At 33.0% G+C, this 72089-nt stretch overlaps 2 protein-coding genes across 2 annotated transcripts; one reads left to right on the forward strand and one right to left on the reverse strand.

Moving 5' to 3' along the window:
* Window positions 1-6098: 6098 nt before the first annotated feature.
* Window positions 6099-45040, forward strand: LOC124532998 (protein amalgam-like). Its single transcript, XM_047108152.1, has 9 exons — window positions 6099-6236; window positions 14386-14511; window positions 15174-15280; window positions 15905-16090; window positions 20385-20577; window positions 21000-21128; window positions 22412-22531; window positions 40098-40268; window positions 42304-45040. Exons 2-9 carry the CDS (start codon window positions 14442-14444, stop codon window positions 42675-42677), a joined length of 1350 nt encoding a protein of 449 aa, XP_046964108.1. The 5' UTR covers window positions 6099-6236; window positions 14386-14441; the 3' UTR covers window positions 42678-45040.
* LOC124532990 (sodium-dependent noradrenaline transporter-like) lies at window positions 17338-19452 on the reverse strand. The gene has a single exon (XM_047108139.1). It carries the CDS (start codon window positions 19244-19246, stop codon window positions 17387-17389), a length of 1860 nt encoding a protein of 619 aa, XP_046964095.1. The 5' UTR covers window positions 19247-19452; the 3' UTR covers window positions 17338-17386.
* Window positions 45041-72089: the final 27049 nt, after the last annotated feature.

Genomic DNA, 72089 nt, shown 5'->3' on the forward strand with positions numbered 1-72089 from the left:
AAGCGATTGCCAATCTTTTCACAGACTGTTTACTTTGCTTTATTTTTATATAAAATTCTGTATTCAAAAATAATCAGCACCTTTTTCGACTTTTTATTCGGCATTTAAATTATAATACGTAATTATTTTTTTTCTGACAATCACATACAATTAATCACAACACTGTAATCTCTTTAAATATTAATATTTTTATTTGTTCAAAAGGAAACATAATTTATTATGTGTATTATATTGTAACAATAATATTTGAATCAAATAATACCATGTATTACGCATAGTTTCAAAATAGAATATAACGAAAATAAAAATGTACCTAAACTATACAATTTCTATGTGGAGCACTAGTCTTGTGAGACACATGTCGAAACTTCCTCTTGAAAACTCCATCCGAACGAAGAGTAAAGCCTTGTTCCTTGTAACCTGCTCTAGGTTTATACCCAACTGTTACGAACTGGAAGTAATGAGATTGGTTTTGGTAACTGTACCCGACTAAATATGCAAGCAACTTAAGGAGTTCTCTATATAGATTCTGTATATTTAATTTATTCGTTTTATAATTTATCGAATTCAAGTTCTTTTGATACTAGAACAAATTATTACTAGGATATAACTTTTAGGTATTCGCCCTTTAATTATCTGATTCGATTGCATTTTATATAATTTATACTTAAGAAACCTATAATAGCAATATGACTAATCGATTTCTTAGAATGCAAAGCGCCTCAATAGAAAAAAAATATATGAATACGTAATAGATCCTTTGTTTAGATTATATTGCAATGTACTAACTTTTTTTTTAAGTTTTTACTAACAGCGCTAATTGCTGTTTTGGTTAATTTTTACCATCTAGTTAGTTCAGTTACCAAAATTTAACCTCAGTTTAAAAAAAATGTTTTAACCCATTTGATACTGGTAGCTATACCTATCACTACGCTTAATGCTTAATTAAATATATTAAAATAATAAATATCTAATCATACAATCTAACAATATATTAAAAATCGTAATTAATAAAGCGTGAAACCAATGTAACCCCACGACGTTTCGCTGATCATATATATGTAAATTATAATAAGTAATTAATCAAAAATTTAGTTGGATTAAAATCGCATCATCTATTAAAATTCATTTACCAACCAATCATCATCAAAGCCATCTAGGCTATATTTCTCCCATTTTACTCTTTCAAATAAGCAACATATTTTATGATAATTGAATATACCGGAATAATTGAGTAAAAATTTATTTACACATAGATGTCCACTTTTAAATTATACCTCGTATACGTCATATATTGATCATTCGTAAGCAAAACGAATCGTCAATAAAGTAAATAAAGATTTAAAAATCATGCCACTGTTGAAATGTGTTTGTAAAGTGATCAATACATATTTAATACAATAATATAAATCACTTAATAACAAATTTATTTTGTGGATTCCAATTTACGTTCATTAAACTTTTGCACAAACAAAATCGCTTGCTTGAACATTTTGCTTGCGCAAACACAAAGTTGTATTTTGTTTTTGGTTTAACCTAAAGTACGCGTATTTACAATACTGTTAATACCCCAGTGTTTAAGAGTTTAAATGCCTCGTATGTTCGTGTTATTGTAAACTCTTATGTTTTTTTAAATTATTTTCGAGTATGTAAAATATAATTTATTGATACATATTTTATTTTTTGTAATGTTTTATTGCAGGATACATTACATACATATATAATTGTATTTAACTAATATGGTTGTAATTTTTAAATGATGAAAAAGAGTAACTACTGAGTTTCTTGTCGGTTCTTCTCGGTAGAATCTGCTTTCCGAGCCGGTGGTAGCTTCACTTAATTGTTAAATGACGATTCAAAAGTGCGTGTAAAGTCACTTGAATAGGGTTTTGATTTTGATTATATTTGAAACATAATCATATATGAACGATTATAATAAAACAATTAATGTTTTCAAGAGCATACTCTGTTCAATAAATATATATTTTATCATCAAATTCAATTTATCAACTCTGAAATATTTTCATACAAATATTACATCAACATTAGTTTCGGGATGATCCGCATATTGAATACGTGTTTCAAAGTAATCAACCATGAACGTATTTAATTAAAAAAATGAATATTCTAATAAAAATAAATTTTGTGAATGGACAGTCGGTTTAATTACAAGTGATACGTTTTAAATATTGGCATTTTAAAAAAAATAACTAAAAACTGGATATCAGATATTTGGACGTTATATTGTAAGAATTTTTTATAAAATTAATTTCAAAACCCTTCTAGTTAAAAACTTTGTGAAAATTTTCCTCGTACAAAATATAGCGTAGTTTTATCCAATTAATTTATTTGTTTAATAGTTTTCGCGCGCGTTTTATGGTGTTGGTTGTCATGTGTTCAACAAAAAAGTAGCCCATGTTCTTTCTTGAATTTCAAAAAAGCTTCATACCAAATGTCATGAAATTCGGTTCAGCGGTTTAGTCATGAAAGAGTGACAGATAGACAGACAAAGTTACTTTCACATTTATAATATTAATATAGATTTATATAAACGTCATCAGTCCAGACTGTGTTCAGACAATGTCGCCTTCATGGTCCAATTTCGGTGAGACGAAACAACCGCTGCAAAACAGGCTCAAGATCCACTATCATTGTACAATCCATCCATCCCCGCCCTTATCCTAATTTCACTTGGGGTCTTGCAGCTTGTCTTCTTCTTCCATCTTCTATCTGACGTCATAGGTTATAAGTATCAACGGTTAAAACACGTCTTCAATTAAATTCATATACCAACCAATCATCACCATATATTTATTTTTATTATATCAAGTATTTTTATATTAACAAAACTGTTAATTTGCATTCGTTATTGTCTATAATTTTGCGCGTGCTCCATTTTTTTTTGTTTTTTAATTTGAGAATTCATAAAAAAAAAAGAAATATTATCCATTTTCTACATTGACAATGCCCCACCAACCTTCCGAACTAAGATGTTTGTCCCTTTTCCTGTAGTTACACTGGCTCACTCACCCTTCAAACCGGAACACAACAATGCTAAGTATTGCTGTATGGTTTTAGATTTTATGAGCTACCTATGTGCTTGAACAAAACCACTGAATCGAACAATAAAGAAATAATTATATAGTAATTTAAAACAAATATAGTAATTTAATTGAATTTAACGGTTCAACTAGGAATAAAATACGACATTACAACAATGGACTAAAATCTTTTGTTAGGCTTATTACACATACAATTAGATAACCTCCATTTTCAACATGGCTGACCAGATGACGCTCCTTTCAAACGTCTCTCAATTAATAACTTTGGAAATTAGCGGGAAGTGCTAATTATTCTATCTTCATTTCGAGATAGAAAGCTTTAAAGTAAATCGGATTCGAGTTAAAAGTAAAAAGGGATTGATTTTTTAAAACATATCGAGATTCTATAACTTAAATAAAATATTGATGTATTTTTTTTGTTGATATCATATTTGTCTAAATTAATTTTATTTGTAACAATTTAAACTAAATATATTAAATTTCGTTTCTTTAAAATAAGTATAATATTTAATTTGTGTAAATATCTTTTTTAAACCCTCTCTTATTATTTTATATTTTACGGTTTTATTTAATTTTTTTGTTACCAAAAATACACAAGGGGGAAGGATTAGGTATGGTTACATTCATTCGGAACATTGATTATGTTGAAACCGAAGGGCGATTTGTATACTACCTACAAAAGGAAATTATTAGTATTTCATGAATAAAACTTTTCTAAAATATTTTAATACCATACATTTTGAAAGTGTTATAAATTCGACTAATTAAACATCGACGAATACTCGATTTTAAATTAAATATGCAGTGTTTGTGTTGAAATATGTAAATTCTTGCCTACCTATTTTGATGGTTTAGTGCCTATATCTGCTTGCATATCTTGAGCTCCTGGGACAAATCTCCAGTCGAGCTAGTTAAAAGTTATCGGTTTTTTTTCTATTGAAAGATTGTAACAAAAAGACCGGAGTCTATAATTTGGAAGTATTTACATTCAAGTGAAGTGAAGTGAACTTGTGTACTATAATGTGGCCCACGTAGCTGACCGGTCTTCTTTAAGCTCATAAAGATTTTATCCATAAAAATAGCCTTGCCATAATCAGATATGACTGTAAAGTTTAATATCTGACATCTCGCCTTGGAAATAAACAACATCAACATTATATGTATTGTACGCGGAATATTAGCTGGAACTGACAGTCAACTTAAGCACCGCGCGCTTATTGGTCGAATCAAATAGCGAAAGCTTCGCCGGCTTCCCGTTACTCACTTCCGTCCCTTTTCACTAAATCATTAACTCAGATTGGAGGACCGAGAAAAGATGTTACAAAAAAAAAAACAAAAAATATTTTCTATTACATATAGTAAAATTGGAGTGTCTATTTGTAATATTAAAATAACCGCTTTTTTCTAAATGCATAGATAGGTAGATACACGGTAGATGTACCAAAAAATATTTTTACAATTATATGTATCTCTGTCAGTCTGTTGGTTCCAAATAATCTCTGGAACGGCTTGTCAATTTTAACGGAAATTCAGTTGTGAATTGATGGAAAATGAGGAGTCATTTAGGCTACAAAAATATTATTTTTTTGTTAAATTCAATCGCACACAAAGACGTGAGCAAAGCTATTAATATTTTTATATGTTAATTTTATTAATAATAAGAATAATAATTCTAAATTATTAATATATTATGTCCATGTATAAACAAATATACATGAAACCTGTCTGTTTTTGTGTTCCAATTTTGGGGGTTGCATCAGTCTCTGTGTAAAGATATTAAAACTCTTTGGTGATCCGTGGCCCTTTTAAAGTCTAATTCAAAGTGTGTTGTACTTCTTGCAGTGCCAATTTTAGATGGAAAGGAGATTTAATTATCTTATGACCTATTTGCTAATTAAATTTCAATTAAATGTATGACAATGATTGGTTTTTATAATGACTGTTCTAAAAAATATCGTTCTTGATTTTGTTGTAACCCATGCTATGTAGGATATATATTTACAACAACAACAACAGCCTGTAAATTCCCACTGCTGGGCTAAAGGCCTCCTCTCCCTTTGAGGAGACGGTTTTGGAACATATTCCACCACGCTGTTCCAATGCGGGTTGGTGGAATAGCTATATATTTAAAATGTACAAATATATAGTCCTTAGAAGTAACAAGAGCTTCCATGAATGTACCGCTTATAATGAATATATCTTCGCTTAATTGCTTAATCGCTCGACCAAAAGTACTGTATTTTATTTGTGACTATAAACAACTTAAAAAAACAAAAGGACATATGTTACTCTTCCTTTCATTTCTAACTCCGGACATAATGTTAAGATAAAACAATTTGGGCAAGTACATAGCTCTTCTTCTCAAATTAAGTTTAAAAACAAAATAATTAAATTTATGTATAATACTGTAACGAACTCTTCGTTTTTATCATGTATATATTTTTTATTGTTTTGTGTAATAATTATTTTCTTTTAATGTTAGTTAAAATAGCATATTAATGATGATTAATCATATATATTATACATAAGTATACATTTTGTACAATAATTTCGAAATCAACAAATTATTTTGAAGCCAAGTAAATATTTTATCAAGTAAAAAGGTAAGTGTTCTTTTCTGCTTCATTTTGCTAGAGTAAAGTCAATTTTGTAATATACATAGAGAGATAAAATAATAAACATAAATAGACTTAAACAAATAATTGAATTAAAATCATTTAATAATCACTGCAATTTAATTTCTACGTCTTCCAATTTATTAACTTATATTAGTTTTAATATATTTTAAAACACAGTAAAACAATAACGACAGCACTTTTAAAATAAAACGATTGCTAAAAACATCCGAATAAGCCATACATTATTACAAGCTGTTGGGGATGTGAAAAATGTCGACACATTTTCATTTGCCAAGCAAAGTGGCCAATGTAACGTTAAAGGCAAGTCGGTATCTATCGGTTCATATCTTACATCACGCGGACATCTGCGTAAGAATAACGGGAGAACGGAGAGATTTCAATGAGCAAACCGCCAGTGTGTGGCGCGCAACCGTCTGTACCGATCGCACGCCTCCGGACCGGTTACAGCACGTGATAAACTTTATACGCAGCCGAGTGTAAAGATCGAAATAAAATACGAACAATAAACAAATCAGAAGTTTCTTGTCTTATTTAGGTAAGTTTCTGACCGGTTCTTAAGCGCTTTCGTGTGTTACGTTTCGAGTTGTGTGTTCGTTTATTTTTCATGCTGTAAAAGTTTTTAAGTTATGAATTTGTGTTCGGCTGTCTTCGGTTTCCTCTTTTGGGGTTTTGTTTATTCTCTTTTGCGTTTATCAAAGTTATTCGTGGGCTGTTTTTTTACTTATATTATTTTATATTTATACAATATTTTTTATATTATTATTATTTAATTTGCTGAAGTAAAATACTGTTTACATTACAATAATGTAGCGAAAATTAAAATTGTAAATAACCGATTAATAATAGTTTAACAATGAATAATTCTATTATTTGTCAATATTTATTATTTAATATTGTTACATGCAATCATTTTAAAATAAAAAAAACGATTTTAATAATTGCCTTACTGATAATTTATAAAGATTTTCAGTCTAGATTTGTAATTAATCTTAAATTTAGTATATAAATAAAATAATATAGAAACTTAAAAAAGTATTTACCGTTTTTAAAATTAAATAAAGATGTGTAGAGAACTTAATTCATGAAATTATTTTAAATAAATATAATATTTGATCTAATTATATTAATAAAATATTTGCAATTAAACATGATTGTCCCTGTTTAAAAAAATAATGGACAGGCAGTATTTGACAAAAACATTAAATACAGGATAAATTAAAATAAGCGCGAATTCGTTTTCGTAATTTAAACACAGTACATACTCAAATTTAGTGTACCTGAAGGAACAACTGTTTAGTTTCTTAGCAATTCATCTTAATTCACATTCCATTAGCAATTTGATATTAAATTATCACGAAATATCTTTAAAACGAATTATCTTTATGTCACTGTTCTAAATTAATGTTACTTGAAATATAATTAGTATTTTTTTTTAGTTGGGATTTGTGCAAGCCCCTCTGGGTAGCCATCCGTTCCTTATATTACCGCCAATCAAGGATTGTACAACAATACTTTTTATTGGTGTGTTATATGAAGTGACTATTAGCCAGTATTTGTGATAAATATGTGGGATATAACTTAGCCAAAGTTGGTGACACATTGGAGATGTAAGCGCTGCTTAAACGTTCTTGTGACGTCAATCTTTACGGCCGATGGTGATCACTTACCATCACCGCAATCTAATTGACAGCTCCCTGTCCCACTACCCATTTCTTAAAAAAATACTTTAACAAGGTTGATTAAGTTAAAGTTAAAGTTGACAGATTCTAGAGGTAATCAGGTTTAAAAGTTCTTACGATGCCAATCTCTATGAGTGGACATTGGACAATTCTGCCAATCTATGGGCGATGGTGACCAATTACCATCAGCCTATTGGACAATTCGCATATCCATTCCTTCAAAAAAATAGTCAGTACATAAAAAATAATAAAAAAAGTGTTCCGGCTTTATTATGAAACGTGCCAAACAAGATCTTACGAGTAAAATTTTTTACGCAACTTGAACCGCCGTACGCGTTCCTCAAATTTAAAGGTTTGACAATTGTTGTACAAACTTTTTTCAACAGGGAGACAAATATAATGACGAAATTTTACAAAACTTGAATAGCTGACTAACAGATTTTGTTGATAATTTTATTATAGAAATGAAATATATGTAAATTTGTAAAATATATTTTTAGTTATTCTATGTATATTATGTAAATCATATACGTACATATATTTGAATTCAAAAATTTATAAATATAATATATATATATTTTTTATTGTTTTAAGGGTTGATCGGCATAAGAATTACACGCTTGATTCTTATCAAAATTCATCAAATTCGTTTCAGGGGTTTGGCAAGCAGAAAAATATAATTTTCGCATTTATGCATAATATTAACATAGATTACGATATACGATTATTTATGATGATGATACAGATAACAAATAATAATATTATCATATAATACCTTATCATTGGCTGATTCTGTCAGAGAGGATCTAGAGCCTTCCCATCTAAAACCATCGTTAAAAAACCCACAGTTTGACCCATATAGTGTACAGGGATTTACATAGTGGTATAGCTCTGTGCAAGATCATCTAAGTATCCAACCATTCTTAACTAAGTGAGTGGAGACCAGTTTAACAAGACGGATAATCGATGTCATAGCACTTTATTTCGTAAGGTTGGTTCCGCATCCTTATAGCGATGAATAGCTATAGCGACCTCAGATACCGCATTTGCTAAATAACCCATCTTTTAAAATATTGACCTTTGGCGGTCGAAGAGCAGAAATGTGTGAAGCAAATCGATGACAGAAACATACACGACATATGAAAATAATGACGTCATCAAAAAATAATCAATAACATGTTAAGTTTTAAAATTATGTAGGATAAATCGTTCTATTGCAATAGATAGAGAATAGATATAAAATATTATTAAATGCATATCTCTAACACTATGTTGTTTCATACAAATGCGGTAACATATTTTCTTTGGTATCGACCTGCCTCAACTTTGCATGGGTACAATACTGATAATAATTAAACTACAGAATATAATTAAATACAAAGTTCATAGATATTGGTATTAGACAACACAAACCGCGTATAATTCAAATATTCATTTAAATTAAATGTTGTAGAAGGCCATATTTATCTATATGAAATGCACAATATTCTAAATGTATTTTATTCGATAAGGTTCAGCCAATGTCTGTAGTGTAAGCGCAAGAAAATGTTTTAATTTACGACAATACATTAACAACCTCTAAAATTTTCAGCGTTCCTCTACTATATTGTACATGTACTATACATATAAACAATCCTATTGCATCTTTCTATCTATTAAAAAAAATCGCATCAAAACCCGTTGTGTAATTTTTGTGATCTAAGCATACATTGGGCCACAGATAAGCGACTTCGTTTAACACTATTTAAAGATTATGTTTTAAAAAAATGTATTAATTTATCTAATGAGTTTAACATTACTATCATTATTTTTATTTACTACTGAACCGTACTGAATGACTTTGAATTCAAACACTACTGAATTTTCTTGATCAGTGGTGAAATATCGTGAGAATAACTGCCTGAGATAAGCTTCAAGTTTCTAATAAGGAAGAAGAGGGAAGAGGAGGCTTTAACCCAACAGTGAATGATTTACAGATGATTACCTCACTATACATATAATAACGTGACGTGTAAGAAATAAATCCATTTTATTCTTATATAAAACCGGCTGTGCCCCTCGACATTGTACGCGTTTGAATTTACCAAAAAAGAAAATTGTAGCCAATGTCAAAATTGGTCCAGCCGTTCCAGAAATTAGCCCGAACAAACAGACAGACAGACAGACGGACAAAAATTGTAAAAAAATGTTATTTTGGTATCTTTACAGTCTGTTCATACATATGCATTGAATAAAAAAGGGCTATTTTCATATTACAAACAAACATTCCAATTGTATTATATGTATAGATATAGGTGTTTGAAATTTCAGTCGTACAAAGTTCAATGTTACATTAAACCTGGCTTAGACAGTTATAAAAGAACAAACCCATTGATTCAGGTTAAATACTGTACTAATGATTGTTTGAGGGTCTCATTATCGGTTTAAGCCGAAACAATACATACAGACGAAATAGACCGCTACGCGCGTCTTAAGTAATTAGCATCGAACGTGTTGAATTCCATTTAACTTTCTTATTCAAATATCCTCTGGCTTCAGTCGAGTCGAAAACTTGTTTTTAAGTACTTTAGACAAAATAAAAACAAACGCGAAGAACATTATAGTACGACGCAACTTCGATGTAGCATCGGCAAAATTCGTAAAACCGATCACATCCGAATTAAGTACGCTATCCCAAATTATCAATATTTATTTCTTATGGGAATATTATACTCAAACGTAATAACTTGTAATATTATATGACCTAATATATTCGTCAATTTGACACGTCGATTTACATGCACTTGCTTTCTCGTATGGAACTGACACGAGAATCTATAGCGACGAATAGCTTCGATTAGCGCAATAGGGAGCTATTTCTGTTGGTTGTATAAATCGACAGTAATCGGTTTTGTTAAATTTGACGATGCTACATCTAAGTTATGTCGTTACTATACGTTCCTATTTGTTGATTTCCGTAAAGGACCTATAAATTTTATTGAATCTCGTTAACTATTTACCTCACCTGAAAAAAGTAAGCACTGAACCAGCTTACGGTATAATCTACACTTCGAATAAAAAACAAGTATAATAGTAGTCATTTTAGTATAATAATTTATAAAACGATGATTTGATGAAGTAATTCTTCGAACTAATAATAATAAAGTTTATTTTCATTTGATTAAATTTGGAAAATGTGGCTGTTAGTATTGTTTTAAGAGTACCTACTCGATTTAAAATACTAAATATAATACCGTACAACCTTATGTTATTAAAGAAGCTTTAAGCTAAGTACGAAACTTTTTTTATAAGAGGTGAATATTGTTATATATGTGCGGTAGTACAATGCTATCTTTAATCTTTTTTTATTTACGCCGAATTAATACATGGTTGCACCCAAAAGGTATTAAAAATAAAGACAGATTCAGACCAGGTAAACAAAAATTGTAACATTTTAGAAAAGTTCAATTCTTTCGAGATGTTGCGAATTGAAATCCCATTGGACGTACGAATACGACCAGCATAAAAACAGTCGAAATGAAAATTTACAACGCGGCTTTCTCGACAAAAGTCCAAAATAATATAATTACAAAATACATTACAAAAATTATTCACACTTGCGACCTAAATTTTGCTCTCATATATTGGATAATTAATATTCGCCCATATATATCATTGATTTTAACATTTCGCGTTCATTTGCGGTTATGAACCGATGCAATAACATAACATGAGCCTTTCGCACGTGTAATGTCATTATCACGATGGAATAATGGCAATTATGAAATATATTTTGTGTAAACAATGAAACTTGCTTCATTGGAATTCGGCAGTGGAAATATATTAATGGAATTTTGTTTCTTTTTTTATTGTAAAACCAAATGTCTCAACTTTTAATGAGTCTACGTCTTTACGTACTAGGATTCTCACCTTCACTCCAGTTAAATTTTTTTTTAAATATAGCAAAGGCTTATTATAACTTCTGAGAATATTCCTATTCCGAACTTTGAACTAAAACAAACTAAACATTTTTTCTATACAACATAGAACGCATATACGCATGTACTCATAGACGCGAATTACATTGCCTACTAAAATAAGCTCAATTTTTACAGGAAATTTATGTCCATTGGTATGATAATATGAGGCTATCGACTCAATTATTTTAAATATATTGTAAGATACACTATTGAACAATAATGAGGAGCCTACCCAGACAGGAAAGACCATATCATGGTATCCATATATATCGAAAATTAATAACTAAATAATATATCTTTCAAAGATACATTTTAAATTATTAAGATTAGCACTACTTGTTTAGAGTGTGAAGCTTTGTATTGATACGCAACGAGTAAAAACATTGAATTACTTGATGGTAACATTGACACATGAAAAGTGCTACCACTAAATACAAACAGTATTTTTGTGTACTGTCTTGAATGTTAAGTGTGTAATGACTGCATATTGGCAATGTGAGGTATTGAGTACCATATTGAATTTATAAGATAAATATATATATATGTATTTATAATGCGTAAATATTTATACTTATACAAAATGAGTATATGTATATCTCCGAAAACTCCTATATACTACTTATCTGTGTTAGATAACATACAACACATAAGGTACCTCGAAAATCCTATACAATGCTAAGCGGTCGAAAAACCTGTTTAGCAGTTTCAATACGTAGACGTCCTATTGATAACTAAAGCGACTCTCGAATTTTTCACCGACATTATCGTTCTTTCGCGGAAATGTAGTTACCGGTCTTTGATCGTATCCTGCCACAGCTTCGACACTCGTGTTCGCCTCTGTTATGTCATGTGTAGGATCTCATAACATTGAATCATTATGGACTGATCAAATCGCAAGTGTCGTGAGATAGTAGCGTAAATAGCTTGTCTATTCAACGTATCGTGTTATCGTAAGCGCTGTAATTGCTGTTTGTTGTTAAATAATCTTGATAATATTAGAATTTATACTATATATACCTACAATACAAATCTAAACAGAAGTTAGGTTTTATCAACAGTTCGCATAACTTATATTTTGTTGGTATTAATGCAAATTTAGAATATGCAATCGAAGTTTTCAAACATCTTCTATTTATAAGAACATTCTATTTTTAAATTTGAAGCAAATAGTTTACTTTTTAAAATACTCCAATTTTTAAATATGTCATATCAAATTCTAAAAATGAGGTTTTATACATTTTTTTTTATTTTTTCGTAACAATATACTCAAAAATTAAAAAAAAAAACTCATAAAGATAAAAACCGTACAAAGACAACTATGTGTAATAATAATATTATTGATTTTTTTAATAATAATTTCTTGATTCAATTCAATTTATAGCCAATCACAATGTTTATCCAACTGCGCGGGAAGATTTTAGATTCTCGTGCTAATTTTAACACGTGATAAGTGATAAATTGTACATGTTCATTAAATGAAAATGACAACAATTAGTTCGAGTTATTCACATCCAGTAAATATATTAGGGAATACAGGAGATGGCTTCTAAATATCTTCAGGTAGATAAGGTTTGATTCTCAGGTCAGAAATCGACTTCAACTTTAAAAATAGACACGAATAACTCCAAGCCCTTTCGATAATAATAATTTAGTTATTGTATTTATAACTTTTGCAATTTTTTGATAATATAAATAATATTAAATTGTTTCCCGTCTGAAGTGGTACGACCTACACATCAATTATTCGATCGCCAAACCTTCGTATATTATTCTGGATTCCGTACCTAATGGATAAAACGGACCCAATTGCTAAGACTCTGCTTTCCGTTTGTATGTCTTTCAACAGACTTATCTCATAAAACGTGACCATAAGACAATTGAAATTTTCGAAGCTGATGTGTTGCTATTGCCGCTACTACACTACCTAAAAACAAAATAAAATAAATATTTTATGGAGCTCCTTTTCAACGGACATGATTTAATTGAACGGGAGCAATGGTGATACCAAATATATTACAGAATTTATTTATTTGCGACATCACATTAGAAACTTCTAAAATTATCAGTGCATGTTTTATATACAAACACCTGCCTCTCGAATCACTCTATCTATTTAAAAATACCGCATCAAAATTCGTTGTGTAATTTTAAAGAACTTAGCATACATAGGGACAGACAGCGGTAAGCAACTTTGTTTTATACTATGTTATGATAATGATAGTAAACCTTTGTGCGCGAGACCTACTCGCAATTGCCAGGTTTTACCACAAACTTAAATTCGATGCTGTTCTTAAACATAATTACTAGACTGGTTGCAGTAGTATCTAGTATTGATTTCACACAACTATCTCATAGTTACGATAACATGTACAATTCTAGCAGGAACTGTGCTGCTATGAACATGTAGTTTAAATACAATACGTCGTTTGAGTTACAGATGTGGATGTAATACCATGTTACAAAGATTTTGACTGTTCAAATTCGCTCATGATAGCTCCAAGCGATTCTTATGAAGTATAATCAATTTACCATTAACAAAACTAAAAAGTTAATTAAGACTCAGTTAATAAATATATCTACGCCCTGGTGTCATCACTGGACACTAATTATTGGAAAGAATAGCATTGTAAATCTGTTTATTTGAAAAGAGTTATTTGCCGTTTCTTCTCACTAGAGGCGGCTTTCCAAAACGGTGGTAATATTTAAATATCAACGATTCAAAAATGCTTCATTGTGAAGTTTAATTGAATAAAATTGATTTGATTTCATTTGATGTAATTTTTAAGGACTATCGTTTCAGTATATTTGTAGGTAGATATTTGAACGGTAATACCGTATACAATTGGTCAGTTTAAGAAGAGATTGTTATATATTGCATGTCCAGTGTTTGTGAACAACGACGAAAGACCATCAAGTGGCCTATTAAAATATCACCTTTCGAAAATAAAAACAAAACAATACTACACCAAACTCATTTCACACGTTGATTCGATCAATGAAACAAATGCGTATGATTTCCTAAGTCTAAAATGATAATCGTTTTCAGTGACACATGGATATCACCGGCTTAGTACCTGACGGTGGCTCAAAGTGACAGAAATTATGCAGGAGCCGCGCTGGTCTCTGTATTTAATCGGAATTTTTATGTTAGGCCTCGATTCGAAGCTTGTCGGTAAGTCATTAATCCCAAAAACGTACTAATAAATGTATTTGAATGTTATTTAATGAAAAAGGTCGTATATATAATAAAGTAGATGTTTTTTTTTGTTTTATTAATACAATTCCCACTCAATATATAAGTATTACTTTAATCGTTTTTTTTTTTCTAGTTTTAATATGTAACTTCATAATTACATACGATAATTTGCATTAAAAATCATAATCATACAAATGTCACACAGGAAACAGTTATCTAATAGCATACATCCTTTGTTCGGAAATAATCGATTTTAATTTTTATATATACATAATTGTTGTTCATTACTTGTTGAATCGATAATGCATAATCATTTTATTATTTTAAAATATAACTCATCTAGTGTACTGATTAAAATAAGTAAATTTTAATCGATGACAAGCATAAGTCCACGCAAGAACTGTTAAGTTATCATTACTTTTTGTTAAAATTTTCTTACTGGACATTAAAAGAAAACTCTGTGAAAACACCTAATACTAATATGTCATAAGCTATAATTTAAGCACCATGGTAGCATCAAGCATTATCCCGTAGGAGCAAGATTATGCCCTAAATACTATTGCTTGTATATAATTAGATTTGAAATTATCGATTTTAATAATTCCACTTCCCACAATTAACCCTAACGTTAATCGCAGGTCAAGCGTTCCAGCCGGAGTTCGCTGAGCCCATAAGCAATCTGACCGTCTCGATAGGCCGAGATGCCACATTCAGATGCCTAGTACATAACCTTGGTGGATATAGGGTGAGCTTATTACAAACACTGTGCCAACTATTTTAAATAGAAATTGTTACAACGCAATAAACGGTGTACCGGGCAATCGGGTAAGAATGTAAACTGGCTAGAATATATATGTATGTATATTTTGGTAAGTTCCTTAGCTATGGCTCTAGTTTAATTGGTTTTAAGTGGGAAATGAGGCATCGATAAAATTGTGCAAATATAAGCTGACCAGTTAGAATTGCAACGGATTTAAAATTCGAATTGTGTCTTAAATTAAAGCTACTCAATTCTTGTATTCGTCGTATAAACGTCTTTAATTTAAGATAATATTACTGGTCATAAATGTTAAACGTTTATATGTAAGTCGCTTTGACAATATATTGTATTTAATTTTGGTATTATAACATAATTACTTTTATAAACATTATAAAACAATATGCTTTGTCATTACAAATGAATTAATGGATTGTAAAATTCAAAACACGAACTATGCAAAAATACATTTATAATTATAAAACAATTTAATATATTCCGTATAGCATCAGATTTGTGAATATAGTATGAAATTAAACATTAAATCATTTCCGAAACTCGAACATCTAAAGTTTTTATTATCTATATAAATGAATATCAACAATTTCGCAGGTCGGGTGGGTTAAAGCGGACACTAAGGCCATACAAGCGATACACGTTCACGTTATAACTAATAATCACAGAGTGGGGGTATCCCATAATGGACAGACTGTTTGGAATCTGCACATTAAGAACGTACGAGAGGAGGACCGGGGGCAATATATGTGTCAAATCAATACGGACCCGATGAAAAGCCAGGTATTTATACAAGTTCATTTAATTTTACTCGACTATATTTACAGTTGGTTAATTGTTACTAATGTTTACGATAATACTTGTGTTAGTTGATTTAAGATATGATGTATATTGTTATGAGTCGAGATGGCCCAGTGGTTAGAACACGTACATATTAACCGATGATTGCGTGTTCAGACCCAGGCAAGCACCGCTGATTCATGTGCTTAATTTGTCTTTATAATTCATCTCGTGCTCAGCGGTGAAGGCAAACATCGTGAGGAAACCTGCATGTGACAAATTTCATAGAAATTCTGGCACGTGTGTATTCCACCAACCCGCAGTGGAACAGCGTGGCGGAATATGTTCCAAACCTTCTCCTCAACGGGAGAGGAGGCCTTTAGCCCAGCAGTGGGAATTTACAGGCTGTTGTTGTTGTTGTACATTGTTATTATGAATATCGTAAATTAATAGAGTGATAAAACAATAATTATAACAATAAAGTTTGTGAGTATATTTCTTTTCCCAAAAAAATTTAAATGTAGATAGAAACAAATGATATATCTTTGGAGATCAATTTGTATGTTTTATTTATTTAGTAAGCATTTGCATCAATTGTTTCGATTATTGTAATATTATATTTATTGTGGATTACCACAACAAATATATCGAACTTAAGACCGCCTTCACACAGGTACAATTTATAAAATAAGGAAGATGTAGGTAAGAAATAATGTAGGCTCACTTGGTGCTAGGGCTTTGTGTAAACCCGTCTGGGTAGGTACCACTCACTCATCAATTATTATACCACCAAATAACAGTATTGTTGTGTTCCGATTTGAAGGGTGAGTGAGCCTGTGTAACTACAGGCACAAGAGACATAACATCTTAGTTCCCAAGGTTGGTGGCACATTGACGATGTAAGGAATGGTTAATATTTCTTACAGCGTCATTGTCTATGGGTGACGGTGACCAGTTACCATCAGGTGGCCCATATACTCGTCTGCCAACCTATACCGTAAAAAAGGTTTATTTCAGTGAAATTCTATAGAGTTATTCACTTCATAGAAATATAATTGTTTACCTGATTATAATTTTTGTATTGATTAACACACATCTATTTAGTGATTTGACCTAAGCCTTAAAAAATAATCAAAATTTGTTAGAAAGTTAATATAATACACGTACATAAAAGTATAACGTAACATTTTATATAAATTTGATTTTTTTTACAATCGTCAATAGTTCCATAATTTTGAAAAAAGCTTGCAATTTGTATTCCATTTTTAAAATAACCAAAAACAGTACCGTGGATATACACTAATTAGACATCAAAGCACTCCACTCATTGTTTCCAGGTGACAATTCGTGGTCCATTTTTAAATTAGGAATGCTCTTCTTTTTTATGACATTCCTCCTCTGGCTGTATCCGTGAATTCTTACTTGTCTATACAAAAATTCTCGAGTCATAATTTCCGGGACGAACATATTTCTGCTTCTAAATAAAATATCATCTCTAGGTCCCCAATTGGGCAAAGGTGAAAACACATTACTTATTTTATCGTGCTTGTAGAAAACTCTCACTTCAATCAATATCCCAACCAACACAATCAAAAAGTACAAACTAATACAAAGGTATACTAATAATTCGTCCAACTTTATCGATAATGATGTAATAAAGTACGAGTTATTGTGTTCCCTCACTAGAAGCCGAGTCCATCGCATATAAACAAGAAACATTGTCCAAATAGGATTCGTGATCCAAGCAATTTTCCAAAAGTAGCTTGCTTTCACTCCAATCATAAATATAATGTCCACATTGTGCTTCTGATAACCGTATACCCAATATATTGCCGCGGAAAAGAAGAAACTAGTCGTGAGTTGAATAATTTCAGTAACATCTGCGAGAACAACCGTAAGATCAGAACAGTAAAATGGACAAGATAAAACACATAATAAAGACAGCATTCCAATACAGCAGATATTCTTGTATTTCCTTGCAACTTTTGAATTAATCGTCAAAGATTCTAACAGAAATAAACACAGTATCACAATATTAAAAAATAGACAAATGAATATCGACGAAAACCAAATGAAAGCCCACAAAGGCAAACCGTTAAAGTAACTCAGGACCTCGGCTGTAGACGCGAACGGATTAAAAAATATACTGTCACCAATTTCTATAATATTCTGTTCTTCCCCGTGATAGTATGTCACACTTTTGATGGCGCTGAATATGACCAGGCCGAACATAAGAGTAACGAAAAGGGAAAAAAGTGGGGTGGTCACCGCAGTCATTGTAGCTGGACTGCGGAACGAAACATCTCGAGATAGAAAGCCAATTATACCGCACCCAATGCCGCAAGCGTGAGCGCTCTGTGTTGAAATATAAATGGAATATTTAAAATCCAAATCTTCCCACTTGATACCAATTTTCGTCGCGTACCAAGTACCACTCGTGGACAGTGCGACGCAAAAAAGTGTAACCAAAACTATAACAACATAACCTGCCAATAATCTAACAATGATTTTAACGACTTTCTCCTTCTTGATCAATATTACAAACAATGTTGATATGAAAATCAAACTGATCAGAATTGTTTTCCATATGTGTATGCAATTTGTAAACTTTGTGTTATTATTGCCGATTTTCTTTTCGAAATAACATCGGCTCGCTGTGTTCATACCGCAGTCTTCATTAAATAAAGTTTGAGCTTCCACGCAGTGCTGAAATATTGATACGTTCACACGCTTAACCATACATTTTTGGTCATCATATTCTGCGCACGAGAACCATGGAGGTGGATCAAATGCGGCAGCGAATGTATATTCCAAGTACCACGACGATAACACCAACAAATAATCAATTTTCAATATTATCAGAAAAAACGTACCGAAACCAACGCCCCGTAAAATCGGACAGAAATTCCACGTAGATACCATGTCACAGTTCGTGTATTGCGCTATGCAGATCTCTGAATAAACTAACGGTATTCCAACAAAAATTGTAACAATAACATATATAGCCGAATGCGTATAAAATCCAGTATGCGATATGTCCGCGGGAGCTGACACAATAGCTGTTTCATTCATCATCCAAGCCCACAGTATGAATCGATAGGTGTTATAATTGTTCCATCGACTTTTATTTTCCGGGCAATATTTCGCGTTTTTCTTCATTGTTAAATTTATTTTGATATTTACAATTATTTCATTTCTAGACCTACTTGATTATTATGACTTAACATGATAATCAAATTACAAATGACATTGGTCAAATCAATCTCGGTACTAACATATTGTGATACCATGATGAATAATGATAATTTACTGATAAATAAAAAATATCACACGCGTATTACTTAAACGAAAAAAGTTTAATTGTCCGTTAAATTACTCGAACGTATTCGAAAATTAAATTCCGATTACAATAAACGTTGAAGAGATAAAGTGAATTAAACTACACGCTGGCGGGAAGCGAGCGAGCGACGCAGCGGGTAATGATTCGTGTATGGTTCCCCTAAATTATTACTCGGCGCTGTAATTTATACCCGGGTCTGATAACGGCATAAATCCCCGGCGGCGACAGTGCAGCTGCAGGCTTCGACGGCGACGTCGACGCGGCATGACGCCCTTCACATAATGTGTATCAAAAATTATTTCACGGTACACTGCCAGCCTTTACCAATTAACGCTTTCTCTCTTTTATCAGTTTTCGTTATTCTTTCGGAAACAGAAATACTCGAAATAATAAAAAAATACCCTGTTTTCATGTTGCAACGAATATTTGTGGTAAAATTTTCTTTTTTTTTTTAATTTCTCAGATATAAATCCGACCTCCGTGGTCGAGTAGTGTGTTCACCGGTTTTCATGGGTCGGTCCACTCTGAGGTCCCGGGTTCGATTCCCAGCCGAGTCGATGTAGAAAATTTATTAGGTTTCTATATTATCTTGGGTCTGGGTGTTTGTGGTACCGTCGTTACTTCTGATTTTCCATAACACAAGTGCTATAGCTAACATTGGGACCCAAGTAATGTATGTGATGTTGTCCAATATTTATTTTATTTATTAATTGAACTGATGTTTTTCGTTCTTAATTTAAATAATATTTCGTGTATCCGTTTCTTAGTTTCATTTAACAAAAGACTGAATTACATTCGTATATATTTTTAATATATAAGACTTACAATGAAGGACAAATTATACTCGTAAATATCACAATGACCAAACTGAATTGTTGAATTTTTAATGATATTTTATTCAATCCTATTCGGTGAATTTCAAACAAAGCTTACATTGAATAAACTGCAATCTTGTAGATGGGTTACTTAGACGTAGTAATCCCACCGGACTTCGTAGCTGAGGAAACATCGGGTGACGTAATGGTACACGAAGGTGGAACGGTCCGGTTGTCTTGTCGGGCGCGGGGACAGCCGCCGCCGAGAGTCACGTGGAAGAGAGAAGACGGCTCGGATATTGTTATAAGGGACGCGAATGGGGCTAAAAATAAAGGTACATCAAAGTTAGGTGGTTTAATTATAATAATGTTTATTTAGGTAAATATTTACTGCCCATTAGATGGAAGACATGAATTTTTACCCAAGAACGTGGCTCCAAATTTATCGTATGAAAAGTTATATCGTCTTTATGGAATTTTAAATAAATTGTATGTATATACTTTTCACATTTTGTAGAGATTTTGAAACAATTCTTTCTTTATAAAAAACTGAAAAAAAAACTGAAAGTTATCCAGCATATAAATAATAGACATTCAATGGCCGAAAAATACTGGAATATAAAACGTTCATGCTAAATAAGCAATTCTAATACTTATTTCAGTATATAAAATGTTTATATTTCTTATAGTTGTAGTGATATTCTATATCTATCATGAGGTATATAATTATATCATAATAAAATTATTATTTTAATAGTGAGCGTATTCGAAGAGGAGGTTTTGACGCTAAGCAAGATTTCCCGTTCTGATATGGGTGCGTATTTGTGCATCGCGAGTAACGGCGTCCCGCCCACAATAAGCAAGAGGATTATCATCAAAGTACATTGTAAGTATTATGATACTACATTAATAATAGAATAACCTAATTGTATAAGCACCTATAAATTATCCTTTGAGGAGTGAAGAAAATTAGGAGTTAATTGTGTATGTGTGAGTAAAATGCGGTTTAGATACACATGCGTGATATTTAATTGAAAATTAAACGTATTCTGGTTTCCTCATGATGTTTTTCTTCAACTTCCAGCACGAAATGAGGTATGAACAAAAATATGCGCTGGAACAGCCCAGAGGTTAGTTCGCATGTATCTTAATTCAGGGTTCATTGTTTAATCTGTGTATTTATTGTGTATGTAGCATAAATAATTTGTAAATAAAAAAAATAAGCAACATTACAACATTAATAGTGTATATTTTGATATAATGAATACACTTATTATTTTAATTCTAAAAACTAAATAGAAATATTTAATTTTGTACAGTAATAATTTTGATTTCTTCATATTTATGTTTCAATTTCGGCAAGATTTTTTTAAATTTTAATATGAGTGCATAATAATCAGCATAAAGAACTGAAAATAGTTTTAATAAACTAGACTGCCAGTCCATCAAAAAACTGAATAATAACTGTTTTTTTTTAGATTGTTTGACGCAAGGTAGACTTGCTGATCACTCATCTCATTGCTAAACTATCATAAAAATCAATGACTTTATACTATAACCGGTTCGAACATTGTCTTCACATGCATTAATCGTATAAAGTAACTAACTATCCTTATAGTCTATAGACAGTCTAAATCGAACAAAGCGTCATGACTGAAATTGAAAAAGGTTTTAAGCTTAATATAAAACCTTTTTTTATACTTTCTCTTTCTAATATTAAATTCAAACAAAATGTTCTAATAACACTGACTTAATTAATTGTATTTAAAATGTATGAAAATTTGTAGAAGTACTTCCAAAGAAACTCATTTAGTGTACTGAAATGGTCGTCGGAAATTCGTTGTATAATTGTTGTTTATCTCGACAAGTTTCAGAGGATTCTTGTTATTAATGGTGTTATTTAATGTCAGCCTGTGTAGTACCTTTTAATTATTTTTCGCAATTGGACTGTTTCCGAATTTTCGTCGCCTACAAGACAAGAGGAAAAACTTATACTAAACAAATTTATATTGAGAGGAGAAAAACTATGCCCTGAACAACTGTACTCCTTATATTCAGTTTGGTGCTATTTAAATTTGATTATTAATTTTTTAAAAATTTATTCTGTCAAAATTCACGTGATTATTTTTTTATGCAAAGGTGTTTAATTATTATATTTCTTTTGTGTAGTTTATCCGGAAATTCAAGTTCCTAACCAACTGGTGGGTGCCCCTCTAGGAACCGACGTCACACTCGAGTGCTACGTGGAATCGTCACCAAAATCCATCAACTACTGGGTTAGAGACTCCAGTGAGTACAGAAACTATTTAAATTATTTTTAAGGTTAAAAATTATTGTTTTTTAAATTCAAGTAGAATTGAATATAGTCGACCTAACGAAGTTTGGCACTGGATAAATTGGTTAAGCGTGTCCCTATAATATATAGGGTAAAAACTTGTTGGATTTTAAAGAAATAAATTCGACTTAAACAGAAATGGCACATATTTCTCTTTTTGTTCCTTTAAACACACAATTATTATATTATATAGATATTATACGTAAAAATAATAATAATAAATATGAGACAACATCACATACATTACTCTGATCGCAATGTAAGTAGCTGAAGCACTTGTGTTATGGAAATCAGAAGTAAAGACGGTACCACAAACACCCAGACCCAAAACAACATAGAAAACTAATGGTAATCTACATCCACTCGGCCGAGAATCAAACCCGGGACCTCAGAGTGGCGTACCCATGAAAACCGGTGTACACACCACTCGACAATGGAGGTCGTCAAATTGAAAAAATTATATCTTTGTTTGAAGTGGTTGATGTGCATTTATATATATTGGCGAATGGTTACATTTTTATGACGCCAATGTAAATGGGCTTTGGTGACCACTAATAAGATAAAGAAAGTCTACTTTTTATAAATAAACATTGGTCAACATCACATACATTACTTTGATCCCAATACAAGTAAGTAATATTTTCGTCGCTATCAATAAGCAGCGTTAACATTCTGAAGGATCTATTAAAGAATACTTACGCTTATATTCAACCAATATTAAGGCTAAATTCATATTTTATTAACTTCCCTATCTAACTCAAGTTTATTACGAAATAAGTGATAAGCCGTTTTCGGACTCGAGTCTCCTAAGAAGCTCATCCAGTCCCGTTAAGTTAAGAATATATTCCCTTAGGACCCTCACGCTCGGTTGTCATGACAACGAGTCCATTACCACCATTCTAGGTGTCATTTTTAAGAGAATAATTAAGGTTACTAAGTGCTGAAGTAACATTAAAATGGAAAATTATTGTAACATATTTAAAAATAATTTTATTTTCGTACTAAGAAAACAATAATAAACTACAACTTCTTCTGTTTATTTACGAAATAATAAAATTATTTTGATATAATTTAATGCTCAAATAATAGTCGTGTATCTACTGAGAAAATCATTTTATACTAGATATTAAAAGCGGTTCTTGAAATTTCTATTTTACAGCCTTATATAATTCTTCTGCAAATTTATTAAAACATAATTTCATAGTCATAATATTATAAGAATTAAAAAAAGCCAAAACCATACAAAATTAAAAAAATCTTTATGTTCAATTAATTCCAAATCGAGCCTGCTGAATATTGGTGCAGTTTTTTGGCGAGAATAAAACGGTAGGCGGAAAGCTTGCAAGTAATGAGATATTAAGATTGAATTTACGAGTACGTTCGGGTTTAATTCTTAAGAAAAGTGACCCATTGTTGTAAAATAAGACAATGCTCATTAGTTCCACTTGAGTGGACGAGGCGTTTACGACTTACCAACAATGCTTTTGTAATTTATATCTGGAGAATGTACTCTATTATGAAAAGCAGACACTATAATTGAATTGATTTCAAAAAATATATATTTACGTAAATTTGTTAGATATAAATCGTCCTCATGTTCCTTCAAGCAGATTTTGGGGTAAGATAAACGATGGTACTTATTTTTGTTTATAAGAGATAATATTTACAAAGTAAACATACTTTGTAAATATTACTTATTATATAAGGCTTTTCGTAAATAATTCTTATGTGAATTAGTTAATAAATTTATTTAAGTAATCGATGTATAAGTTTTGTGTTAAATTATGTATATACATATATATACCTATTCATTTTTTGTATTATTTGGCTATGTATAAATTTTGGTAATATATAAGTTAAATTTAAATACTAAGATAATAGTGTAGTAAGTACTAACAACCTGTAAATAATACGTAAATTTCTCGCTAGACTAAGGCCTCCTCTCTTTGAGCAGTAGGTTAGTTATCTTCACACAAAATTTCATCGAATTCGGTTTATTGGTCTCATTGTGAAAGAGCAACAGACAGACAGAATTACTTTCAGATTTATAATATTAATATATCTATATTTTTTATTTTTATTATCTTACATCGCTTATGCGCCATCAAACTTGGGAACTAAGATGTTATGTCCCTAGTGCCTTTCCACTACAATACTCATCACTGCTGTTTGGCGGTAAAATATCTGACGAGTGGGTGGTATCTACCCCAACGGGCTTGCACAATGCCAAGAAAAGCTAAGCTAAGTAACCTCCTTGAATATTTTGAAAAAAGCATAAGCTAGATAAATTGTCACCTAAAATATAAAAAAAAAAACAGTTAAAACCCCGTCTATTCCAATACCAAGTCGTAATCACCTAGAGTAAATATAGCGTGATTCAGTCGGATAATCTACTATTCAAACATATCAAGTCCGTTAAATGACACAGTCGGAGAGCAAGCAAGTTTAGTTGGCAGATCAAACATTCAACCAGACTTGAGAACTTGAGTCAGGCTTTTGATTTGCGAAGTTTCCGCCTAAGTAACCGGACCGACCAACACGCTATCGCGACTCTATCGGGAACGTTTATATAGTTTACTGTTTGTTCCCGTCACTCGTTCGCGCTTAAAGCATTTCTAGGCTTGTTTAAAACAATGTTCTGTTAATTATTTTAACGATTCATAATTTAGAATATAAGCTAAGTGCTTGGGTGGTCCAATATTATAGCCTTTATGGCCAAAATCGGCCAGGGAAACATCATTAATAGACCGTAAAATATATTAGACGGTAAAATACTACTTTTTTTTAATTTTAAATCTTCATTCGTCTTAGATGTATACGTCAGTTATTTTTAAGATATTTTATGAAAAAAATGGACAAGTCAATTTTAAGACATCTCTATATAACTTTGAATGATAAAAATAGGCTTTGTTTGAAAATAATTATGTCGATATTTATACGTGCTGAAGATACTTTGATAATCAAAAATCAAAATGAAAATCAAAATAATCTTTATTCAAGTGGGATTTTACAAGCACTTTTGAATCGTCAATTAACAATTAAGTGAAGCTACCACCGGTTCGGAAAGTAGATTCTACCGAGAAGAACCGACAAGAAATTCAGATATTCTAATCTATTTTTTATTTAACGATATAAATTACGGATTATATACATATGTAAGACTATTTATTTTTCTTACACCGTTAACTATAATATGCTCACGGGTGGCAAAATTGTCTACGGGGCATACCATAAAAAACGATTCCTAAGTTTCGAAGTCGCATATATGTGAATTCGAAACTTTCTGAAACGACTTTAACGAGTCATTACTCGTAACTCAAAAAGCACAATAAAGATCCGTTAAATATGGTAATCGAGCATACGAATAAAACTGCGAATGACTCAGAAGTTAAAGAGTGGGGAGTGCAGCCCCTTCTTTAGAATCAAATATATCTTTCGCGTGGCTCTACATAACATAACGAACTTTATTCTTGAGCGCATACTTTTAAATATAATGTGATCGACGATGTCTTGTCGTAAGTTTATATATATTTTTCAATGAGAAGATTTGAACTACAACAACAAATAACAACAACAGCCTGTAAATGTCCCACTGCAGGACTAAGGCCTTCTCTCCCTTTTTGAAGAGAAAGTTTGGAACATATTCCACCACGCTGTTCCAATGCGGGTTGGTGGAATACACATGTGGCAGAACTTCTATGAAATTTTTCACATGCAGGTTTCCTCACGATGTTTTCCTTCACCGCTGAGCACGAGATGAATTATAAAGACAAATTAAGCACATGAATCAGCGGTGCTTGCCTGGATTTGAACCCGCAATCATCGGTTAAGATGCACGCGTTCTGACCACTGGGCCATCTCTGCTCTTAAAACACACTTTGTACAACAGTCTACTATAAACAGTCATCTTCATCGGTCATTCCAACTAATGATATAAGAAATAGATATGAACGTTAGATCGCTCGTTTAATATCATCGAAGAAAAGACAACCAAAATTACTTCTAATTTATTATTGTTGGTACCAAAATCCGTACATTAACAGTTACCTATATTCACCATAACATATTAGTTACTTTAATAACACTATCACGAAAACTTAAGCTCATATCCCAGGACATATAAAAGCAAATATCTTCAAATAACATTGAAAAATGGAAAAATTTACTACAGAGGAATCATAATAAAACCGCTCGTGATATCCAGTGAAACATCCATTAGCACCTATTCGAGCGTAAAATAAACCAGCTAAAGTTACGTAATAAAATAATACATTTTGCTTTCGTTGTCTGGTCTCGTATCAACGAATATGTCAAAAAAATAACGAAACGTAACCGTCCTATATCACATGATTACGTATTCACGATAGCAACGACGACGATTGTACATATTGCATTTGAGAAAGAAATTTATATCTTTGCTAGTATCAGCATCGGATATATCAGACTTCTAAGTCTAAAGGCTACGGTATGGTACGAATTACACGACTCTGATTTTTTTATAAATTAATATTGACCTTTACAAAATTTGCACTGTATTATTCTCAAACTTATGTAGATTTAGTAAATATACACTGCTGAATCAAGATAGCCCAGTGGTATAACGTAGAACGCATCTTAAACGATGATTGCGGGTTCAAACTCAGGCAACCAACTACTGAATATTCATGCGCTTAATTCGTATTTATTATTATAACTCATCTCGTGCTTGGTGGTGAAGAAAAACATCGTTAGGATACCTGCAACGGTCTAATTTCATCGAAATTCTGCCACATGTGTATTCCACCAACCTGCATTGGAACAACGTGGAAAATATTCCAAACCTTCTCCTCAAAAGGAGAGGAGACCTTAGCCCAGTAGTGGGAAATTTAAAGGCGTTGCTGTTGTTGTTATATTTTTAGAACCTTCTCACGCAGCGGAACAGTAGTTTTCAATGACTTATCAACAATGGATACGCCAAAGGTGGACAAATTCACTTCAATAATAAATCACGTGGAAACTGTTCAATTCACTTAGTGAGCAAAGCAGCTGTAATGAGCTAGTGGAATTCGAGCTGCTACTTCGTATTTCTTCCCCCTATAGCCGTCGGCGGTTTTGGAAAGTTCTCAACAGTTGTCGCCTGAAATTTACGGGTTAATTTTCAATGTAGACCGCGCTTAGAGCTCCTAGTGTTTTTAAGTTTTCATGATGTATAACTCTTATCTTCGTCTTTAGCGTTTTTAAGGATGCCTTAAACTTTGAATAAAAATGACGGTACTTTAATTTTAAATGGTAAAGTCGAATCGATATCTCTGGGGGCGAGTTGCAGTCAAGTGTGACGCATTTTTTAGAAACGAACAATTAGATATGGCTGGTTAGGGAATAAATTTGTTTGATATCTATTCAGATAAACTTCTAAAGAATATCTCAGGATATTCGGCACTTATAAGAGTAATTCTAATGGCAAGGAAGCTTGAATTCTATTTTTTAAATGTACTTCTATTGTATCTATATGTGTGTTTGTTTTAATAAAATATATACTTCATTCCATTGCTTAGTTCAAGCAGACATAGAAATATAAATATAAAGAAATATATATTATTTTTAAATAAGTTATTTTTGATGAACCAGTTGATAGATCGCGGAGTATTTAGAATTGTTTGTATGTATGAATATGTCTTGAATATTTACTTTTATCTAAACCATTGCTGTACACGAAATCACAATTATGTATTTATTTTATTAATTTTTATCGATGATTACACTCACACTGTTTTCTGCAGGCAACACTCAGTGACAAAGTTAAATCTGGGCATTGTAAAAATGGAACTCAAATCAAATCAAATCAAAATAAACTTTATTCAAGTAGGCTTTTACAAGCACTTTTCAATCGTCATTTTACAATTAAGTGAAGCTACCACCGATTCGGAAAGTAGATTCTACCGTGAAGAACCGCCAAGAAACTCAGTAGTTACTCTTTTTTAACATTTGAAAATTACAAAGTCATGTTAATTAAATACAATTATTTAAATTAATATATCCTGCTTGGAAGTCAACAGTATTAACTGTAAACACTATCGAAGTATAAGAAGGAAAATTTCGATAAATATTTTTTAAATATAAATAAAGTTACATTAGTGGTACCAAATTTATCGTATGTTTTATGACACAGGTAAGACTAGCAAAAGAGCCATTTGATTGTAAGTGATTACCAATACCCATATACAAAGGCACTGTAAGTGATGGTAATCATTCCTCACATCACATCAATTCATCCACAGTAGAACATCGGATGGGTGGGTGGACCTAATCAGCTTGCACAAAGTACATTCGATATCAGGATGAATTTCTAATTTCCCTTTACCTCTGCAACCCAGTACAATATATAAATACCTGGTAACACCTTTAAACATACATTTCCTTGTTCTACTTCTTCCGAATATTATAGCGTCAGACGTTTTATAGTGCCGCGAACGATCGCACGTTGCATCCGTTGGAACCTCAATGACCGGTACTTACCTCACCTATAATATCAACTCACTGCCTGATGTCGTCCTCACTTATGGAAGGCTTCTTATATTTAGTAACAGAACTTTTTTTGTCCTCAGTATGCTTACTAAGTATCATTTCATAGTATAAAACAAAGTCTCTCAGCGTTGTCTGTAACTGTGTGATGCTTAGATCTTTAAAATTAGCCAACGTATTTTAATGCGTTTTTTTTTAAATAAATACATTGATTCAAGATGAAGGTTTATAAGTATATTTGCACTCATATACTGCTACATATTTTTATTATATATTATTTATTATAGATTATGTATATATTATTTTAAAAAAATGACATTGTGGGCCACGTCTCCCAAGAAGACGACAAGAATGATTTCCTGTGAAGATCTGCTGATGTTTAGTATAAAATATAAAACGCCAAAATGTTTAACATAACATGTAAAAAAAAGGCACGGGCATCTGCGAGCCTGTGGATGTAGTAAATTAAATTAAAAAAAAAAGTATATATGCACAAAAGTATATATTAGAGATACACTAATAGTTTTAGAAGTTTAAAGTTATGTCGTAAATAAACACATGTATTTGCGCTTACATTGCAAACTTTGCGAGATAGATCAAAATAACAGTATTGTACACATTATAAACGTCTTTAAAAAAGTCAGCCAGGCATTCTGTAGTATATTGAATGAGCATTGTACCCGTGTAAAGCCGGGTCGGGTCGCTATTTTTTAATAAAGTGCAGTACTGTGTAGAAGTACCCACTGTTGGGCTAAGGCCTCTTCTTCCATTAAGGAGAGGGTTTGGAACATATTCCACCACGCTGTTCTAATGCGGGTTGGTGTAATGCACATGGCAGAATTTCGATGAAGTAATACACATGCAGGTTTCCTCACGATGTTTTCCTTCACCGCCAAGCAGGAGATGAATTATAAACACAAATTAAGCTCATATATATAATAGTGGTGCTTGCCTGGATTTGAACCCGAAGCATCGATTATGATGCACGCGTTCTAACCACTGGACCATCTCAGCTCTTTTTTTTAATAATGAACCACAAAGAAAATAAACAGCTGATAATTATCGCATAGCCCAAAAGACTCGTTTACTCCCGTATAGCTGAAAAGTTTAACTAGGATCACTTTCATCATGGTAACGTTAATATGGATTTGTCCTAAGGAAACACGACCATGTAACTATCTCCAAAAGTCATAATAGCCACCCAGAGTTAAGGATAATAATTTCCTCTCTCCTTGCTGTTTGAAAGAGTGCTTCCTTATTTATCTATGGTTGGAAGTGATCGTCTAAGATCAACACTAATTAGCGAACCACCCAAGAACCGTACCGGCGCAATTAAATAAAAATACATTGATATTATATTATACATTTAATTAAGCCTCTATAGCACTCAGGAGTAATATTGCATTCAATAAGTAAATAGTCCGGAGATTAAGCCTTACATACAGACAAATAAAGAGGTAACTCTTTATTATATTATTGCAGATGAAGTGGGCATAGGGATTATTTTACCAGGTTGTCCCAATGTGGTAAAAATAATTACTTAGTTGTAGTCCGTCTAGGTACCGCCTACTTATTATATATGTTTAGTATTGTTGTCACTTGATATTTTTTAACGGTCTACCTGCACATTTAATACCATGCCTATATTTTTTTTTATAGTATTTCTATTCGTTATTCAATTATAATTTAAATGATATTCATTTCAATGTGAAAAAATCGTTACTAATATTTATTTAAAACAATATCTACTATATTGTATTAGGCAGAATGTAAAAATAAATAAATATGGAATTATTAGAACAGGAAAGCTGGTTTAATATCTCAATGGTATTAAAAGATCCTTAGAGCTATTATAATAGAATAGAATCTAAAACCCGACCCAATGGCATTGAGTATATAATTTTGAAACATAACGATTCAAATGTACTTCTAAAAACTTACTTAATCAGATACATTTTGATTTTGAAAAACTAGGATGGTGCATTTATTTACGATCTTCTGACCAATTTAAGACTACCAAATTGTGACGTGGATATGCACAAGTTTTTATGGAAACAGGTGTAATATCAATCTCCTCAATCTCAAATACCGTTAGGACGAAATCCGACTAAAGGTTCAGGTGTGGGACCAAAGCCTTTATGTTCTGACTAACATACATTGTAGTACTAATCTCTAAATAAAAAACTTAAACGAATACTTTATAAATAAACAAATATAATCAGGACAGATTATAAAATAAATTTTTTTAAAATACTAATGTATAATATCATATTATCTAAAAGTGGTAGTGCCACGCTGTATACCTTCGGGTTACAGCCGAATGGGCCGGCACGCCCGGGGAAGTACCACTCTCTCACTTAAAATCGGCGTAAAGTGGTAGCTATGCTACCGCGTTTCGCCCGGTAAGTGAGAGTTCCGGAGGCCCAATCCCCCTCCCCCCCAAAACTTGATGGTTGTGCAGAATATGGTTAAATTACCCCAGGAGGGTACCACCAGCGACAGCGGTGGAGAATCCCTCTCTGGGCATCCATGCTCAGGACATACACTACCTGAGCAGGGATGCCCAGGCTGCCCTCCGAATTCTGGGGGGGGCAATTTTGCGCTCGCCACTGTTCGAGGCAAGCGGAGCAGGCATCATAAGGCAACCCCTACCACCCTCGCTGTGGACTTCTGCAACATAAGGGGACTCAACTCTAACCTCAACGCCGTTCACTACCATCTGGAAACGGCGAAGCCGGCCTTGCTCTTTCTAACCGAGACCCAGATATCTTCTCCTGCCGATACGACTTTTCTTTCGTACCCTGGGTACAAATTGGAACATTCCTTTGTGCCACGAGCTGGGGTATGCGTTTACGTCAGAGATGATATCTGTTCTCGACGCCTCGGCAGCCTTGAAGGACAGGACCTATCGATTATCTGGCTGCGTGTAGACTGCGATGACCATCCGCGAATCTATGCGTGCCTTTATAGGTCCCATAGCGGTAATGTCGAAACCGACCGACTGGTTGAGCACGTCCAATTGGCTACAGATTCCGTGCTGCAGCAGATTCCATCCGCAGAGATCATTATTCTGGGCGACTTTAATGCCCATCACGCTGAATGGCTCGGCTCACGCACCACCGATCATGCGGGTAGATCTGTTCTGGACTTCGCTCTAGCATATGATCTGACACAACTGGTCAACTCGCCAACGCGAATACCGGATGTGGAGGATCATACACCTTCCCTGTTGGACCTTCTGCTGACTTCGCATCCGGATGGCTATCAGGTTACCGTCGATCCCCCTCTGGGCTCGTCGGACCACTGTCTCGTCCGGAGTACAGTGCCGGTTATGCGGTACTCAAGGCCTCGCTTTGTTGGGTGCCGTCGAGTATGGCACTACAAGTCAGCAGATTGGGATGGGATGCGGTCTTTTTTTGCATCTTACCCATGGGGGCAGATTTGTTTCTCGCCGGATGATCCGAACGCTGCTGCTGACTCTGTTGCCGATGTGGTGCTTCAGGGTATGGAACTATTCATTCCTTACTCTGCAGTACCCATCGGTGGCAAGTCCCAGCCTTGGTTTGGTCGCTTCTGCAAAACGGCATCACGCCGAAAGTGGGAACGCTATCAAACCTGGGCTAATGCATCTGCGTCTCGTGATGTAAATACCAGCGCATTCAAAAAGGAATATAACTCTGCCTCTAGGTCCCTCAAAAACGTGATTGCTAGGGCGAAGACGGAGTACATTGGCAGAATTGGCGAAAGACTGGTGCGCCTCCCTTCAGGAACACGTGCGTTCTGGTCTCTCGCTAAGGCTGTCTTAGGGAATTTCTGTCAGCCTTCGTTTCCATCTCTGCACAGGGACGGTGAGTCATTGGCCCATACCGCGAAAGAGAAAGCTGATCTTTTAGGCTCTCTCTTCGCTTCGAACTCGACTCTGGATGACCAAGGAAAGTCTCCACCGACAATTCCGCGGTGTGATACCACGATGCCGGAGGTTAAATTCCGGCAAAGTGCAGTTCGCAAAGCACTTCTTTCCTTGGATATTCATAAGTCGAGTGGACCTGATGGCATCCCTCCAATCGTGCTACGGACATGTGCTCCCGAGTTGGCACCGGTCTTAACGCGTCTTTTCCGGCAATCCTACACATTAGGCGTCGTCCCGAACTCATGGAAGACAGCTTTGGTGCACCCGATCCCTAAAAAAGGCAACCGCTCAGATCCGTCCAATTATAGGCCTATAGCCATCACCTCCTTGCTCTCCAAGGTAATGGAGTCCCTTATTAACTGCCAGCTCCTGCGGTACCTAGAGGAGAATCAGCTGATTAGTGACCGCCAGTACGGTTTCCGTCGGGGTCGCTCAGCCGGTGATCTTCTAGTTTACCTTACTCACAGGTGGGCTGAAGCAGTTGAGAGCAAGGGGGAGGCATTAGCAGCCAGCTTGGACATAGCGAAGGCCTTCGATCGTGTATGGCACAAAGCGCTTCTTTCGAAGCTTCCTTCCTATGGGCTTCCCGGGAAATTATGCAATTGGATTACCAGCTTTTTGGCAGATCGGAGCATCAAGGTCGTTGTCGACGGTGCATGCTCTGACTTAAAATTCGTCAATGCTGGTGTTCCACAAGGCTGCGTCCTATCACCCACTCTGTTTCTTCTGCATATCAATGATTTGTTGCAAATCGGGAACATTCATTGCTATGCAGACGACAGTACCGTTGACACCTTATACACCGGCCGCGCTAATATTTCTCGGGAAAACGTCGAAGAGAACCGGATCAAACTTGTATCTGAAATCGAATCTTCGTTAAACGAAGTCTCGAATTGGGGCCGACTAAATCTAGTCCATTTCAACCCCAAAAAGACGCAAGTTTGCGCGTTAACCGCTAAAAAAACACCATTTGTCGTATCTCCACAATTTGAGAACATTCCGATAGCCGCTACAGGTAGTATCGGAATACTTGGCGTTGATATTTCGAGCCTCGTTCAGTTCCGCGGTCAATTGGAAGGCAAAGCCAAATTGGCTTCAAAAAAGCTGGGTGTGCTCAGCAAGGCGAGACAGTATTTCACGTCGGCCCATCGCCTAAAACTTTACAAGGCGCAAATTCGGCCTCACATGGAGTACTGCTCTCACCTCTGGGCGGGTGCTCCCCAGTACCAGCTCCTTCCATTTGACCGCATTCAACGTAGAGCGGCCCGAGTTATCGACGATCAAGCCCTTTCCGATCTCCTTGATCCTTTGGCTTTGCGTAGAGATGTTGGATCACTCTGCATCTTCTACCGAATTTTTCACGGGGAATGTTCCGAGGAATTGTTCGGATTAATCCCGGCTGCTGAATTTCACCTTCGGACATCTCGCCAAAACTCTAAGTTTCACCCGCACCACCTTGATGTCCGAAAATCCACAACAGCGCGATTTCTCAGACATTTTCTGCCTCGCACAACTACTTTGTGGAACCAGCTTTCGCCGGCGGTTTTTCCGAACCGATACGACATGGGAACCTTCAAGAAAAGAGCGTACTCCTTTCTTAAAGGCCGGCAACGCACCTGCAAGCCCCCTGGTGTTGCAGATGTCCATGGGCGGTGGTAGTCACTTTCCATCAGGTGAGCCTCCTGCTCGTTTGTCACCTATGCCATAAAAAAAAAAAAAAAAAAAAAAAAAAAAAAAAAAAAAAAAAAAAAAAAAAAAAAAAAAAAAATAATAATAACTTAATCATTCCAATTTAAATATAATAATTGTTTTCGGAATAAAATAGAAGCAAGTTGTGTATTTAGAACTAATAATTAACATCTAAAATTTACTCAATACTTAGCTGTCATTATAATTATGTCAACGTGCTAAATCCAGTTGCGACCGGTCCTATACAAACTAACTTCTGTTAATTAATAAAACACATTAAAGCATTACCCTGTTTCCGAGTTGCGATCGTATTATTACATGGTTATTATAGTAGCACGTCGATCAAAAGCTTTGTTGACTCGAAAGCTCGTGCAGTGACTCGCACTTTTACTCGACTCCGAAACCAAGCGCAGAGCGAGCTTTAGGGGTTGTCATTTTCGTTACGTCATCAATCTACGTTAGGACCGCTGACATGTAAGTGTTAATTAAGCAGACCTCACTCGAGCGTAATTAAGAGTGTTACAATGTTATTTCAAACATTAATTGAGATGAAATTTCTTGTTATAATGAAACGGGTGCGAGGCATCGGCTTTGTTAAGTAATTTTGTACGGAGGCCATCTTTTGCCGCTCGTCGTAAAGCCGAACACTGAAAGTAAACAAACCAAAGTTTCGATCGAAATTAAGATTATACGAGACATTCCTGCCCTTATCGGTCCCTACGAAATTCCTTTTCAGATACGTTTTCTGTTCGAACGTTATGTAGATTTTTCCTATTCACACTTCTAGAGATAATAAGTTTAATCTAAAACAGGTTAATTAAAATAATAAATATATATTAAAAGAAGACTAAAACAAATTTTTAAACAATTTTATCATTATTTAAAATCAATACGAGTCTACTACATATAATAGTAAATAATTGGCGTTATAAATGAATCTCATTATAAATGCGTTTACTAATAGTTTTCTCTTAAGAAACGCTGTAAGCTAAATCAACTGCGATTCTTTTGAATGGTCATATTGTCATGCAGTTTAAAATATTCTCCATTACCACCGACCCCAGTAATAAATTAAGCAAAATATTTTGCATTTCTCGTCTGGGTTTGATCCCGTAACCATTGCTAATATTTACCCAATCTAACGTAGTATTGTCTATGAGAGGTATTTAACCTATGGAACCTTCATAATCAAGCCGCCAATGTACAGTCAGAGTAAGAAAACCTTCGTCAGTTTGCAAATTCATTCCTTTATCAAGTAAAAACTCATAACACCTTTTGAATCTAAACATCAAATAATTGCGACGATGTCTTTCTCGATCAGTAAAGCAGATTTTCGTGTGCTCAAAAAATAGATCTTAAAATGAAGAACTTTTTCTTACCCGACTGTTGACCTACAAGCCCTTTTTGGGTAGAAGATATCCATGTTTAATAGTAGTAACTCGCTCAGAGACAAGAAAAAAAGAGGCAAATTAGTTGCAATTATCAAATCAACAAAACAACGTACTTTCGTTTCACAAATGTGAGAAAAAAACAACTGTGTCAATTTATCACTACTTATTTTATTTGTAACAAAATGTATTTTCAACCGACTTCCAAAAGGAGGAGGTTATCAATTCGTCTGTATTTTTTTTTTTTTTTTTTTTTTTATGTTTGTTACCTCATAACTTTTTACTGGGTGGACCGATTTTGATAATTTTTTTTTTGTTTGAAAGGTAGTGCTTCCCGTGGGGTCCCATTTTTTTTATTTTTTTTTCCGATGATGGTATCCATGTGAAAACGACATAAGTCTTAAATTTGCCTTATGTATATGCGCGACAAATAGGTGAATAACTGAAAATCACGTTAACCAATTTTGAAAATTCTTTTTTTATTATAAAATATATACTTCTAGGGTAATTTGGTGAAAGTTTGGTAAGGTTCTGAGCACAGGATCCATGACAAAGTAACGGAACGGAAGGGAACGGAACAATTCTGAGGAGCACGTTAGCGATACTCGGTCGAATCTTTTATTTATAGGTTATTTGGATATTTGAGTCACCTTCCGTAATGTGGTTATGTTTATGTAATTATCATAGTCGAATATTATAATCAACTAGCTACCCACCCCGGCTTCGCACGGGTGCAATACTGATACTAAATATACTACAGAATTTGTTTATATACGACATCACATCGCAAACTTCTAAAATTATCAGTGTTTCTTTACTATATTGTTCATGTATTATATACACAAACCTTCCCCTTGAATCACACTATCTTTTAAAAAAAACCGCATCAAAATCCGTTGCGTAGATTTAAAGATATAGGGACAGAGAAAGCGACTTTGTTTTATACTATGTAGTGATGGAACTCCTATACGGCTCGCAGTTAGGGTGCGATATGGGGCAGAATTTCTTACTATCTTTAATCAAATTTTGTGTATGTGATGTGATGTCATATGACGTGCGAAATATAGTTGGTCTTTTTCAAAGTTTTTTTGCTGAGTTCGATTACAGCTCTTTTGAGGGATCCTTGTAGTTTACGCCGCGTGACGTATTAAATCCGCATTTTCGAAAGTCTATTTTTGCTTTATTCGCAAGTTTCCTTTGAAATTGTCCTCGAAGTAGTTTCTGACTCATATAAACGGAACGCTTAATCTATCCATATTAAAAAAATTAGTTAGTCAACATCAGCTTCACTTAAAATCAAAAAATAAATAAAATTTTAACAAAAAGAAAAACCGACTTCAAACAAAACACTATTTTAAAACAAATGAATATGCACGAAAAAGTAATAAAAATAATTGCGTATTCAACATATTTTTTAGAGTCTTCCTAAGTTAAATGAAATGAAAAATATTAGACTACTTAAAAGTCGATTAACGATTATATCATGTAGTTATAATTATTGTTATATTTGGAGTCGGTGTCAGCCAATAAAACCCTACAGTATATCTATCAAAAAAACAATACGAGAATACTTTAACAAATATGTTTTTTACAAATTACCTTTTACACAATAATATACTGGATCAATCAAGGGGCTCGCTTCTTTCTTTTGATTGTTGGGGCAAGGGCACCGTGGCTGACACCGGCTCCAAATATACCAATAACTATAACTACATGATATAATCGTTAATCGACTTTTAAGTAGTCTAATATTTTTCATTTCATTTAACTTAGGAAGACTCTAAAAAATATGTTGAATACGCAATTATTTTTATTACTTTTTCGTGCATATTCATTTGTTTTAAAATAGTGTTTTGTTTGAAGTCGGTTTTTCTTTTTGTTAAAATTTTATTTATTAATATAAGAACATTAAGAAGTTTAATAAAAAGAGTTTTTACATTGCTCAGTGAGACTTGTGTGAAGAAGGCAGCTCGCTTTATCACTAGCGGACAACAGGCGAGGCTTACGTCTACCTGAGCTGGTCTATAAACTGTTGTTTAAAAGTTAGGAAATTGTAACTATTTGTAGCTTCATGAGATATTTCCTTTATAACTGAAAATCATATTAAGAGCATCACTGTCTGAAATACGAGAAGGGAATTTAAAAATATAATATATGATACTTATGATGTTATTGAACTGCTCATAAACAACAGGAGTGATTCGTTATTATTAATGTGTGTTTGAGTAAATCTGGATAAAAAAAAGGAATCAGAAATGAAAGTATACTTTATTTAAGGAGGCTTTAACAAGCACTTTTGAATCGTTATTTAACAACTATTTTAAGTGAAGCTACCACCGGTTTGGTAAGTAGATTCTACCGAAAAGAACCGGCAAGAAACTCAGGTTGATGATGGTTCAGGATACGATTAGATAACCGATATTTAAGTAAATAAAAAAAATGATATTTCACATAAAAATAATATATGAGAAATTAATCTAAGTATAGTCAACGTTAAGTAATTAATAAAAAAAAATTATACGAGACGAGTCTCGTGATTAATAACTGTAATAATAAAAATAACCATTTTAATTTAAAATCTTACTTTATGTTTACTGAGAGGTTTATATCTTTATATCTGAGAAAAACATTACAATATTTTACCTCATCATACCTATAAGTGGTTACAGGTTTGTGGGCGTCATCGGAGTAACTTCGAGCAAAAAAGCCAAATTATAAACTGTTTCGTACAATTTAATTAAAGTTTCACAATGTTTAATTCATTTCACAATTATAACTTCCCTGTTAGTAATATAAAACATCAATCAAACAGTTACAATCGAGTAGCGGGTACGCGACACTGATTTAAATCAACTCTACAACAAAATTGCTACATAGTACAACACAAAGTCGCTTCCCGCTGTCCATGTGTCCCCTATGTTTGGTTAGTCGCTTAACCTAAAACGACTCAACGGATTTTGATGTGGTTTTTCCAATAGATAGATTGATTCAAGAGGAAGGTTTATATGTATAATACGTGCACAATGTAAATTTTAGAGCTTCCTAATGCGACGTAAATAAACAGGTTTTTTCCACTGACCTTGCAACCTCTGACTGGACTCTACGAGGTAGATTAAAATAATATACTCCAGTATCATACCTTTAAAAGGTCCATTATATATATTTTGCATTTAATAAAAATATATTCTGGCTCTAAATATGATTAAAAAACCTTTGATCGTGTAACGTAAATCTGTATATTATGTATATTTAATATCAGCTTTGCACCAGTGTGAAGTTGGGGCGGGTCACTAGTTATTTTATATTAACTTTCAATGATTCACCCCGATCCGGCTTCGCGCCATTCTTATTTCGTATTACTCCGCCACAGACTACACAACCTCCTACGTATTTCCCGCCTAAACATTAAGATGGCGCCTCGACCCCGCTGAATTTGATTGGTCGAGTGTATGATGAAACATTGTAAGAACTTTGAGTGTTTTAGTGTAATTTAACATAGTAACAAACGTATTAATAGTAATACAAGCATTAGCATATCAAGCAATTATTTAAAATGTTAGCATTAAACGATTACGCTATTAGCTCAGATATATAATATAGTGATTATAAACAGGCTAGATTTCAGATATAAAAGATATAAAATAGATATAAAAGAATTGATGTGAGGTTGTGGGAAATAAATTATCTTAAATCTTTACTAGGTGGTAGGGTTTCATGCAAGCTTGTCTAGGTAGGTATCACCCAATCATCAGATATTCTACTGCCAAACATTTAGTACTTGGTATTGTGTTCCGGCTTGAACGGTGAGTGAGCCAGTGTAACTACAGGCACTAGGACATAACATCTTAGTTCTCAAGGTTGGTGGCGTATTGGCGATGAAAGGAATGGTTAATGTTTCTTACAACGCCATTGTCTGTGGGCGGTGGTGACTACTTACCATTAGGTGGCCCATATACTCGTCCGCCAACCAATAGTATAAAAAAACCTTATCTGTGTAATGTAATGAAATGACAGCAGATGTATTTTCCCCAGGTGAAATGGTGATTTCTTCAAGCAAGTACGAAGTAATAAATACTATGGTCAGCTCGTTCGAAAGTCGTATGGCGTTGACAGTGCGCAAGCTGGCGGCCGCTGACGTCGGAGGGTACAGATGCGTTGCGAAAAACTCACTCGGGGAAGTCGACAGCGTTATTAGACTTTACGGTTTGTTAATGACAATTTTATCATATTTTATTAGTTGTGACATTGGTGAAATAGTCTATGCTCTCTAGGCACAAACAGGAGCAACTGTTAAAAAAAGCAACATATCGATATTATTTTTTGGCTTTGTAGTGTCATTTTCGTATTATTAAAAAGGATATTTTGATATTCTATATTTAAAATTTGTTTTTTTTATAAATAGGTATTCAGCAAAGACAGAGATAGAATTGCTTTAAATTAAAGAATTGTTAACATAATATTGTGTTGAATATAATGAGCTCCATTATTATTATAAATAAAAAAAAATAAACAGACATTAAGTATATTGAACTAAATATTATCAAAAACCTTATTACCATATTCATTTCAAGCATTTTCGGTTTTAACTTTAGATTTTGAAATTTGGACTATTAGTATTAGATATTTAGGGTAAACAAAATATTTCAATAAGAGGACGTGGGTTTTGTGGTAAGACGTACGAGCATTGTTCAGGAGAAGAGGATACTTGGTTGACCGGTGATTGTATCCGAATATTCGACTAAGTATTAAAAAAAAAAAAGAAATTTAAAGTACATATAATTGATTAAAAAATATACACTATAGAATCTACAGCTTCGTTTATTGTTATTATATAGACTCATTCGACAGATTCGCAAAAAACAACAACAACAACAACAGCCTGTAAATTCCCACTGCTGGGCTAAAGGCCTCCTCTCCCTTTGAGGAAAAGTTTTGGAACATATTCCACCACGCTGTTCCAATGCGGGTTGGTGGAACACACATGTGGCAGGATTTCTATGAAATTTGTCACATGCAGGTTTCCTTACGATGTTTTCCTTCACCACTGAGCACGAGATGAATTAAAAAACAAATTAAGCACATGAATCAGCCTGGGTTTGAACCCGCAATCATCGGTTAAGATGCACGCGTTCTTAACACTGGGCCATCTCGACTCAAACAAAAAAATTTGTACAAAAATCTCTTTTTCCGAAAATGAACGAGGGTAACTACTAAAATATTATATCTTAATAGCTAATGTCACACGTTTAACTTACGTATTAAATTCAAACGAATAGTTCAATATTATCCTCTAAATCCCTTTACATACCCTTTAGCATTCAAATTAATGATATTTTACTAGAATTGATTATAATAATATGGTAATACAATTAATAAATCACACAGTAATATAATTTAATGCTTATTTACATTTGCAGAGAATTAGTAGACTCAAAGCTGAACACTAATGGATATACCTACATTAAGTGACCTAAATGTTCAACAGTGCATAAGTGAGCTTAGCTTAAGATGTAGTAGTGATCAAGAACATCAATTTCCATTGCAACAATTTATGCAAATTCGATATTTATTTAATGATTATCTAGCTGGCTTATGTCGATATGTCGATAATAATGTTCTAGTACTTATCGATTTTCAAATAATTTTCCGTTTAATTTGGAACAGCATAAAGTAAGGATATAGGCAGTGCTACACTCTCGCGCTTAAACAAAATCATTTTATGTCATTATTATGAGAGCTAGACTGAGCTAGGGACTATTTTCGGGATGGTTTTAACAAAGTAGGAATACTCAATGTTGCGTCGCAGTATATTTACAACAATATTATGTACATATATTCACAGTAACATTGATCACTTGATAAAATCAGTGATAATCATTGTATATGCACTAGAAGTAAGGATGATCATATAAGGCCAAGTTTCCGACTCCGCAAAGTTAATAAATTCTTCTTGGGGCAAGGTAAAGACTTGAGTGGTAGCGGAGAACTAACACATCAGTATTTTCAAAGAGGATTAGGTTCAGATAGCTTATAATGGACGATCCGACAAAATTCATTCAAAGCCTCATTCTTTTTTTTTTTCAAACAACAAATTTTCTATGAAAACTTTTTATTACATTCTGTAGAAAAAAATCCAAAATCTATAATATTTTTGTATACATGTTTCCATAAATTAATGTAACTATAACTCACTATTATAAAATATTATACTAATAAACTTATTTATTATGTTTAACAGAAATTCCAGGCCCATCAGATGAGATAGCAATAGCGTCAACCAGAAAAGAAGATTATAAATACTCAACGCCTCTCGAAGGTCCCGACAACCAATTCGGATCAGCGGAGAGATCTGACGACGAAGACGATAGGGAACCAATCACAGATGTATTAAAAGTCCAAAGCAATGCCATTGACATTGACAGCAAAAACAAAACGTTCTCAAACACGACAAATTCGATTACAAAACAAAATTTAAGCAATAAAATACGTAAAATCATAAACAAACTAGAAACCGAAGCGCGAGATATCGTTTCAAATAAAAGTGTTCTCAATTCGAGTTCGAATTTTAAAATTATTTTCATAATTTTCACCTTCATTTTTTATCTCAATTAAAAGGAATATAAATAATCTTACCATAATGTAACCTGCTTAAATCTATTTACGTATATTTTCAACATACATACATATAGCAATTATAATATTGTTACATAGTTGTAATCTATATGAATAATCCCTAACAATATACTGATATGATTAAACTATATTTTAATTTAAGTGAAATATATTACGAGCTTAATTTGATTACATATAACATGTAAAATAAATTATAACAAGGCGTATCATATAATGGATGACTAGCGCTATGACTTGCAGTAATTTTTTTTAATCTCCACTGAAATATACAGCAAGGTATATTGAACTTTTATTTTAAATTTGCTTTACGTGCATCATAAGAAAAACTCTAAGAGTTTACAAAGTGTTTTTTAAAACTAAATTTTAATTACAGTAATAGTATTTTACACACATATAAATATATCCTATCCTGTATATCACTACCGATTGCACACACCAATATATTATGTTTTCTATATACATGTATCTTTCACTAATGAATTATATACTTTTTATGAGATATGCAATAATCAATATAAGAAGAAAATGATCATCAATAAAACCATTTTAACGATATTATTGAGAAGTTTTAAAATACAATATTTTTTAAACACGTTTAAGCTCCACGATTCGCATAACATAGCGCTATGTATCCACTGGACGAACAGCACGTATATTATTAATTGAATGTTTTTGAAGTGGCTCGAAAATTGATATTGATGCGAATATTCCGCTGTTTTAATATCCTCTCGAGCTATCCGTGTTATTTGTAAAATAACAAACGCGAAAGCCTTATTTAAGTACATAAATACCGTTGTACGTTGGCCCCTAAAATAATTAAATGCTAATATTTACTGTTTATTTTAAGCATTCGAATAAAATTAAAGGTAATAATTATGCTTTAAAAAATATGCAGATATAAGTACAAATATTGTAGCTGTAGATAGATTTTCATGTAGCTGTGTTTAGTAATTTCTGATGTAAAACATTTATTACAGGTAAGACTTTATCATTATCCTTGACGCATGACGATTAGCCAATCCGATGCCTCTCTGTACCAACCCTGTGCGATTTGCTTCTATTATACCTATATTATTAATATATCTAAAAAGAATGCACAAAAGAACTAAAGCAAAAAAAACTATTTTATTGGTGTCATACATGACAGCTACGTCCAATCTCCAACGTCACACAATTTTACTATTAGGCATGTCTATTTATTGATATGATATTCAATCTGGACATGAGAATAATCAAAGATTATCTTATAAACTTCATTACTATATATAATCATCATAATAATAATATATTATGTGTTCTATACCTATTTTTATGACTTTATTGTTTATATATTATTGTTATGATACAGATATATCTTTATCACATATATCATACCAATCAAAAGATATATTATATCTAAGGTATTGGTTTCCTTCACCTTCTTCAGTATTATTTGTTTATAAATTTATTTTTATTCGTTTTCGTGTACAAATACTTTATTCATTATATTTTTAATTATAATGTTTTACTGTAAATAGTTTTTTATACGTCATTTAATTTTAAAATAAATTTAAATTAATTATTTAACTAGGTACTTATTTATTATTTAATGACTTCTTCGTTGATCCAGAAATTAGCTAATAAAGCTTTAAAAATTGAGGTTCTTGATTCAAATCCCATGCCCTCTCAATCGAAGCCTTTTACTTTGAAGTTGTTGCTTGGCAGTGCTTACTTTTCTTTACCTCTGAAAGCGTGTAAACTCCTACTTACCATACCGGATTTAGAGAATTGATAACCCAACTCAATATGAAAGTAATAAAATAGAGAGAGCTATTGTATTTTGGCACATACTTGTGCATTTTGAACTATAATATTTCTTATGCAGCTGACAAGTCTCCTTTGTAAAATGATTAAACTATGACAACGAAATTTCGGATCGAATTATAGTAACGGTATTTAATTTTATGTTTAAGAATGTAAATAGTTTAGCTTTGTGCACACTAATTTTTTTTGTTTGAAATCTTATTGTTGTAACAAAATTCTTTTACCTCTAACTCTTCTATCTTTCTTTTTTTTCTGTTATATATGGTTTTATTAAGTTCCTTCCAATGTTATTTCTTTTACTTTAATGATGTACAAACGTTGTTTATTTGTGTTATTTAATACACTATATACCTATAGCGAAAGCAACTGCGTTCTAATTGCAATTTTTTACTTTTCTTAATTATTTTCTTTAATTTTAATATTTGAAGTCCAAATTTGTTTCACATAGAATTCAATGAAAGTTTCTTAGAAAGAGTGTTGTCTTTATAATTACTTAATTTTTTTTTATTGATAATAAGACAATATATAAACATAGGTATATCTTATAAGTATGTTACTGTTATAAAAACAAAGAATTGTTATATTTTAAAATATATCTCATATCAAAAATTCCTCTAATGGTTTTTTTTAGTAACTAATAACTAACTTGAAAAAAAAAGGTTACATTTACTGAAATATTTTTGTATGCTAGCTCTCTATCCAAACTGGCGCTACCTGTATCTCGGGTGACATCTTTATATTTTGTTAACGACGCATTTTCGATAAATAATGTCTATGTAAAATATTAAAGTAATAAATAAAAAAATTACAAGTATATAAGTGACGGCACACGTGTTTGTTAGTGTCTATGTGTGCTTTATTGTTTAATTTGACAAATAATAAATAAATTTAATGTCTATAATGAACTCATAAATTAAGAACAACCCGAAAAGTTTTTTAAATTACAATTTTTTTTATATAAAATTACGTGGATTAATTAATGTACCACCTGATGGTAAGTGGTCACCGCCGCCCATAGACAATGGCATTGTTACAAATATTAAGCATTCTTTACTCCGCAAACTGGAACGACAATACTTAGCGCTGCTGTTTGACGCTAGAATATCTGATGAGTGGGTACCAAACTAGACGGGATTACACGAAAATCTACCACGAAGTTAAGTAATACATTTTTATTGTATTAGAAATATAAATGAATATGAGCTAATAATTTCAACAAGTTCATGAAATATGCTCATCAATAACCTTTTTTATAAAACGAATGAAATGGCGAAACGACTTTATTTATTAATACTTATTAAATAAACCTTTTAAGAAACGAACTCATCCAGTGAAAGTTTTACCAGTATAAATGTATATGCATTGATTTCGCAGATTTTTCAATCACAAAAAAAAATCTGCTCATTTATGAATATAGATTTATATAATAGATAACTAATGAGATTATATCTTGTTGAGATTGTTATTTTACATTTTTAATCATGTAAAACGTTCGCAAGAATCAAATTGAATAAAATATATTTTGATAAAGTACACAGACAAGTTGGAGGAGCTAAGTCCCGGCTGCGGCGTGTTCAAGTTTACCGAATGTGGCGGATCAAGTGACATTACTCCGCCTTCATTATACGAACAACTTCGTCATTCCACAGAAGCCTAAATTTGCACGTGTTTGTAAATTTACACATAACTTTCGTTTTCACTCATACTGTTTGTTTGTTTAATTGTCAATTATTTTATGTATTGCGAACATCTTCAATTTATATTTTACTAACGCGCACGATCGCAGGAATACATTTTGTCAATAATTAATTATTAACAATGCATGTACGTTGAAATTTTGACGTCGGAATGATGTAGCCAGTTATCGGACGAAACGTGTAGTGAACAGGGATCAATTTCTTATTCATATATAATTTGGAAATGATATGATTCGAAGTATTTATTCGTATGTTATAGTGCAATACAAAATTGTAAAGTAAGTGAAGTAAAGTGAAGTAACAGCCTGTACATTTCCATTTACACTGCTGAGATAAGGCCTCCTCTTCCATTAAGTAGAGGGTTTGGAACATATTCCACCACGCTGTTCCAATGCGGCTTGGTGGAATACACATGTGGCAGAATTTCGATGAAATTAGACACATGCAGGTTTCCTCACGATGTTTTCCTTCACCGCCGAGCACGAGATGAATGATAAACACAAATTAAGCACCTATATATCGTGGTGCTTGCCTGGGTTTGGGCCCGCGATCATCGGTTAAGATGCATGCGTTCTAACCACTGGCTTATCTCAGTTCCGAAGATTACAAAATTGTATTCTATTATAATTGTTAAATAACTTAATGCACATATTAATCTGATTGAGGAGGTTTAATGATTTAACGCATGTTAACGTAATTACATATGTATAGCATAACTCAGCCCATAAATCAATAAATATTGGACAACATTACATACATACATTATTCTAATCCCAATGTAAGATGCTGAAGCACTAGTATTATGGAAAATCAGAAGTAACGACGGTATCACAAACACCCAGACCCAAGACGACATAGAAAACTAATGAACTTTTTCTACATCGACTCGGGAATCGAACCCGGAATATCGAAGCGTCGTACCCATGAAAGCCGGTCTACTCACCACTAGACTACGGAGGTCGTCAGACGGATTTATTATTTTTAAGTATTTCAATATAAATTCAGAATATAAAAATAGTGACTCTATAGATAGCTTTTAGGCAAAAATACTAGCAGCATTTCGCAACTCCGATCCTCTGAGCAAAAAATTAACCAGCCCTCCTGTTACCAGTGGGAATAAGGCGAGGTGGTATACTTTTAATGAAGTTTTATGTACCACTATTTCAAGCATATTTAATATTTATTTTATTCTATACCATAAAAGAATTTTCATGAATTCTGCTCTTGGAATTTTTTCACGACGATAAATTAATTCCACGAATGGCTAAAAATGATACTTCTATAAAAAAACCTATGCCGAATCGTCAATTTACATATTTCTAGCTTAAAATGTCATTTTTTACTACCACCATTCTAGGTAATTTTACCCCATTTTAGTATATTGTTTATTTACAGTTATAAAAATATTTTGGAATCTTTGATAGAATTTAGACTGCATAATATATAATTGCAAACCAATAAAAAGAAATCGGGTTTTATTGTTGAGAATTTCTAAATCTTATGATTATGAAAGTAAAAATATAATAAGTGCTGATGACATTATATGGAAATGAAGCTTGATGTTTTTTGGTCAAAGGTCATCTCTTCCCATATACCTTGTTGTCGTAAGAAATATTTTTTCTTGAGGTGCAGGTATATATGAGTGAGCCACTCTATCTTCAAGCTGGTACACAATATTTTATTCAATTATTTATTGTCGTTTGAAGTAGAAAATATGATAGGTGCGTGGTATCCAGACATGCAAAAAGTCCTATCACCAAGTAAATAGTATTTGTTTTTTTGACGATTTTATTTTAAATTGACTTCAATTATTGCTATTTTATTTCATAATATAAAACTGTATATAATAAATATGAGACAACATCACGTACATTACTCTGATCCCAATGTAAGTAGCTGAAATTCTTGTGTTGAGGAAAATCAGAAGTAACGACGGTACCACAAACAACCAGATTGGGTCTGGGTGTATGTCCATAAAAACCGGTACGCCACTCGACCATGGAGGTCGTCATATTATACGTCTATAGAGGAAATTACGTAATTAGAATGAAGTAATTTTTAAATTAAGGCTCTACTTTTACTACGTTACTACGTTATCATTTCATTTACATAGTAGCTAAGAGATTAATTCGTGATATGTAACAATATTTACTTTTATAGTGTATTACAATCATATTTTAACATCTAAAGAGTAACAGCAACAAAAAACAACAGCCTGTAAGTTTCCCACTGCTGGACTAAGGCCTCTCCCTTTGAGGGGAAGGTTTGGAATATTCATGGGGCAGAATTTCTATTCAACAAATTGAGCACATGAATATTCAGTGATGCTTGCCTGAATTTAAACCCGCTATCATCGGTTAAGATGCGCACGTTCTAACCACTGGACCATATCCGCTCTCATTTAAAGAATATTACTCTAAATTGCAAAGCTTACCTCCAGTTTCCGAAACACTGATAAATGACAGATTTACTAATCTGACTTAGTGCTTAACGCTCATTGGTCCGTTTTGTGTCATCAGCTGCCGTTGACCATTTGTAATTCAGATTTAAGTTTAATTAGTTATTGTATTGAAACTGAAGATTTATTTTATTTATTTCACAGTTATACATATAATAATATTACCTTCATTAAGTATGACAGATTCACTTACAAGAGTAAATGTAAAATACACAAATAAAGTAAGTAATACATAATAATTTGTCTGTGATTTCGTTTGATAAAAATCAATACTGTTTGAAATAATTAAGTAAAAGTTACCGTTAGTTATTCGTATATTTTAATTATGAAAGTAATTTTCGTTACCAGAAAAAGATAGGTGCATTTTCGAGTACATTTTTTATAGAGCCACAAATCTCTCCCATAAAGTTCTGCTGCATACGTTATATTCGCCAGGATTCATCTGAAAAGTGTCCGCTTTGACGAATTTCTTTCAGACTACGTTGAAATAATATGACCATGTCCTAAAAATATAATGTTCTTTAGAAATTATAGGTAATCTATGCTCGTCTTTAAACTATTTGCTATCATAATCATATGTAATTGTTTTATAATATTAATTGTTAGTATTAAAAGAATAACAAGAAGCAATTAATTATATCTTAACAAATGTTTCTCAATATAGTACAAAGAAGAGTCATTTATCTATAAAGATTCAAGTTAAAAGAGTCAAGTTATACATTAAGATTCATCTCCCTTTGAGGAGAATTTTAGGAGCAAATACTACCACGATGTGGCAGGATTTCGTTGAAATTACACACAAGCAGGTTTCCTCGCGAAGCTTTCCTCCATCGATGTGGTCAAGAAGAATTAAATGAATTATAAACACAAATTAAGCATATGAAATTTCAGCGAGGCTTGCCTGGGTCTGAACCCGAAATCGTCGGTTAGGGTGCACTCGTTCTAACCATAACGGTTCAACATTACATTTAAACTCAACATTACATTTAAACTGTAACTGGGTAGCAAGTAATATTATATTTTTAATAATTTAGTTTTTAGTTTTTGTTCTTATAATTTCATTTATTTATTTTCGTGTGCGCGCATGTGTTTATGTTTACCCAATAGTCAGGGGCCATCTGAAAATCAGTGCTGTGCATTAGCACAGCTTATACCGAGATGAACCCCTTGCTACCTACACTGTGTTCTTTAAATTTAATTTTTTTTATAATCTATGTAATGTTTGTGTGTAGCAAAATAAATGGTTTAAATAAAATTAAAATATAACACAAATTACTTTTTCTTATCATGCACATATCTTAGTGTATACAGAAATGTTTAACTGAATTAATTTAATTTTATATACATTTATCATTAAGATATTCATAAAAAATATCATATGGCTATTAGAACGCTCCGAGTACAATCACCTAAGTGAAAAGTAAACTAGCAAACCAGAGGAAAAATGTCTGTAGACAATGCTTTGGACGAAACAGCGCTGTACCAAAACAAAATTCCTTTGTATAAACTTTCACATGCAATGAATATTTTAGCTTTTTTCGTTGAATAATCATTACTCATAACGTTATTATTTATTAAATATTTTTTTATTAGAATCGAGAATCTTTGAGGGTTTAATTTGAAGTACTGTAACCCAAATCTATATCTCATATTAAGCACATAGTCTTAGTATATTATTTGCAATCCTCAGTTAAGCCTTATATGGTTTAAAGAAACACGATTCACCTTAAATTATCATCATTACATTTTATAAAACAAAGTCGCTTACCGCCGTCTGTGCCTATGTATGCTTAGATCTTTAGAATTAGGCAACATATTTTGAAGCGGTTTTGTACATAATACATAGATATACGAGCATGTATATAGTAAAGAAAAACTGGTAATTATAGAAATTTCTAATGTGACGTCGTAAATAAACAAAATCTGTAATGCATTCAGTATAAGCGTAGCACCCGTGCGTAGGCGGGTTGCTATTACGAAACATTACATATAAATTAATAATAAAATAAAAAGTATTAAAAATATTGGAAAAAGGCCTCACTTAATCATAGTAACGCAATTATAGCCGGTACATTTCACAACGCTATCGGTCCACGTTTCGGTTAATTAAAACACGTCTGAATTCAGAGCAGTAAATTTAACGTTCGCGAGTTTTTTACGAAACTTTTCGACAGAGCAACCAGTTCTCTGTTTATTTACGAGCTTTTGCTAGCGGCGGACGGACGGTACGCTTAACCGACAATATTTCCACATTAATGTTTGCTTTTTTGCAATAACGCTTTTGAGGCATAGAATAAATATGTAAATACGCGTCCTTTGCTTATCTTGTTTTAAATTTTTTTATTTATGTTAAATAAACGTTTTAACACTTCGCGATAAACAGATTCGAAATTTAAATTTGCTTAATGAGAAATTATTACAATTATATGAGTAAATATATAGGACGTACTAAAATTTTGTTCTAAAAGCATGTAGAGGTGGTAGGGCTTTATGTAAGGTACCACCCACTCATCAGATAGTCTACCTCCAAACAACAGTACTTGGTATTATTCAGTTTCGGTTTGAAGAGTGAGTGAGCCAGTGTAACTACAAGCTTAAGGGACATAACATCTTAGTTCCCAAGGTTGGTGGCGCATTGGTAATGAAAGGATTGGTCAATACTTCTTACAACATCTATGGGCGGTGGTGACCACTTACGACCAGGAGGCCCATATGCTCGTCCGTCAACTAATAGCATAAAACAACGTGAATATATATTAAAACATATTAATAAAAAATATAAGTGACAGTGTATAGGAAAACAATGCTAGCAGACACAGAGGCAGTAACGAGAAAATAATCAATCTCCCAAGTCCACTTGGAAGCAATCAACGTTCTGTTATTGCGTCCGTTCAATCCGATAAAAGAGCCGATATATCAAAGACGTCCGCGGTTCAATTACTACGAATGTGCTATCTCTTAGACACAGTAATCGAAAATGAACACAACGTGTGCAGGCTCCCGGCACAGATGACGTCGATGTCAACAACATACCGACGACGGGATATGATCGAGACTCGAGACACGTTATCGAACCAAGTTAAAAATGACATGCTTTATTTCTATACAAATCATTAAATTTATACTTTTTTTAAGCGTCTCGGAAAGCAATAGAAGTAAATTGAAATATTTTAGCTTTGCTTAGCGTGAGAAGAGCTTAGAGTGTTACTACAATTTCATTTACGACGACCTCCGTGGTCGAGTGGGGTGTACGCCGGTTTCATAGGTACACCACTCCGATGTCCCGGGATCGATTCCCGGTCGAGTCGATGTAGATTATCATTAGTTTTCTATGTTGTCTCGGTCTGGGTATTTGTGGTACCGTCGTTACTTCCGATTTCCATATCACAAGTGCTTTAGCTACTCACATTGGGTTCAGAATAATGTATGTGATGTTGTTTCATATTTATTTATTTATATTAATATAATAATGTACGAAATGGTTACTTATTCATAATTTTTTTCATTGATTATAAAATATATTTTACTCTTAGTTACAATTCTTCAATATTACAATTTGGTAGGAAATAATGATCACTACTGACTAAGTATCATTATTACCTACCTACAGATGCCGTATGCTGTAAGAGAAATGGAAAACAGACGGACTGGCAACATAAAGCGTTGATTGAACTCCGATGAGAATTTATTACTTCAAAATGATAACAGTGAATTGTTGACACAACTAGGTAATAAAGTTGCCCACTAATCTGCCAATTAAGTGTCAAGTCACTTGAAATAGACAGCTTCATATTTTTCCTTATTTAAATTTTAAATGATTAAATTTGTTATTGAGAACGGTAACAAAAAAATAAGTAACAGCGTAATCATAATAATAATTATTATTATTAATTATAATAAGCAGATTATTAATATTTTATTGAAATAAATATTGGCAGCAATTGCTCATTGCTGAAGACTTCTAACTTCTCAAGTGCATACGCGCCAGCTTTTTTACTAGTTCAAAAATCTGATAATAAATGCTGCATCTAAATAAATTATCCCATTACATAATACCTACTTGTACTTTGTACTGCTCTACAATTATGACCACAAGAAGCGAACATTACTTTCGTATTAGGTACATCATTATTTTAATAACTCATTCTGAATTAAATGTCACAAATATATTAAGATTAATACAGAATAAATAAAATACACCTTCTTCAATACTAGCTGAATCGGTAGCTTTACCCGCCTTTAATTTTTATAACTACCTACGAAACAAACCGTCACCCTTATATAAATAGCCCTCTCGGGAATAGAATTGTAAACGTCTAGGCTACAAGCCTACTATAATTCAAACAAAATTTAATCTTAATCAGTTCAGCAGTATAAACTTGAAAGAGCAATAGACACTCAAAAATAATAGTAGTACAGATAAAGATTCAAGTGTACAGAAAACTATACAAAAATATATGAAGTCTTTAATAAAGTTGGTTAAACAAATAGGTTAATTGATAAGCGTTCACTGTTTAATTAGAATTACATGAAGATATTTTAGGAACATGCCATTGAAAAAATCAACTAGCCTTGCTAATCAAACTGTCTTCCCTGATCTTAACATTAATGATAATTTATATACAACATAAAAATGCGGTTAATATTTATTAAGCCACAATTCCACAAATTTCATAATTTGTTTATTTTAATTTTGTTTGCAATCCTGATTTAATAATTTACTTCCCCTAGTAATCAATTCCGCTTCATTTAGGGATATTTTACAATAAACAAAAAATCAAAATATAATATTAACGAATTTAAATTGTAGACAATTTTCAATTTTATTATAACCGAGATGGCCCAATGGTTAGAACGCATACATCTTAACCGATGATTGCAGGTTCAAACCGAGGCAAGCACCACTGATATTTTATGAAGGAAAACATCGTGAAGAAACCTATATGTATCTAATTTTAATAAAATTGAAGCATTAACCCGCATTTGAGCCGCGTGGTGGAATACACTAGCCTACCTCAATGAGAGAGGAAGCCTTAGCCCAGCAGTAGGAAATTTACAGGCTGTTACTGTACTGTACTGTACAGTTTTTTATTTATCATCCCTCACATTGTCAATGCGCCACCTACCCTGGGAACAAAGATGCATTCTGTAGTAAATGCATTAACAGAAGCTCATTCACCCTTTAGACTATAATAATACCGACAATATATGATCGTAGTGTATACGAGGGTGTTGTACTTACATATATGAGATCGTCCCAAACCTATCCTAATAATTCAATTTCAACTAAAATATAATTAATATAACCAAGAATCTTACAGGTTGCTCTCGTTTCTCGTTTAACGTTAGCAACAATGATTCTTATAAATCTAAAAAGCATTCAAATTCACGCGAGGAGCATGTTCTATCTTGATGAAGTTCCCTCTTATATTATCGCATACCGTAATTCATATAAGACGTTACACGATAGTACCTACATACGTACATAATAACCGCTTTCAATGCCGAGAAAATTGGAAAGTTAATAAGATTTATTCAAAAATTAAACGTTGTAAGTACCTATTTTCTCCCTTTCCAGAGTAACCTTTTAATACGGTTCACGCTTTAATAAATTGTTTTAGTACGTAACGGACGACATGAATAGGTTGTACCCAATTCTCGTGTATTACAAGAAATTAGGTAATTTGTTTCACACGATTTTTATGAGTCTTTGTGTAAGAATATTAACTGAACATTAGCGATAATTTATTATCTTAATGTAGGATGGATCGGTACGATTCTCATCTTACATTGTGTAGCTAATTCATCTCATTCACCCTCCATCCTTATCAAATTGGTGCTATTACGAATCTGCTGTGTATTACGTTATTGTAAATATTAATTTATCACGAATTACCTTAAGCATTTATCTATACTAGTACTGAAGATAGTTTGTCTGTTTGCGCCTATATGAACTACAGTCTCATTTAAAACAATGTCAAATTATTGATAAAAATTAACTGAAACACTTAAATGAAATATATTCGAAGAATCACGTCCAGGCAGACAATGTTTGAAATGATGTGATGATGATGAATGTCATCATTCATCATCATCACATCGTTTTAATTTTTGCTTAATACTCCAAAATAATCTAAAAACTGTTACGACTGTTACGTTTATCAGCAAGATAAACAGAGTAAAGTAGAGTAAAGTAACAGCCTGTAAATTTCCCACTGCTGGAATAAGGCATCCTCTTCCATTAAGGAGAGCACATAAATATAGTGGCGGTTGCCTGGGTTTGAACCCGCAATCATCGATTAAGATGCACGTGTTCTAACCACTGGGCGATCTCAGCTCCTAAGATAAACAAAATTAAGATTAACCGGAAAAATCTGCTCATATTGCAAATCAAATGAAATCAAAATATGCTTCACTATTTGAATCTGCGGCTATATCTTTGGGAAATTTATAAGCTTTTACTTATAGCGAACACAAATCGTTATCCTCATTTTATTCCCTTCAGGAGGAATTACAAAATGTTGCCAATAATTATAGAAGTCAAGTCCTTTTCCCGAACTCAAAAATCTTGATATAAAATCGGTATAGTAACTCATAACTTAACGAAGACTTACTCACTAGACTTAATTTAGAATTTATAATATTAATAAAGAGTCAAAGAGACTCATAAAAGCCCTTTTTAATTATAGTGTTACAGTATTGAATTAAATGGAAACCTGTTCTGATAGCATATTCTGAAAGAAAATGAACCGATTTAACTATCATTCTACGCTTTCATAAGCCCTTCTATCACCAGAAGAAGAATACTATAATAAAAATCCGCAACAGCGCGATTTCTTTGACATTTCCTGCATCGCACAACCACTTTGTGGAACCAGCTTTCGCACCAAGCTGTTTTTTTCGGCGGTTTTACCGAACCAATACGACAATGAACCTTCAAGAAAAGAGCGTACTCCTTCCTTAAAGGCGAGCAACGCCCCTGGTATTCCCCTGGTATTGCAGATGTCCATGGGTGGTGGTAATCAATTTCTATCTGGTGAGCCTTCTGCTCGTTTGCCACCTATGTCATAAAAAATACACATTAAATATGTTTCATTTATATATATGCAAATTAATTAACAAACATTTTGGGTATCAAAATTCTTTTAAGCAAACCTGGTAAGCCAGACTTTATCTTAAGTATAAATTATTATGTGATTTTATCCAAGAAATAGCGGATCTTGTGAAGTTAGTCTAACCAATATAATATAATAGTACGGTATTGTAGAAGTATTATAGCAAACATGTGTATGTAGCATGTATGTATGTGTGCGTTACAATGTGTGTGTCGTTTTAAACACAGTGACAGGTCCAACCTAAGAATTCCGAGACACACCTTAAACTTCTAAACGCCGGATTACTACTGAGATCATATCACCAGAACCCCAATAACTTTCTATTGTTTCGACAGACATTTATAACTTTGCCGTTTCGTAAATTCAAATCGTTTATAAAAAAATACATTGGTAAAAAAGGCATATTATTCGATACAAGATTTTGTAGATGATAAAAAAGCGCGTAATTAATACTTGTTGACTTCCAGGCAGGATATAATTAAATAATTGTATTAACCAACATGACTGTGTTTTTCTAAGTGTTGAAAAAGAGTAACTGATGAGTTTCTTTCCGGTTCTTCTCGGTAGAATCTACTTTCCGAACCGGTGGTAGCTTCACTTAAATTTTAAATGGCGATTCAAAGGTGCTTGTAAAAGCCCACTTGAATAAAGTTTATTTTGATTTTGATTTTGACTCAAAGTTTGAACCCCGGACCTAGTCATGTTTCAATAAGCTAGCGATTATACCTACGGGGACAAGTGCTTGAGTATACATATTATGCTTAATACCTGCTAATGAGACACCTACTTATATAGTAAACACTACTCAGAATGCTTGAGGTAAATTATAATATTAGTTCGTCTCATGTAAACTGTATAGCTAATATATTATTAATATAGTCTAGAATGTATTGAGATATTTTGAGAAGCAACTTAATTCTTGCAACCATTTATGTTATTCAAGTATAATTAATAATTATTTTTTTGCATTATTTGTCGACCTCCGTGGTCATACCGGTATACACAGTGTACACTGGTTTTCATTGGTATGCCACTCCGAAGTCCTGGGTTCGATTCCCGGCCGAGTCGATGTAGATAAAGTTGATTGTATCATCTGTTTTCTATGTTGTTTTGGGGCTGGGTGTTTGTGTTACCGTCGTTACTTCTGATTTTCCATACCACAAGCTTTAGCTACTCACATTGAGATCAGTAATGTATATGATGATGTCTAATATTTATAAAAAATATAATTCAAAAATAAAATATTATTATAATATCGAAGTTACAATTATTCGAGCGTTTAAATTTTCGGAATCGAAGCAAGTTGGTAACAACGACGTAGTTAGTGCAATACAATCCAGTGTAACGAAATTCAACCGTTCTCAAGGCGAATGCACCAATTCATCGGATTTGAACTAATGTGAGAAACACAGCGGTTCTAGTTCCGTCCCAAACGAGCACCACGACTGTTTGCCTAAATCTGACAGCTGTACCTAATTCGAAACGATCTAAATACTCCGGTTCAATCCTACGAATAGGCATTAACGCTCGGCATACCTAATGCAACTAAATCTAGTACTTCGGCTCCCACGTTTAAGTTGTTTTGCTTGAAATAATACAATTCGAATAGTTTCGAATTAACATTGATTTGATGCTGTTCGAATTAACGTACATTTTAAATTTCCGCAAGTTAATTGAATTTTGAAAATGGAATACGTTCTAACTTTGGAAATAATTGAAGTTGAAGTTATAATAGTTTTGCGATGTATTGTTATGCTTTTGGTTGGCGGATGAGCATATGGACCTGTCGGTAAGTGGTCACCCCCTCCCATAGAAAATGGTACCGTAAGAAACATTAACCATTCATTTCATCGCCAATGCGCCACCAATGACACTGGCTCACTCACCCTTCAAACCGGAACCTAACAATACTAAGTACTGGTGTTTGGCGGTAGAATATTTGATGAGTGTGTGGTACCTACCCTTGACGGGCTTGCACAAAGTCCTACTATCAAATAAATAAAACAATAATGGCTTAAAATTAATCTATTAAAAATAAATATTACCTTATAACGTCACATTCCTAGCTAACTGTGATAAAGTGTATGTATAGAGCATTAAATTATAATTAGGTTATATGTTTCTTTTTTTTAGTATAAGGGCTTTTTAGTTTTAGTTTTTGTTCTTATAATTTCATTTATTTATTTTCGTGTGCGCGCATGTGTTTATGTTTACCCAATAGTCAGGGGCCATCTGAAAATCAGTGCTGTGCATTAGCACAGCTTATACTGAGATGAACCCCTTGCTACCTACACTGTGTTCTTTAAATTTAATTTTTTTTCTGTATAATCTATGTAATGTATGTGTGTAGCAAAATAAATGGTTTAAATGGTTTAAATTAAATGTATTATAGAACCAAGAAGAGACAGTATATACAACTTGTAACTATGTTTTGTAAATTCAAATTTATAATATAGTAATATTAAGTTATCGAAGCATTAAAGCTCTTCAATATAACCTTTCATTCAAGTAACATGGACGATATTCCAAAGTAAAAGCAATACTGAAACACAATCGGTGTCTGCCATGTCGGAACGTGACAAAAAGCCAAACTGAGCGCATCCATCGCTGCGCCCTAAGTCTGCGCTGACAATATTTTATACAGCTGCGAAAATTGCAACCGCATTTCTAACTTTACCAATTTACGCCGTCTCGCCGAATCGTCGCCTACTTTTGCAGCCATTATTCACACAATCTCCTATGGACGAACCATCTATAAGATTTCGGGTTATATTTTTTGGTTGTTTATAAATCTGCATAATGCTATCGATTACTATTATTGTGATTGCATCATTGAATTTATGTATTTGGGTGAGTTTTTGATGTGAAAATTGGGGATAAAAGTGAAGTTACTTCTTTCAAATTAAATCGGCGTATTAGTATATGTCTTTTAGATGATTTAAAACTACTGGTAACAGTCTGATCGATTAATCTGATATAATTGCTATAGGTGACGATCTTTAAAGAGTAAAAATTGTTTTTAGTACAATGTATGTTTATTGATGTTACAACACATATAACGTAAGCATCATAGCATAAGCATCATTCCTTTACACGTCGTTAAAATACATGATGATCTACGTAGGTATACAAGTACTAGGCGAGCAAACACACCGGGTATGGTTTTGCTTTTCCTCGCTCTGTTATAAAGCATGAGAGATGAAGGTAAGTTTGTGATTCTACTAATTTTGTTTCCCAACGTCATTTCATGGTTGTTAAATCGAACATATTTTGAGTTAGAATTTTTAGTTTTAGTATGGTTTTATTGTAGTTTGATATGATCGTTATATCTTTAATAATATAAATATCGAATTGAACTGACCACAATATATAGAATATCTTAGAACGCTTGTATATATTCATTTAACTATTATTTACTATGTAGGTAAATCTATTTATTGTGTGCGCTTATGCACATATTGAGTAGCTATCCAAGCTGTACTTGACAAATTCCTACTATCGCTAGAATTAATCCAAATTTATTAACAACATTTATTTTGTTAGCATTGTTTATTTATAATATGTACATAAAAAAGAAGAATTTATTGTACGCAGACAACATTAATCTTTGGCTTTTATCAAACAAATGCCTTAAAACAAAGTCAAATAAATTTTTACTCGTCGTCCATTCGCATACAAACAGTGGGCCATTTTTCTCTTATACCACTAATCCTGCGGCACCAAAGCCACACGTATCACCGTTATTAGCATGCGGGGAACAAATTCAATCTGCCAAACATGCTATGGTAACAAGACACGAGAACTTTACGGGAGTTGTCACGTTCATATATACGAAATTCGAAAGTGTATGATATAAATAGCAAACATTTCGATACGACACCTTGAACCTTATTCCTCATTAATAAGTGTCATTATTGCTTAGTTTTTTCGCAAAACAAAGCTGGTCTCACACGAGACAGTACGACGCTTAACTATTTCTATTCCATGCAAACATGAATCACTTACGCGAAGCAATGCAACGTCGATGCAGTTGTTGCCTAATCAATTTATTTGTTCGAGCTACAAATATCACTGAGCATAGTCTTAGCGCTTATGAAGCGCTTTAAGTTGGATTAGTTTGAATCACGATTAATTTAATCCGAATAAACCTCGTTTGTCTAGTGGCTGGATATAAGCTTACATATTCCCAGGGCCTGGCTTGAAAACCCAAATCAAATCAATAAAAAGTATTGAGGTTTGCTGACGAAAAATCATCAATCAACAGCCTGAAATCCAAAAACAGGAAGTATGTATGCTGGTAATTGTTGTCAGCGTGTAAAGTAATGTAAAACCGTTGTTTTTGGGCCTGAGCTTCCCTGTCAGACCGGATTTGAAGTCTCATGCGATTGTAACAGTGAATAAATAAATTGCTCCTATGATTTTGCACAAACTTGTGCCTGATATTGTTTCCTGCTTAGTCGGGTGATCTCACTTGAGTTTGGCTGTCGTGGTCAAAATCAATCAGGCCAACATAATCAGTGGCACCTAAATATTTTAAATTATTTATGTTATATACAAATATATATAAAAAATACACATATATAGGTACATTTTGTACGTAGCCTATAATGCTGCTCATTATATTACGGTAATGTATAACTACCCAAAGAAAAATATATTTAGAAAAAAAAATCAAAATTATGTAATGCTCTGAAAATACATATGGACCGTTTCCATCCTCAAGTGAGGTTGTGTGAATAAAAAATGTATTGAATATTTTGCACACACACTAGTAAAATATATCATTTCCTGCGTTGGTAATCTTAATAGCCCCAAGAGAGAATAGGCTTCACTGAACTGACTCACTAATCCCCAGTAGGCAGCATAGTGAAATAATCACTAAAACCTTTTTTATCGTAGAGGCGTTGATTTACTAATCTCTCCACGGTGATTAATGGTGAATATTAATGCTTGTTCGATGGCTTTCATGTAGTAATCTTAATTGTCATTAAAATGTCTTATTATTCGTTAATTTAATTTACCAGATCTGTACGTATCTCCCAGTTCTCCTGGACAGAAACTTAATTACAAACGGGTTCTAAAATTAAAATATATTTATAACTTTTTTTTTTTAATTTAACTTTGAATATGTAAAACGAAATTAGGCAATACACGAAAGCCATCGATTCGAAATTACCTTGAAATGAAAGTCTAGACGATATTAAGACTACTTTAAATTTACAAGAAAAGTTTAAAAAATATTATAAAGGAATCCTGCCATCTCTGAGACACGACTATAATTACCTTACATATTGTTCAGTTCACAATAGTTCGCACATAGTCATTATCCGCACCGTACTCTTAACGCCATCTAGTGTATATTTTCCGTACTTCAATGTATAAGGCTTTCCTAACTTTTCAATTTCCTACTTCACTTGCATTATGCATTACTGTTTCATTTAATCGAGTCAGATGGAGCTTTTTTGTTTTGAAGTAATTTTGTTATACTATACTTATGTTTTTATACTTTACCCTCTTGAATATTTATTGTGAAATGAGCGACTCAACCCGGCTTCACGTGGGTGAAATTTTATTTATTTGTATTGGTTCATAGTCCCTATATAATACATGTAATTATCAAATAACATCTCCTTTATAAGTTATTTTTAGGGTATCAACGCTCAAAATTCATAAACCCTAATAAAACTGCACAGAAATCCTTATAAAGTTAAATACATACGAGTACGAATAGATTTATCTTATTTTACATTTCAGAAAGACTATCACTTTTATTATTTACTAGCTTTTATCCGCGGCGTTGCTCGCGTAGAATATGAGAACACTCCTTAGCGGGTGTTACGATATGTTAAATAAATAAATATGAGACAACATACATTACTCTGATCCCAAAGTAAGTAGCTAAAGCACTTGTGTTATGGAAAATCAGACGTAATGACGGTACCACAAACACCCAGACCCAAGACAACATAGAAAACTGATGATCATCTACATCGACGTAGTGTACCTATGAAAACGGTGTACACTGTACCGGTTTACAAACACCACGACCACTTTCATCTCCTCTTTTAAACCCTTTACAACACTTTTTTCTAATTAAAAGTAGTATCAAGTTTCAATTTAATCAGTTCAGTAAAAGTGTAAGGCCGTGAAAGGCCTCTTAATGTTAAGAACTAGCACCGTATATACATATATCGTAGGAAGTAGATAAAGTTTCTTAAATCGTATTTCATTTATACGTTTATTATCATATTAAATCTTGTTAATACCTTCAAAGTTCCTATTGTAATATTAAATAATTCGTCACAACCAATCAGATCAGATCAGATTTCAGTTACTTTCACAGTATAATGTCCTACGGTATTATGCTTTGAGGTAACGCAGCCGCTATCCAAACTATATTTGTGCTGCAGAAGAGGGCTATTCGCGCAATCTATAACCTAGGAGCCAAGGAATCATTAAGGTATAGATTTAAAGAAATTAAGATATTGACTGTTGTTTCTCAATACATATTTTGTAAAGTTTTGTATGTACGGAAAGATATTAATGTTTTTATGAGAAAATGTGATTCTCATAACATTGGTACAAGGCACAAACACAATCTTGTTACTCCTGTTACTCGACTGCATAAAGTCAGTAACTCTTTTATGGGGCAATTTATTCGCTTCTACAACAGGATCCCAGAAAGCGTTCAAAATGCTTATGTTGCCAAATTTAGAAAAAATTGTTAAGGAACGCTTGTGAGCAAAAGGTTACTATACAATTAGCGAGTTTATGTCTGATAGCAAACCTTGGGAATGAAACGATCGCCTCCTGGCTATTTTTAATCATATACTACTATGTATCTTATTAATTTGACAAAAAAAACAACGAAAAAAAAGACCCGCTGAGGTTCTTTCGCCGGTTCTTCTCAGGTCAGGGTGTTCCTTTTTCCGAACCGGTGGTAGTGTTTATTTGACAGTCAATAAGTAAGTGTACTGCTTCTATATTGAATAAAGGAATTTGAGTTTGGGATGAGTTTGATAGTCCTCGAGTGGAATCGAGGCGCCATCTTAACTTTTTAGCGGGAAATACGTAGAGGTTATGTAGTCTGTGGCGGGTATTTGGGTGACACGATATAAACAAGATGGCGTTGAGCTTAATCGAGGAATTTCATTGAAAGTTAATATTAAAAAAAAATGCTGTTGAATGGAGCCGAGAACGTTCTACTCGATTGAAATTAATTGATTAATATTTTATAGTAGTATCTAAGAAGTGATTAAACACTATGAAACTATATGAAGCTAGCATTCAATTCTAATGAGGCCGACTATACGAGTCCAAATGGCCCAGTGGTTAGAACGCGTGCATCTTAACCGATGATTGCGGGTTCAAACCCAGGCAAGCACCGCCGATTCATGTGCTTAATTTGTCTTTATAATTCATCTCGTGCTCAGCGGTGAAGAAAACCTGCATGTGACAAATTTCATAGAAATTCTGCCACATGTGTATTCCACCAACCCGCATTGGAACAGCGTGGTGAAATATGTTCCAAACCTTCTTCTCAAAGGGAGAAGAGGCCTTTAGCCCAGCAGTAGGAATTTACAGGCTATTGTTGTTGAGGTCTACAATACTTGTATCCATCGATGTCGAGGTGGATAACAGCGTTTTTCTCTGACATATATATTACTTTTAACCCTGTCAATGCACCGGTAACTATTCGCTTTGGCCTTGAGTAAAAGTTAGCCATCCAAATTTCTCTGCGCAAAGACTTACATGTACCAGAAATTTATTTATTTTGATAAGTCAAGGATTTTATATTCGATAATAATTGTTTTTTAATAAAAAAAATTATAGTGTTGAAGGTGTTATTTAAAAAAGATAGATAAGAAACAGCTAACTTTATTTAATTTACTAAATCAAGCGTAAGATGGGCCACAAGATGGAAATTTAGCAATCTCTATTTCTACCCTGGCCCACTTCTGTATGTAGGTATGTAACATTCCTACTTATTTTCATACTTTGTAGGTAGTTATTTCCACACATTACCATTTATTTAGGGCAACTGCACTACATAAGTTGGTCGAGTTGTATAAAAAAAACTATGTACATATGATACAGTCTGCTATAGTTTTCGTTGAAAGTACTTACTTGCAGGTATCTAGCACATTTTTTATTGTAATAGTATTTTTAAAAGTTAAAGGGACGCTCTAATTTTAACATTGTATTAATATATCTGGAGAGTGGGAATATAATAGGATATACATGGTTTCAAGGCAATTTTTGTTGTATTTAAAGATACTTTTTTAACGATACCCCACACGATTTAGTAAGTCTTTTTTTTTCGAATGAATTTTTCGCTTATATTTAAAAAATAATTATTTTCGATAATTTTAAAAACCAATTTTTGGATTATCAGTATACATCTCTCTGCCAATTCCAAAACTACGGACTACGGAACCCTAAAAATGGCGTATGTGCTCCCATGAGGTTCAAACTTGCTACGTAGCGTCGTAGTATTCGTAGTCGTGAAAGCGTAGCAGATAGTTGCTTTTTCAATACAATATTAGTTATACAATTAGATATATATTTTCAAAACAATTACCTGTATTTATCTTAAGATATCAAAACCAGTGAAAAACTGTCACACATTGGGAAAATTTTGTATCTTTTACAGTTGTATGTACGACGTTTCATTACATAGTATAAAACAAAGTCGCTCACCGCTGTCTGGCCCTATGTATGCTTAGAACGCAACGGATTTTGAGGAAGGTTTTTGTATACCATACAAAGACAATATAGTAAAGAAACTATTTCAATACTAAAAATAAAGAATTCAAACCTCTCCGTTACACGCCTCTAATCGTCACATAATTACACGCGCGGCGCATGAGCGTGGCCTGAGGTAATTGGATTTATTTATAGTGTGACTGGAAAAAGTGGAATTAATATATTTTCTTTTAATTTTCCTTTATTGTAGCATACAACAGAAAACTAATGGAATTTTCATTAATGAAACGAAAAAAGGCTCTTTCTAATTTTAGCAAATTATAAAAAGCGCTTATAGAAACTTTAGTTTTATTGAATACTATATTCATAACCTTTACAAACATTCGACTTTACAACGACCTCAGGTAATTCCAAAACTATGACAATGAACCCACAATGAATTCACTTTCCTGGAATGTCTTTGAGAGCTGTCTATTTATGTATATTTAAAATTAGAATACTTTGCTTCTTTTTAATACACGTAATAAATAGACTAAAACAAAAAGGTTAAAATTTTACTAACTAAAGGGTTTTTTAGTGTTGTAAATGCTACTGCTTACCATAAATATATTTGTGATAATACTAAAGGTATTCATTTTCCTAACTCGTAGAGTCAGTGTTTTTTATAAATCATTCTGGGGTCTAGCTCTTCACAATTTGCATAGTTGCATTAATCTCTTTACTCAAAGTAAAGTAACAGCCTGTAAATTACCCACTGCTGGGATAAGGCCTCCTCTTTCTCACGAAGTTTTCCTTCACCGCCGAGCACGAGATGAATTATAAACACAAATTAAGCACATTTATATATAGCGGTGCTTGCCTGCATTTGAACCCGCAATCACCGGTTAAGATGCACGTGTTCTAACCGCTGAGCCATCTCAACTTCTGTCTTTAATTACGGCTATGGTTTTTATATGAGCCAGTGAGTGACACACATCATGACGTCATCTGATATTCGACTAAAAAACATTAATAAATCTGTGTTCCGCTTGTAAGACGAAATATATTAAAGAGCTTAGATCTTAAAATTGCGGGGGCGGGGGCATTCCGTTCCAATTCCCATGCTACAAATAAAATATCATTTTTAATTTAATAAAAGCGATTCAGGAATGCAAATAATTCATACTTTTCAATTGAAATGGATCTAAAAACACAGACTTACTTTACAAAGAATGAGATATTGTAAAAATAGCACCACGGTATGCCGGACGAATCTCAATAAGATTCACGCTGAGACAGAGTACTATAATGCAATAAAACTCACAAATTTAATAATGCAATCATGAGCCGGATTTATAGCCGCGACTCGAATGTAGTATCCAGATATGTTTTGGTTCAAATAACGATATGTTATTTGTTGTTATATGAAAACAATCATTCTATAATATTACATAAAAATTCGAAATTCGAATCGGTGGTTGATTTTAGATTACCAATAGACAAGCGTAAGGTTTCTGAATAAAACAATATGACAGGATTTGTAGCTATGTTATATTTAACTTATCAAAGAAATTGTTTTATTTTTCTTTCAATATTTGTCCGTTTAGTGGTTTCGATTTTAATTCATCAATTTCAACTTTAAAAAAATACATTAATAAATAATACAAGTAAATACTGCGTTTCTTACTGGCTCTTCTCGAACAAGTGATAGCTTGATTTTTAAATTAACCTTTTAAATATACGATTCAAAATGCTCACAAGGGTGCTTATAAGCCCAATACAAAATCTACTCTATTCTACAAAATCCAAGCTGTAATTACAAGCATATTTGGAAAAAAATGTGCATGTGCTTTTTGTTTTTAATTCATCTGATGTTTGTTGTCGACGAAATACATCCTAAAGGAACCTGCATGCGTCTAATTTCAATGAAATTCTGCTACATGTGTATCCACCAAGCCGCATTCGAGCAACGGGTAGATCTAGCTCAAAGCCTTCTCCTGAAGTGAAGAGGATGCCTTATACTAGCAGTGGAACATTTACGTACCGCTGCTTTACTTAATTTATGTTAAATAAATGACAATTTACACGAATTATTGTTGATGAACTCCATCTAACTGACATCGTTTACAACGATCAATCTGAGAGAAGCTAGCCATGTGAGCTGAAGATGCCCTGTGCACATGTTTATACAAGCAAAAGTACAAATTCTCCCACTCTCATCGTCCGGTTAGAAGGAATTACCGAAAGATCTAAAAATGCTCAGGTACGGAATTGAATACTGACTTCAAAACACTTGTCTGATACGAATGTGTATATGTATAAAATTTGCGTGAAATATAAATTAACTCATATATCTTATATTTTTTTAATTTTTGTTATTTAATAAGTCATTTCAAAATATTAACGGAAAACAGTCACACTATAATATTAAACATTTTACGGTACCGGATAAAAAACTGACAAATCATTGTGTTGATCAACGTTTCATAACATACAAATATAATGTGTATAAAGATTTAAATTTCGAAGGTCAAAAGCAAGACGTAATTCACGTACCACTTTAGCTACACACGACTTCGCGTGCCTTTTAAAACCTACACTTTTTTCTAAGAGCATTTGACAAGTCGAATACAAAATATGGTCTGAGAGCGAGACCTTTGATGTAAACCACTTTGTCTGCCTTTAAAACTCAGACATTAAGATTATTATATATTACTACTTTGCATAAGCCTCAATTACCAAGTAGATATTATAGTTATTAAGGTGTAACAGCCTTCAGGCCAGGGATGGAAGAATCTCAGATTCAATTCAGCCACTTGAAGCGATCGTCATCCATACTCCTAGCACATGCTTAACGATTAGAGAGTATTTGTTTGACCGTGAGCCGGGAAGGAGCAACCGAAATGGCCCAGTGGTTAGAACGTGTGCAACCAATGATTTCGGGATCAAACCCAGGCAAGCACTACTGTATATGTGCTTAATTTGTGTTCATAACTCATCTCATGCTCGGCGGCGAAGGAAAACATCGTGAGGAAAATTGCATGTGTCTAATTTCATCGAAATTCTGCCACGTGTCCATGCATGCATTGATGGAATATATTCCAAACCCTGTCTTTAATGGGGGAGGATTCCTTAGCCCAGCAGTGGGAAATTTACAGGCTTTAGTTTTACTTTACTTTATTACTTGTTTGACCGTTTCAATGTTTTAATAATAACGTAGATATAAGGCCACATATATCGAAGATTTTGATACAAACTCCAAGTCGGGTTGTTAAAAATAAATCGGGTTTTTCTATTCTCAGTAGTAGCCCGAAGCCAAAAGTCCAAAAGATGAAAATCCATCGGTCCTGTGCTTGGACTATCTTTGGTCTTGTCAGATTTGCTTTCCCATCGTATTATTATAGTAATAGAGAGTCCGGCGTAATTGGTTACTCTTCCTTAAGATTGGCCAACGTGGCCAAATATGACTAAGAAAAGAGGATTATGATGAGTTTAATGGTCATGTATGTTGTTGTGTGTGCCAATGCCTGTGTGAATGTATTTATTTTAAAAGGTTTTTTATGAACTGACATCAGTAACTAGCCAGCATACTGACTAAGGCCACTTCATCTTTTGAGGAATTAGACATATCCATCTGTGTGCAGATACGTGCAGTAGTATGTTTTCCTCAATACAAACGCAAAATTAGGCACATGAAAAATTCAGTGGCGTTTGCCTGACTTTGAATCCATAATCATCGGTCAAAATGCACGTGTTCTTATTTTGACTCAAGTTGGCTGCCGTTGAATACTGAGGAATTAATAAAAGTAACTATAATAATTTACAATAATAACTGTTTTAGTCTTTCAATGCTGGATAGCGATTGTTCCTGACACGGTGCGCAGATGACATCGCGTTCCTTTATTTTTTTAGTCACTCAGTACGATGGCTGCCTCGCTACCGTGGACTCGACGTTCTCCGTCAGGATTTAATTAATATTTAACATTAATATTTATTTACAAGACGGTCAATTGTTTTTTATTAATTCTTGTCTAGTTCAAAGAAGTTGCAGGATACAGGATTTATTTAATTATATCGAAGTCAAAGTCAAGGTCAAAAACCTTTATTCAAAATAGAAGTGTTTACACTTTCTTATTGAGTGTCGAAAATCTACCACCGATTCGGTATATAATACCTCAGACCTGAGAAGAACCGGCGAAAGAAACTCATACGTATAAAGTCGATGACACCGTTTGATATATTAAAATTATTCTTATTAATACATTCTTTCATTTTATAAATGACTCATAAATGTGATTTTGGTATTTATTGAAAAAATAATAAAGTTATATTTTTATTTTAAATGTAAGTTTCCATTAATGGCATTTTTACGTTGGAGCTCACGAACATAATACACACCTAATGACGGAAGTTCTTACTTGTGGCCGTATCTATCTTCGGACATCATCATCATTTGTGTGGATGATGTATGTGTGTATGCGTGTCACATACACATACTAATTAAAACAGAGAGAGTTACATATAACGGAAAATGTGTATTTGAATTAATGATCTTAAGTTCTTATTTCAAAATACATCATAAATTTCACCACAACCAAAATTCTGTTAATAAAACCTGCATTTCATACAATACATATCGTTGCCAACATGTTATATCGTAAAACATGCTTATATTGATAATTGAAACTGTCCACAACGTTTAGAACAAATAAATGGAGCCGATATATCAAAGTTTGTCGTATGTTGTAATAAATAACGCTAACAATTTGTACATGAATGACCATACCTATTTTAAATCAGGCTTTGTGTCGGATTTCAAATACAATTTAATATTTTTGTTTTCATGTATACAAATTCAAACAACAACAACAACACTTTATAACTGACACTTATAAACGTCTCTCTTATTTATAAAGGTTAAAGTATTGCCTTACCTATACGTAACTATTTCCTTTAAATAGGCAGATAGACTGACAAATGTACTACCTGATGTAGGTGGTAACAAACGCCAATAGTCATTGGAACTCTTAGAAATATACATAACCTACATCGTAAACGCTTCGCAGACTTCGCGAAGTAAGACGTGAAGTCCCCTGTGATTATGAGACTGGTAATACCCTCAAAACTGAAAAATATACTAACACACACACAACAGAGTTACCATTTAGCAGTACACTTGATAGATTTTATTTATGTCATTTTTAGGTAGACTGGTAAATGGTGGTAAGTCGCTACCGTCCAATAGACATTAGCATTGTAATAAATATAAATCATCCCCGATACCCTTGTCCCTGTTGTTACACTGGCTCAATCACCCTTCCAACAAGAACACAACACTGAGGTTAACTGTTTATCAAAAGAAAAAAAAAATTGCCCCTTTTTTATTTTCACTAAACCCGAAAACGACCCTAACATTTAAATACCTCTGTGACGACCTCCGTGGTTGAGTAAGGTGTACATCGCTTTTTCATGGGTACGCCTCTCTGAGGTTCCGGGTTCGATACCCGACCGAGAAAAAGTTCATTTCTATGCTCTTTTGGGTCTGGTTGCTTGTGGTATCGTCGTTACTTTTCCATAATACAAGTGCTTCAGCTACTTACATTGGGATTAGAATAATGTATGTGATGTTGTTCAATATTTCGTAAAAAATATACAGAAAGGTTCTAAATAGTGAGGCTGCACTATTTTTTCCTTACTAAATAATAACCAAAAAGCAAATTTCATTCAGCATTCGAAGTACTGGATGATACTTACACAGTTGCAGTTGATCTTCTCTTAAGAGTCACGTGATTACCATAAATTCTAGGCCTGTTTTGGAGTATATAAATGAAAATTTCATTCCGACATCCTCTTAGTGAGGATATGTTGATGGATGAAACCGGCTCGTATACTCTTATTTCGTTTTACATCTAATTTGTTCTACGAAAGTATTTATGAAGTATGTATTTTATATAAGAATCAAGTCCCATTCCGTTTTCATTCGTCTCGTAATTCTGTTTGCGAGTAAAATTGCGCTTTGTTACACATATTAAGTCCACCAAAGAAATACTCGCTCTATATGGAATATTTAAACATGATACGTTTACTAAATTCGTACACGCTTACTGAATATTAATCAGATCTCGCGTAGAAGTTGATAATTAGCTGATAGATATGTAACAGCGAAGACAGATCAATTGAATAGTAACTTTGCTAACTTAATTATAAAATAATTCACTAATATTCAGTACGTTGACTTTTATTTTGCGTATTAATGCTTTATTTTTTGTTACAGCTATGGTTTTTATTTTTTTGGACTATGAAATTATATAAATAATATAATTTATAAAAAACGTTTTTTATAATAATTAAAAGGGCTCTTTTTCATCTTTGTACTTATTTTGTTATAGTTTTTTTTTTCAGTATTAAATATATATATATAGTAAACCGTATAGGCTTCGTTTATATGCAGACATATTCATTCCGTTCCGAGGCAGCCTTATTTTGTGTAACTGTGCTCTTAAACTATATTTTAAATACTGAATATATATCTATTTATTTAAACACTTTAGTGACTACATTAATTGGACAAAGGAACTTAATGCCTGAAAGCATTATCTATGGTCACACAGAAAACCATGAAGTCAGTAATTTGTAATTGACAATACATATCAATATACATAATTAAATATTACTAACATAGCTTTATAATTTATTCGTTACAATGTTACAATGCAATTCATGTTCGGAATACGGTTTTTGTGCAAAGTCACTACACAGACTGAGCGTAGATTGTATCTAAGTTTTGAGAGATGTGAACAAGTTCAAGGAGGACCCAGTTTTTGTTCTGAGTCCCGCGCTAGTTACATTATTAGTTTTCAACTTTACAAGTTAGGATTTCAGCTGAGTTTGGCACGTCCAAATTAGATATTTGTTACAATTTTTGTGAAACTTACGTTGTTTCGCAGTTAAAGTTAAAACTAAAAGTTAGTAACTTACAGATATTTTATATAAATATTTTTACTTGACGGTTGCGCTTTTTCGTTTTCAGTATTGTTTCCCGTCTGGGTAGGTTCTACACACTCCTTAGATATTCTACCACCAAATAGCGAAATTTAGTATATTCTTACTGGTTTCAAAGGTGAATTGAAGTAAACTACTACAGGCATAAGAGACTTAACATCTTCCAGTGGGACTTAATATCTTCATTCCCAAGGTTGGTAGCGCATTGGCAATATCTCTGAGTGGTGGTAACCACTTACCATTAGATGACCTACTTACCTGTTCGCCTGCCTAAATCATAAAGAAACACAAATTCGTGAGCATGAGATGATTATAAAGTTATGATTAATTTGAATGATAAAACTAACGTTATACAAAATATCAACATTAACGTATTATATATAATTACATCTTAAATTATTCTTATGTATACTGTATCATAATTATTTTCCGTTATTGTATTGACAATAACGGAAAATAATTATGATTGGTCACAGTGCGAGAAAATGTAATTTAATTATTTTACAAATTTTAAATGTACCGTAAAATAAATATAGTCAAATTTATAGACATACCATACATCTTTAGGATAGATCGGTTCCGGAAAGGAACAGTAAATGTAGTCTATCGAAAACTGTAGTGGAAGGCTGCT

The sequence above is a fragment of the Vanessa cardui genome, chromosome 1, assembly GCF_905220365.1.
Source record: "Vanessa cardui chromosome 1, ilVanCard2.1, whole genome shotgun sequence".
NCBI lineage: Eukaryota > Metazoa > Arthropoda > Insecta > Lepidoptera > Nymphalidae > Vanessa > Vanessa cardui.

Excerpts from the sequence above, each read along its gene's own strand:
- LOC124532998 (XM_047108152.1), top strand. The coding sequence starts at position 14,442 with ATGCAGGAGCCGCGCTGGTCTCTGTATTTAATCGGAATTTTTATGTTA. Across the intron at positions 14,512-15,173 it reads CCTCGATTCGAAGCTTGTCG|GTCAAGCGTTCCAGCCGGAG; the intron begins GTAAGTCATTAA and ends CGTTAATCGCAG. Across the intron at positions 40,269-42,303 it reads CAGCGTTATTAGACTTTACG|AAATTCCAGGCCCATCAGAT; the intron begins GTTTGTTAATGA and ends TATGTTTAACAG.
- LOC124532990 (XM_047108139.1), bottom strand. The coding sequence starts at position 19,246 with ATGAAGAAAAACGCGAAATATTGCCCGGAAAATAAAAGTCGATGGAAC.